This window comes from Moschus berezovskii, chromosome 7, assembly GCF_049115385.1.
Source record: "Moschus berezovskii isolate FMDL1 chromosome 7, NW_MosBer_1.0, whole genome shotgun sequence".
NCBI lineage: Eukaryota > Metazoa > Chordata > Mammalia > Artiodactyla > Moschidae > Moschus > Moschus berezovskii.
This window is the reverse complement of record NC_142466.1, coordinates 29,576,439-29,640,762: the sequence shown is the minus strand read 5'-3', so window position 1 is coordinate 29,640,762 and position 64,324 is coordinate 29,576,439. Positions and strand designations below refer to the sequence as shown.

At 41.9% G+C, this 64,324-nt stretch overlaps 3 protein-coding genes and 1 pseudogene across 3 annotated transcripts; 1 reads left to right on the top strand and 3 right to left on the bottom strand.

The window, feature by feature from the left end:
• Positions 1 to 3,736: 3,736 nt before the first annotated feature.
• Positions 3,737 to 4,297, bottom strand: LOC129557110 (interferon beta-2-like). Its single transcript, XM_088837682.1, has one exon. The coding sequence runs from the start codon at positions 4,295 to 4,297 to the stop codon at positions 3,737 to 3,739; it is 561 nt and encodes a 186-aa protein (XP_088693808.1).
• A 7,417-nt stretch (positions 4,298 to 11,714) lies between these two features.
• On the bottom strand, positions 11,715 to 14,787 carry LOC129557109 (interferon alpha-2-like; annotated as a pseudogene).
• A 2,000-nt stretch (positions 14,788 to 16,787) lies between these two features.
• Positions 16,788 to 17,075, top strand: LOC129557108 (interferon omega-1-like). Its single transcript, XM_088837681.1, has one exon. The coding sequence runs from the start codon at positions 16,788 to 16,790 to the stop codon at positions 17,073 to 17,075; it is 288 nt and encodes a 95-aa protein (XP_088693807.1).
• A 13,475-nt stretch (positions 17,076 to 30,550) lies between these two features.
• LOC129557288 (interferon beta-2) lies at positions 30,551 to 32,385 on the bottom strand. Its single transcript, XM_088837680.1, has one exon. The coding sequence runs from the start codon at positions 32,040 to 32,042 to the stop codon at positions 31,482 to 31,484; it is 561 nt and encodes a 186-aa protein (XP_088693806.1). The 5' UTR covers positions 32,043 to 32,385; the 3' UTR covers positions 30,551 to 31,481.
• Positions 32,386 to 64,324: the final 31,939 nt, after the last annotated feature.

Sequence of the window (64,324 nt, the reverse complement as noted above, 5' to 3'; positions counted from 1 at the left end):
CTCTGTGTGACCCCATAGGCGGAAGCCCACCAGGCTCCCCCGTCCCTGGGATTCTCCAGGCAAGAACACTGGAGTGGGTTGCCATTTCCTTCTCCAGTGTGTGAAAGTGAAAAGTGAAAGTGAAGTTGCTCAGTTGTGTCCGACCCTTAGCGACCCTACAGACTGCAGCCTACCAGGCTCCTCCATCCATGGGATTTTCTAGGCAAGAGTACTGGAGTGGCTTGCCATTGCCTTCTCCACTATTTCTTTGCATTGATCGCTAAGGAAGGCTTTCTTATCTCTCCTTGATATCCTTTGGAACACTGCATTCCAATGAGTACATCTTCCCTTTTCTCCTTTGCCTTTCAATTCTCTTCTTTTCTCAGCTATTTGTAAGGCCTCCTCAGACAACCATTTTGCCTTTTTGCATTTCTTTTTCTTGGAGACGGTCTTGATCCCTGCCTTCTGTACAATGTCATGAACTTCCGTCCATAGTTCTTCAGGCACTCTATCAGATTTAATCCTTTGAATCTAATTGTCACTTCCACTGTGTAATCACAAGGGATTTGATTTAGGTCATACCAGAATGATCTAGTGTTTTTTCCTACTTTCTTCATTTTAGGGATGAATTTGGGGCTTCCCAAGTGGCTCAGATGCTAAAGTGTCTGCATGCAATGTGGGTACCAAGTTTGATCCCTGGGTCAGAAAGATCCCCTGGAGAAGGAAATGGCAACCCACTCCAGTACTCCTGCCTGGGAAATTCCATGATGGAAGAACCTGGTAGGCTACAGTATATTGGGTCATAAAGAGTCGGACAGGACTGAGTGACTTCACTTCACTTCACTTTGGCAATAAGGAGTTCATGATCTGAGCCACAGTCTGCTCCTGGTCTTGTCTTTGCTGACTGTGTAGAGCTTCTCCATCTTTGACTACAAAGAATATAATCAAATTGATTTCAGTATTGACCATCTGGTTATGTCCAAAGACTCTGGTGCTGGGAGGGACTGGGGGCGGGAGGAGATGGGGACGACAGAGGATGAGATGGCTGGATGGCATCACCAACTCGATGGACATGAGTTTGAGTGAACTCTGGGAGTTGGTGATAGACAGGGAGGCCTGGTGTGCTGTGATTCATGGGGTCGCAAAAAGTCAGACACGACTGAGCGACTGAACTGAACTGAACTGAACTATGCCCATTTGTAGAGTCTTCTCTTGTGTTGTTGGCAAAGGGTGTTTGCTATGACCAGTGTGTTCTCTTGGCAAAACTCTGTTAGCCTTTGCCCTGCTTCATTTTGTACTTAAGGCCAAATTTGCCTGTTATTCCAGGTATCTCTTGACTTCATACTTTGGCATTCTACAGGGTGGGCATAAGACAGTTGGTTACAGGGCAATGTGGGTAGCCTTGCTGACAAAGTGAAACATGGTAGCCACCATGAGACTCTTGGCTGTGCCGCGATGCAACTATTGGCTGTTCCTAATGATTTGGGGTGGGGGTGGTGGCGGCCTGCGTTGCAATCATGGTGGAGTCCCGTTGTGGCGAGGAGACTATTGGCTGTGGAACAATGGGAGGGCATTGTGCACCAAGAGAAACACAGTGGCAGCGATGACACTATTGGCTCTGCTGCGATGGGAGTGGTGGGTTGGCGTTGTGCAGACAGAGCACGGCAGCTAAGACTATTCACCGTGGGACCCTGCTGGAGCGTTGCTCACAGGTCGGATCCCGCGGTGGCTAGGCGCCGATTTGCTGTGGGATGATGGGAGAGCTTTGGAGAACAAAGTGGAACCCAGTGGCCGCTATGAGACTATTCGCTGTGAGACTGTGGGAGGGCGCTGGGCACAAAGTGGAACATGGTGGCCGCGATGACACTATCTGCTATGGGGCGATGGGAGGGCAATACCCGGCGGTGGCGATGGGAGCACAACCGATGTGACCTTATGACAGCGTTGAGGACGAAGTGAGGGCGGGGATCAGCGAGAGGAGACAATTGGTTATGGGACGGCCGGAGGGGATGCGCGCACAGGAGGACCTGCGGTGGGATGTTTGCCCTGGGAGGTCAGGGCGTCGCGGACAAGTGTAAAACAGCGGAGGCGGGGAGAATATTGGCGATGGGACGATAGAACCGCGGTGGGGACAAAGTTAAACCCGGCGGTGGGGGTGAGACTGTGGGCCATGGGGCCTTGAGCACAAAGCGGAGCCGGGTGGAGGCAGTGAGACTACAGGCTTAGAGCCATTTTGGACAACGCGAGAAACAGCCAGGGCGATGAGACTGGCTATGGGGCCCTCGGAGCGCGTTGCAGACAGAGGAGAACTCAACGGTGGCCAGGGGACAAATAACCATGGGACGGTTTGGGGGATTTTTTGGGGGTGAGACAGAGTGCGGCCACCATCTGGGCAAGCGAGCAGGAAACAGCTCCTGGAATGCTCTGGAACTTTCAGAATGTCTTTCAAGGATTCGGCCATGAAGTGGGGGAGTTAAGTATTCAATAGATAAAAAGTAGGAATATTTCTAAAACACAGCAGTTTATTTTTTAACTAATTTTGTATTTCATTAATATACTTATTTTAAATGAAATATTTCACGTTTCCAATTTTATAATAACTATATATAAGGTATTGAAAGTATATTTTTGTTTAACAATAGCATTTTAATAAACATTATTTAAACTAAATTTTCTTTGTATTAAAACAAGTATTTAATATACTTTTACATTTCTGTTTTTAGTGGATGTAAACTTGTCAATATTTTCGTGATTACTTTTCACTTACTTTTAATTGAGAGAATTACCATGTTTGACAATTTCTAGGCTGCAGTCCATGGGGTCGCTAAGGGTCGGACACGACTGAGCGGCTTCACTTTCACTTTTCACTTTCACACATTGGAGAAGGAAATGGCAACCCACTCCAATGTTCTTGCCTGGAGAATCCCAGGGATGGGGTAGCCTGGTGGGCTTCTGTCTATGGGGTCACACAGAGTCGGACACGACTGAAGTGACTTAGCAGCAGCAGCAGCAGCAGCAGTGACCCCATGATAGTCTTAAGTAATTTCTAACTCATGTTCCTGAAATGTCTTTCCGGGGACTACATTGTTGGAAATAAGGGTTGGAGTACACAAGCAACTAAGGCCATTTAGAAGGTCAGAATTTTTCATTTATTTTAGTAAGAATTTTATAAACTAAATAGAATTTGCCCGGATTTTATTGGCATCAAGAAGGCTTACTTAAGACTCTCAAATGTAAGGTGATATACATTTCTCCCTACTTAATAAAAAGAAAAAAACCCACATCATATCAAGAAGCCCTACAACATGAGCTGTCTGGTACGTTTAAAGAAGTGAATAAGACAAGAGTTGGTAAACTGTATGGATACATGGAGAGTATGCATATAACTTAGACATTCCACACGGACTCCTTGCATTTTAAATTCCTCAAAGGCAGGGGCCAGAAACTCTACTTCTCTGCAGGCTTGTTTTGCAATGAATATCTCCAGGGTGCTCTGCAAGTTTTGATATGTGTTGTCACATAAATGAAGTTGACATTGAAACTGCCACGCTCACTCATGTTTCATAAATAATTTATTTCTCATATAAAAGTTAAAATAAATAAATAATGCATAAATCAATTTAAAAATAGCTTAGTCTTTAACTGTCCATTGAAATCCAGGACATTGCATTGTCAGTTACTTCAAGAGCCTCTGCTGGCTGAAGAGTCTCACGTCAAAGTCACATTGTCCTTTCCCAGAGCCACAGGTGGGAGATGTTCAGTCACGGAGGTAACCTGTTAGGCTCTTCAGAAAAGAAAAGTTCATGAGGATTTGCACTCGCACGACTGTCCAGGCACACCTGTTGTCCTCCTTGGACTTCAGGTACTGCACGAGGTTGAAGTAATATTTCTTCAGGTGAAGAACAGTTGTGTCTCCCATAGTGAAGTTTTTCTTCTGCATTATTTCTTTCTGGATTGGCTCCAGACGATTCATCTGCCCATAGAGTTCCACAAGGAGGTCCTCAACGATGGTCTCAGACCAGCCAGTGCTGGAGAAGTCTCTGGTGAGAATACCGAAGATCTGCTGGAGCATCTCATACATGATCAGTACGGCATCTTCCTTCTGGAACTGCTGTGCCTGCTTCATCTCCTCAGGAACCTGGAAGTCCATCCTGAACTCGAGGCAATGTTGAGGAGTTGAAGGTAACTGCCGCAGGAGTTTCTGACACACTGCAACGCTCCACCTTTGTTGGAATCGAAGCAAGCTGTAGCTGCTGGAAAGAGCTGTGGTGGAGAAACACAGCAGGAGAGCCATCTGGAGGAGGCACCGGTAGGTCATGATGAAAATAGGCACAGGGCTACCTGTTCTGCTGGTAGGTGCTGAAGCTGAGTCTTCAAGAGTTTGCAGAGTGAGTGTCCTGCCTCCTTGAGTGTGGGCTACTTATACAGGATGGCCCTCCATTCTTTCCATTTGAGAGGAATTTCCCACTTTCAGTTCTCCCTTTCAGTTTTCCTGTGTCATTTAAATTATTAGTTACCTCTAAAACTCTTTTTCTTTAAGTTCCTTGCTATTTTAGTTTATATATACCATGGGAAAAAGATATACAAACTGAGAATTTCTAATGTGTTTTAAAGTTTCAATGAATTGCTGAATGTTAAAGAAAAATATAAGCCAAATCTTTTGAACTAGATTATTACAGGATTCTTTCATTTGGAAAAGATATTTCTTTTTCTCTTTTCGTATGATGAGATTTGGGGAGAGGGGGCCTTGTTTGTAAGAGAGTTTTCTTTTTCATAAGAATTAGGTTTAATTCTCAATTCCGCTATTACAAAACAATAATACTTGCAGTTTATGATTTTGAAAAAGATACCAATTTTTTCAATCTAAAAGAGAATAATGTTAAACTAAGTTGATGAATAATAAATACATGATAAATGTATGATTTAAATTAAATACTTGCAGTTTATGATTTTAAAAAAAGACACCTATTTTTTTCTATGTAAAATAGAGTGATATTCCTAAAGGGGTGGGAGGGGGCAGGGAGGTTCCAGAGGGAGGGGATATAGGTACACCTATGGCTGATTCATGCTGATATATGACAGAAACCAACACCATATTGTAAAGCAATTATCACTCAATTAAAAATAAATATATTTAAATAAAAAGAAAAAATAATGTATATAAAAACCAGAATGATGTTAAACTAAATTAATCTGAATTTTTTGGAGGCCTTAGCATAAGCAGCAAGACAGCACATAACTTTATCAACTTTGTTGTTTTTCAGTCCCTAAGTCAGGTCTGACTTTTTGCGACCCCATGGACTGCAGAATGCCAGGCTTCCCTGTCCTTCAGTATCTCCTGGAGTTTGTTCAAACTCATTATCACTTCATGGTAAATAGATGGGGAAACAATGGAAACAGTGACAGACTTTATTTTCTTGGGCTCCAAAATCAGTGCAGATGGTGACTGCAGCTAGGAAATTAAAAGACCACTTCTTTTTATATGAATGTGCAATTTAAATTTTTCTGGAGGCCATATCAAAAGAGTAAAAAGAAAAAAGTTAATTTTAACACTATATTTTATTTTACACAACATATCTAAATGTTATCATTTCAACATAAACCAACACAAAATTATTAATGAGATAGTTACATTCTTCTTTTTCATAGTGCCTTCAAAATACAGCACATGCTTTTAGTCATAGCACAGCTCAGATGGACAAGTCAAGTGCTCAGTCGGCCACATGGTGTTGTCGGCTCCATGGTGACCACAGCTCAAGATGGAGGGAGCAGTAGGAAAACAAGATCAACATTAAAAATCAACCACTTATTTTTATGTGATCAACAAGAAGTTGGAGAATGACATTTAAAAATGACACCATTGACAATAACATAAAAAGTCTGCTACTGAGAAACTGTCATCGCCAGAAGTGCCTAAGAAGACGTCGCAGTTAAAGGTAATGGGGCATCCTAAATGACATCCCAGAACAGAAAAAGAACATTAGGTAAAAAACTAAGGAGGCCTGGGAATTCTCTGGAGATCTAGCGGTTGGGACTCTATGATTTCACCGCAGGAGGCCCGAGTTCCATCCCTGATCAGAGAACTAAAATCCCACGAGTCTCACAACCAAAAAGAAGAAAATAAAAGTTGCTGCAACCAGAGTGTGTGTGGGGGTGGGTGGGTGGGGGAGGGATTAAGGAGTTCTTAATAAAGTGTAGACTAGTTAACTTTTAATTAATTAAGTTATGACTGGACTGGGTCTCTGTTGCAGCCCGTGGGCTTCTCTAGTTGGAGCAAGCGTGGGCTCATCTCTAGTTGAGGTGCTCAGGCTCCTCATGGTGGAGCTTTCTCTTGCTGCAGAGCGCAGACTCTAGGGCACGGGCTGAGTAGTTGTGGTGCACAGGCTTAGTGGCCTCACAGCTTATGCAATCCTCCCCGACCGGGGATGGAATCCGTGTCCCCTGCATTGGCAGGTGGATCCTTAACCACTGGCCCAGCAGGGAAGTCCTAGACTTTAATCCTTTTTAATGTTGCATTGACAGGCCAAATTACCTTCCTTTTGGGCCTCTAAGTACAAGTCTATAATTGAAACTTGATTCAGATTAGATGGCCAGAAACTAATGAAACATAGAAGCTTTCTCTGTTACACTGAGATTGCCTTTTTTTCATCTTGATCATCAATAAGGATGGAAGCAGTGTCAGACTTTATTTTTTGAGGCTCCTAAATCACTGCTGATGCTGATTGCAGCCATGAAATTAAAAGACGCTTACTCCTTGGAAGGAAAGTTATGACCAACCTGCTGCTAAGTCACTTCAGTCGTGTCCGACTCTGTGTGACCCCATAGACGGAAGCCCACCAAGCTCCCCTGTCCCTGGGATTCTCCGGGCAAGAACACTGGAGTGGGTTGCCATTTCCTTCTCCAATGTGTGAAAGTGAAAAGTGAAAATGAAGTCGCTCAGTCGTGTCGACCCTTAGCGACCCCACGGACTGCAGCCTACAAGGCTTTTCCATCCATGGGATTTTCTAGGCAAGAGTACCGGAGTGGATTCCCATTGCCTTCTCCGATGACCAACCTAGATAGCATATTAAAAAGCAGAGACATTACTTTGCCAACCAAGGTCCGTCTAATCAAGGCTATGGTTTTTCCAGTGGTCATGTATGGATGTGAGAGTTGGACTGTGAAGAAAGCTGATCGCAGAAGAATTGATGCTTTTGAACTGTGGTGCTGGAGGAGACTCTTGAGAGTCCGGTGTACTGCAAGGAGATCCAACCAGTCCATTCTAAAGGAGATCAATCCTGGGTGTTCATTGGAAGGACTGATGCTAAAGCTGAAACTGCAATACTTTGGCCACCTCATGCGAAGAGTTGACTCACTGGAAAAGACTCTGATGCTGGGAAAGGTTGGGGGCAGGAGGAGAAGGGGACGACAGAGAATGAGATGGCTGGATGGCATCACCGACTCTATGGACATGAGTTTGAGTGAGCTCCGGGAGTTGGTGATGGACAGGGAGGCCTGGCGTGCTGTGATTCATGGGGTCGCGGAGAGTCGGACACGACTGAGCGACTGAACTGAACTGAAGGATTAAGCAACTTGTCCAACTAATTCTTCTTCTGAGTGAGCAAAAGACATGCAAACATGTGATGAGGTGGTCAGCATCAGTGAGAAGGGAATACAGAGTCTACAATAGGAGACTGCCACAGCCACCTCCTACTGAGACTCACACTGTCATTAATGAGCAAATATTTAGCTAATGTTTCTTAACTACTTCATAAACAAACAAAAGAAGCAAATGCTGCCAATTTATTGGATTATTTTTAAAATGTCTCTCAATAAACTTTTGCTACAGGCTTGATTATATATTTTTCACATTCCTTCTGAGGTTTTTTCCCAACATATTTATTATTTACTGTTGTTACAAAAATGAATGAAACAGTTTTTTCATTACATTTTCTACTTTTTAATGGACTGGGTTTTCCTTGCATTTTCATACACAAACACATATCAAAATAATTTTGGATTTTAATCTGGCTAACTTTACAAACACTATATCTAAAAGTATTTGATTGGATTTTCAAATTTTTAAATAAATGTGTATTGTCTGCAAATAAAAATTTTAAAGGACTGAAAATGTCAAGGGTGATGATCATGTAGAGCAATTGCTATTTGGTGCATAAATTTGTACTTTAAAAAACATTTTGTAGCATAGTTGAAATATGCGTAGCCTATGATCTAGTAAGTCCAGCAATCACCCTGGGAAAAAATTCAAGTGACTATGCATCAGGATATAAGTAAAGAATATTTATACCAGCACTATTGATAACAGTACCAAACACGAAATGACATGAAATCCCTTAAAATGGCATCAATAAATAAGTTGTTATCTATGCTTATAATAGGTTTGTTAATAACAAGATGTGAAAGTGAAGTGAAAGTCGCTCAGTCGTGTCCGACTCTTTGCGATTCCTGTCCATGGAATTCTCCAGGCCAGAATCCTGGAGTAGGTAGCCCTTCCCTTCTTCAGGGGATCTTCCCAACCCAGGGATCGAACCCAGGTCTCCCGCATTGCAGGCAGATTCTTTACCAGCTGAGCCACAAGGGAAGCCCCGACAAGATGTAAGAATCATAATAAATGCCCAAACATAGTAGTAAGAGAAACTCAACTCAGAAGAAAACACAAACCATTTGTATAAATGATAACAAAATTTTAAAATAGGCCAACCTAAACTGGAGACATTTTGCTCAGCAACCTAGAGAGCTCCTGTGAAGCTTCAGGACCGCGATGGAAAGGCCGTCTCCCGCTTGAGGGAAGAGCGTGTCTTCCCGCCTTCCAGCTGCGGGCTCGCTATTGCCCTCTCAGCACCTGAGGCTGACTCGCCCAGGCGGGGGCTGCCCTGTGCTCACAGCCAACAGCAGGTGGGCCCAGACCCTCTCCTCAGGCCTCCCACCTGGTGTGGAGAGGGACAATATGCAGAGATCTAAGTACCCCTGGCTGCAGTCTTCTTTCTTCTCCTTTCTCAGACCCCGGACATCTTGTCACAGGCCTTGGATAGACTCATTGTGCAATTTTTTTTCTAGCTTACTTCAGGATGCAGCTGGAACTAGGTACTTGGCTGAAGCCCTCTCTGCCTAGCTCTCCTAACTCCTCGAGAACATACCCAACCAGAGGATCCTACATTCTGCACCCCTGTCACTCTCGGAATGCTCCCATCAGAGGGTTGACGGCCCAGGAACACGCAGGAGCAGTCCATGCCTTGTTTTCACTGCTGCCAGGACACACTGCTGCTGGACACTCAGACTGGCTCTTTCAGAACATGCCCGTCTGTATCAAGCCTGCGTATACTTCAGATCCCAGGCTGTTCTCTGAGCTGGACTTTAATTCTCAAAATCACTGTCAAGGGTGCAGCGGGTCAGGCTAACCTAAGCTTGAGGAAACAGTTAAAAGGACAACACGTTGGCTGCAGCTGCTGAACAAGCCTCAGAGGCCCCCTCTGCTGACACGTGAGCAAGTCCCATTGTGTGGGTTCTGGGTGAGTTAGTTTCCTGTCTCTGAGGCAGTTTCTGAATCTTCTTTAAAGTGAAACAGCCCGAAGCAAAGCCCTCTACATACTTAAAACCGACAAGTGACTTGAGTTTTGTTACATCATCTGAGATTGCGTAATGAACCCCAGAAGGCAAAAATAGCAACGAAGTTGATGCAATAAGTGAAAAGGAAACTAAATGCAAGCTGCCAAAAGGGATTTCAGGATCTAGGCTGGGAATCCCCTCTGGCCTGGCCTCCTGGCTGAGTTGAGTGCACAGAGCAGAGGATCCTCCTGCCTGCCTGCCTGCCAGATGCCTGTGTCTTCCTGGCTGAAACTCTGAGCTCCTAAACTCCAGGAAAACTAAGAATCCAGTGAGAGTGGGGATGAGTCCTTGTAGACAGCTGGCCTGTGTGCCACGTAGGAATGTTTCTATCTAGAACTCTGGGTATTGTTGCAACAGGCTTGGCCTCGTCATCCTAGTGAATGGCTATTTCTCCTCTCACTGTGCGGTGGGTGAGCTGCAGGAATTTGTCTCTGAACAGCTCTCTGGGAACTGCCTCATTTTCCTGACCACAGACCCAGAACGCAAGGAAATAATCTTCTAACCAGATTCAAATAAAAGAGTTAATACATAAGGAGCACTTAGGAAGTGTCTGGTACCATTCTGAGCATGTGCTATAAATTAAGGCAATTAATCTTACCACACTTCAAGAGGAGCTTTTACGATTGTCTTAGTTTTGCAGTTAAGACATAATGCAGCAATTTATAACTAGGCAGTCTATTTTTATGTACTAGTGAAGAAAAATCTCAAAGATCTATTTGCAAGGAAATATAAATGAGAAACTGAAGTATATGAATAATTGATAGTTATGTGATATACATCAGTATGTCCATATGTATAGATTTATTAACTACATATGAAAATGTCTAGAAGGATACCCATTAAATTGTTAACAGTATATGATTAGGGTGCATCCTCCTAGAAGTCAAGAGTAGGCATTTCTTTGTATGAATCATTTAAAAGTTTAGCAATGACATGTGTGTTTAATATATATTTAAAGAAGCCTAAGAAACCCTCTTTACTTCTTTAGTCCCATTTATCACATTTCTTATGGCAGCTACTGGTTCTCATATCTCTTAGCTGTCCCTGCAACCCCCAGCCTGCCTTTTTCTTCTTGCCTCCATTTGAACAATTTAGGAAGACTCTTTTCTCAGGAGTGGCCAAGTGTAGAAAACTTGCTCTCCCTTCTTTATCCTACTCCAGGATCCTAGATTCCACATATGCCGATGGACCTCCCATGATGTATGTGCTGCTGCTGTTGCTGCTAATTCGCTTCAGTCGTGTCCGACTCTGTGCCACTCCATAGACGGCAGCACACCAGGCTCCCCTGTCACTGGAATTCTCCAGGCAAGAACACTGGAGTGGGTTGCCATTTCCTTCTCCAATACATGAAAGTGAAAAGTGAAAGTGAAGTCGCTCAGTTGTGTCTGACTCTTAGCAACCCCATGGACTGCAGCCTACCAGGCTCCTCCATCCATGGGATTTTCCAGGTAAGAGTACTGGAATGGGTAGCCAGTGCCTTCCCCGCATGATGTATGTGGTTCTCCATTAAGCCTTGAAGGCATTCCGGTTCTTATAGGCCCGAAGCAGGCAACTGTGTCCATGACCTGGGCTTTTCTCCTCCCTCCCACCTCTAATCTATGTCTCAAGAATCACATTCAATCCCTCCTCCAATTGTCCATTGTTCCTTCTATGACCCAGGGTGGGTAACCCCATTCCCTCTTTATTCAGGTGACTTCAGTATAGATTTATCTTATAGAATCAGGCTTTGGGTTAGATTTTATTCAAAGTTGTGTGCAAGTCAATTTGTTTTTTTCAAATTACTTTTATTTTCTCTACTGAAAAACAAGAGTAGGCTTATACAAAATATAGTACAAGGCAAATATCTTATGAATGATAAAGATTTAAATGCTATGAACAGCCTAAATATTTCCGATAATTTAAATAAATAAATAAATATTACAACTTTTTAAGATATGGAAAATGGATTCATAAATCTGTTTTAAACAGTTATGGTAACAAAACATTTAACATACATTTAAATAATCCCATATATTAGCTATTACTTATATTTCATCTGACACAAAAATAGAGTTAAAGGTTGCACTTTGAGTCTTAGAAAATAGCCATTTAGTTGACCAGATGAACTGCTTTCAGACTCAACATCTTCTTTATTTCCTGAGTTTTCTGATGAGCCTTTTGGCAAAGACCAAGCACCTTCTGATATCCACGCTGACAACCTCCCAGGCACAGCGGCTGTATTCTTTCTCTTTGAGATACACACTGATTCGCTGGAAGTAACTCTTCACAGCCAATCTGGAGTTCTCACTCCCTAGAGGTGACTGTTTCGGTGTCCTTCCCTCTCTCAGACATATCTCCAGGTCCTCCAGCTGCTGATCAAATCCCCCAAGGAATCTGTCCAGGAGGCTCTCGTCCCGACCTGCAGAAGAGCCTGTGGTGCTGAAGAGCTGGAAGGTTTGCTGGAGCAACTCGTGCACAACTGTGGCTTCTGTCTTCTCGAGAATGGTCCCGAACACCAGGGTCTGAGGAAATCTGAAGTGTGTCCTGTCCCTCAGACAGGACACAATGGACACCCTGTCCATCTGACTCCAATGTGTGAAGCTTTCCAGATTGCCGTGGCTCGCAGGCAGCTCACAGCCCAGGAAGCACGTGGGGCTGGAGCGAGCATCACCAGGGCCAGCAGCGCAGAGACGGGAGGGCCACTGGGATGCTGGGGGCTCCGCGGGAGTGCCTGGAGGGGAGGTCTAGGCACGTTCTGAGGGCTTGGGTGATGGGTGGCTCTTAAAGAGTGAGTAGAGAAACCTTCCTTTCTGCGTTTTTCCACATTTTGCCCTTTCCTTTCTTTTTCTACTCTTTGTAATGAAATCAATAAAAGTGCTAATTTTTGCCATGAGTGCCTAGGTGGGGGACATCAAATCATGCATGCCACTGTGCTTGATGTCTACACAGCCATATATTATGCTTTTCACACCTCCTTAGTTGTTCCTGGGAGAGGAGTCTGATCAAAGTCAGAGAAGGAAGAAATATTCATACAAAAGGTGGCTTTTCCAGGTCACCAAGAACCGTTCAGTATGAAAAGAGCTTATAAGAGAGGCTTTTGATTTTTCTCATTTTTTCCTTATTTACCCTTTTCTCCCTTGTTTCAAAAATTTCAGCTGTGTGTGTACCTTTACGATATCCTCTGAGTAGGCCTTACGCTCCCTGGAGACATCATAGGGAACATCATCACTGATGTCGCTTGTTAGAAATGTTATGTTGCGACTGCGATCCTCAAGGCACTTTTGTAGGTGCTGGTTGCCCTGCTGCTGCTGCTGCTGCTGAGTAGCTTCAGTCGCGTCCGACTCTGTGCGACCCCATAGACGGCAGCCCACCAGGCTCCTCTGTCCCCGGGATTCTCCAGGCAAGAACACTGGAATGGGTTGCCATTGCCTTCTCCAACTGGTTGTCCTAAAAAATTCAACTTTGCCTGTGTTTATTTCTCTTTCTCCTCTACCACTCCAATATTTCACAGGAAATTTTGCCTCGTTGTGTAGATAGTACAGATAATCTCATCTCCTTAGATATTTCACTGGGAAGTGATAACCTACCATACACTCAGGGATACTGAGGTTGCAATTACATTCAATCTTTGTAGTGGCATGTCTTTACCAATTCTGTAAGGTACAGATAATTTTTAATAATATTAATGACAGAAATTTTTACATGCAGGCTCTCAGCAAAGTGTTTTTAATAAACATGACATTAATCTTCACAGCTTCCCTATGAGATAATTACTATAATTATTGACATGTTTGCAAATTAGGAAACTGAAAACTCAGAGAGACTACTTAACTTGCTAACAATCAGGATTAACTGCATAAGTGGTACTTGACCATTATACTCTTCAGCCTCCACGTTATTCCTCATTAACCTTAAGCATTCTCCTTTAGCTACATTATATACAGTTGTAATTAAGTAATCCATCTAATTATGTAACATTTGACTGCCCTGATAGATTGTAAGCTCCCTAAAGGCAGTAATGGCACATGTGGAGAATCCAGGGAGGTGTCTGTCCCGGAGGAAGTGCACAGAGGGTTCCCTGTCCCATTGTTGTTCATCACTAAGGCATGTCCGACTCTCTTTGATCCCATGGACTACAGCACGCCAGGCTTCCCTGTCCTTCTCTATCTCTCAGAGTTTGCTAAATTTCATGTTCATTGAGTCGATCCAATGCGATTGAATTATCTCATCCTCTGTCGTCCTCTTCGTGTCCTGCCCTCAATCTTTCCCAGCATCAGGGTCTTTTCTAGTGAGTGGGCTCTTCCCATCAGGCGGCTGAAGTATTGGAGCTTCAGCTTTGTCCCAGAAGTGGTTCTAAGAGAGCTATACACACCAAAGTTTGAGTAGACCTAGTATTTGAAAACTGTTTCAGAAAATGATAATCTTTTGAAAACAAAGATAGTAAGAGTAAATTTAAACAGATTTTTAACTTTCTGGATAATTTCTCAAAATAGTATCTCAGGTGGAAAGAGAGACTCTCAGAGTTGTTGTTTAGTTGCCACAATCTGCCTGGCTCCTCTGTAGATCTCAACAAAACACCACTTGAAATATAGGATTGGAACTTATCAGGTGGAAAGGGAACTGTGTACTTAGCTGTCGTCTAATGATTGTAATGTCCCTGGAATGGGCGAATGGCACTTTTGTGACAATGAATAATAGGAATTAGAGAGTAAGAACTTACTAAGTGTTCCTCTAAAATAGGAAGCACATTGTCAGAGCAGGCAGCTCGGTTCAGTGCTTGGGACAGTGGACATCGGGACATGATTCCTGGGTTAATGTCATAGCTCCAGCCTGCACTGCCTATGTGACCTTTGGCACTACGGTGTTCTCCTCTTGTATGAAACTGCTAATCATATAGGTTTCACTGGATTTTTCTGAAGATTGTAGAGCGTAATGTACTTCTGACAATGCTTGGACATATAAGATTTCAGTATCTGTTAACAGTTCCCATGAGGCAGAAAATTCACACATCCAGCTATGGAAACTAGATAGAATTTCCCTGAGATGACCTGCTTCCCTGCCTTTAATTCTCAGCTCACTGGTCAACATTATTACATCTAATCTCATCTCTTGCGTGAACATGATGTGCTGTCCAAACACTATATCTAGTAGCTTCCAGGTAACAGCTGACCTCTCACACATGAACAAAATGACCGTCCAGTCTGTACCCCAGTCTCTTCTCATGGTGAGTTAATAGGTTTGCATCCTCAGAATCCAATAACATCCACGAATAGTGAGAAATGTAAACAGATAAATAAAGATAAATAAATAGATACTGGGATTTAGGAAAGCGGTCAACTATCCTTTTAGGTAACACTGTGCCTAAGAGCCTGCTACCCTCCTCTGGCTCTTCTGCAGCTAAACAATTTCACATAAGGTGCTCTGAAACCTGTCACTCTGTAGAGCTCTTCATCCCTATTTGTGTAGTTAAGTGACATTTTGTCATTTGGACAGAGATGTCACTATAGTTTTTTTCAGTTACACCATTTACTTTCTTTTTACCTTTGTGCATTACTTCTTCATTCACTGCTTACTTTTACTTTCTAGGAATGTTCAATGAGTGGAAAGTTTTGATCTATTGAAAAATCACTGAGGAAATTAACTGTTCTATTCATTTACATTTTCTGTTCCTTTTCTTGCAATAAACCTCAAAGTGGAAATAGAAAAGATTGTAGGAGCATTAGCACAGCTTTTACAAACTGAAATACAAATGACAAATAAGAGGTAGCAATATGAAAACTATATAAAAGTACCTAAGAAAAAAGTGGGTTGCTTGGACATGGCAAGGACAATAGCCTGGGCTAAGAAAGGCACATTCTAACTACTTGAACACTTGGACAGGAGCGGTGGTTACACTTTATTTTCATGAGAGTGACTTTGGAGGATTAATCATCTTGGTATAGGCTTAGTTTGTAACCAGGAAGGGTTAATTTTGAATTTATACTGGATCTGCTTCTGTGACTTCAACTCTTTTTGTCCCAGAAATTCATATTTGGGAAGGCCAGAATCACAGATAGATATGACATCTTTGTTTGTTGACATGACATGAGATATTCCATTTCACACCACCCATGAAACGACTATAAGGAAGTGCAACTAACACATCCCCCTACCCGAGGCTTGCTTGCTATTCTGAGAGATATTTTCAAGAATTAAAAAGTCCTTTTACTTTGTTTCCTTACCTCCCCCCATCTCTGATTCATAAAAGTATCTGACATCCAGGACCCCCACAAGATGGTTATTTTGAGGCACTAGCCTTTCATCTTCTGAGTCAGCCAGTTCCCAAATAAAGTCCTTTCCTGATCCCAATACCTTGTCTTGGATTCATTGATTTACCCTGCTGCAAGCAGAGCAACTCAGATTCTGTAACAAGCTCAGCATATTGATTGGCACATAATAAATGTTTGGTAATTTTCTCAGTTATGGAGAGTAAATAAAACCAAATTTGACAAATTAAAAGTTCTGCTGCAGAGAATAAGGTGAGATCTATGCATATAAAGCTCAGATGTTTTTCACATCTGATCAAGTCTTTCAAGAGGAATATGCAGAGGCAGCAAAAGATGATTTGAGAAAGAAGTCTAACGAAGTTTCCTTAAAAGTTGATCTTAGCATCAGGAAGAAAGATCCAATAACTATTAATATATCATAAGTTCAAAGTTACTGAGATGATAAGCATTCCATTGAATTAGAACATCTACTTTTTTAATGAATACATTTTACTTCAATATAAGAATACAGAAGAGCAGAAACTCATGCCAGATTTCCAGGCTCTTGAAGTGGAAGGCAAGCCCAAAATGAGGTAGTACATGAATCTGGGTAAATTCAGAATATGAAAATTTTGGACTTAATATTTAAGAGGCACACAACAGAAGATCCTTAGATGAAATGAAGATGAAACAAAGCTCACAATCGCTCATCTCAACAGGAATGCTTCCTTGTGGAATGGTTCTTCGTCTCCTCAATGATGACACTGATGATGCTCGTTTCTAACCCTATCTCTTTCTCTGAGTCTATGAACTGCCTCAGAGCCTTGACTTGGAAAAGCATGAGACCTTCACATTTGGATCAAATAAATAAATCTCTCTCTTTCCTGTCTGGGGTACAGGAAAGACTTCAGATTCCCTCGGGAGCAGGTGAGTGGTGGCCAGCTCCAGGAGGCCCAGGCCTTCTCTGTCCTCCACAAGATGCTCCAGCAGAGCCTCAGCCTCTTCCACACAGAGCGCTCCTCTGCTGCCTGGGATGCCACCCTCCTGGCGCAGCTCCGCACTGGACTCCATCAGCAGCTGGACGACCTGGACGCCTGCCTGGGGCAGGTGATGGGAGAGGAAGACTCTGCCCTGGGAAGGACGGGCCCCACATTGGCCGTGAAGAGGTACTTCCAGGGAATCCGTGTCTACCTGAAGGAGAAGGAATACAGCAATTGCACCTGGGAAACTGTCAGAGTGGAGATAGCGAGGCGCTTTCTGTGTTAACAAGTTCCTAAGGAAACTCAGAAAGTAACAAGGAACCTGATTCTCAGTGACTCACGTCCTAGCTCAGACTCTTCATTGGTCAGTCATTTCCAAAACTCTGATTTCTGCCTCAGCTACGAAATAGTTTGAGTGACATTTGATATTGGCATTAATATTGAGAATATAAATATCCAGCTGCTTTTAGAATTAGAGGAAATAACATCTGATGCCCTGTGGCTGAATCTTATGGAATAGCATGTTTTTGTATGAATGTAATTCATTCACTTATATTAATTAATTTATTTTTATGGTACTTGCATTTATATGTTCTATTTGTTACATGCATGCATGCTATGCATGCCAAGTTGCTTCAGTCGTGTCTGATTCTATGCGACCCTATGGACAGCAGCCCACCAGGCTCCTCTGTCCACAGGATTCTCTAGGCAAGAATACTGGAGTGGGTTGCCATTTCCTTCTCCAATTTATTACATAAGAACATATAATTTTCTTTAATAAAAATGTACATTTTATTTACTCACGAAATTTATTTGAAGACATGTTTCTTCCTCTTCCTTTTGAATCCTTTCCCAGAGGCCTAATGCTGTAAAACTACATATAGAAAGATGTTGTGCAGTTCGTTCCTTTATTTGTTGGCCTTGTGGAGTGAGTCTTGAGTATGAGAGGCAGAGGCCCTGACCTTACAGAGCTCACACTGGAGCAAGGACATTGCCATGAAAGAAGTTGTTATAAGATAATTAGGTATTTACATTTGGGCCCTGGGCTACACAGAAGAAGTATCAGATGCTGATGGCAGTGAGTATCCTGGGAAGCTCATTGCTCATTTAGACCAACTTCGGTCTCCCCAGGGAAGTAATCCGAAGTATGAGACTTGAAGAATAAGTATGAATTTGTCAAGTAACTCATGAAGAGCAAAATTTTCCCAGAATAAAAAAAAATAATAATACAAAACAAAGCACAGCACATAGAGTGTCCCTGCAGCAGGAATGGTTCTGGTACTTTTAAAGACGTGAGCAAGACCGGAGTTGGTAGACTGTACTGATGCATGTAGGGTATAGCACGGCATGACTCTGGAAATATGGAAAAGGGCCCAGTGATAGACTTTTGAATGATGTTAGATTTTACCTTAAGAACCAAGGAAATTACTTGCGAATTTAAAGCTACAGAGCAATCTGACCAGAGCAGATGCAGGGAAATTCATGAAACCAGCAGTTCTTGAAGTGTGGTCTGTGGGCCCCTGCAGATCCCCAGGACACTCTACAGGGACTCATGAGGTAAAATAACTATTATAGTGATATCCAGACTTTATTTGTCATTTTCACCACATTAACAACTTCTACTGGTGGTGCAAATACCGTGCTGGGTAAGAGTGCATGTGCCTTAGTGCTGATCAAAGCAGTGGCACCTCAGTGTCCTAGTAATTGTCATGTTCTTACGTATAGTATACTTGAGGTTTGAAAAGGACAGTTTCACATAAGAAGATCCTCAGTGAAACAGCAAGATGATGAATTTTATGAAATCTTAACGTTGGAGTATACATTTTAAAAATATTCTCCGTTGTAGTCTTTTTAACATGTTGTGTGACAAGCATGTCTGCTGCATGCATGGTGATTGTTCTGAGGAGAAGCACTTGGATGATGATTATTTGAGTTATGAGCTAAACTACCACTCTCTTTATAAAATCAAGTTTTACTCTAGAGAATGACAGTCAAGTCATGGTCACTCACAGTGGGCATTTGACAGATATTTTCTTATACTATTTCTATTAATGTTATGTGAATATTCTTGTTGACTTTAATTAATGAGGTCAATCTATTTTCAATTCATATTTCCAGGATATGAATTCATCTCAGTGTGTATCTTTGCTTCTGAAAATTTGAGGAGTAGTGATTTAATTTTCATTAATTACAAAATTTCTAATTTTGTGGTTTAATTTTGACTTGACATAATTTATCAGGATGATGTTACATCTTTAAATGGCGCTTTAAAATAATATTAAAATTAATTACAGGCATTGTGATCTGGGCACACAACTTATACAAATATTTTTCCCCTGGAGGAATTATGGATATTTTCTTTGAAGTCTAATGTATGATAATTTTCATGGATGGTTTATAGACATTTGAAACAAGTTATATTTCATATTCTAGGTTAAGGGCCCAAGAGTGTTAATCACTAATTTCCTCCTCTAAATCATATTTTCAATTCTTCTGTTTACTACTTTATATATTGTGTTTTACAGACTAATAGCTTTGTGCTGCTTCCCAGGTGGTGCTAATGGTACAGAACCTGCCTGCCAATTCAGGAGACAGAGAAGACACCAGTTTGATCCCTGGGTCAGGAAGATCCCCTGGAGGAGGGCATGGCAACCCACTCCAGTATTCTTGCCTGGAAAATCCCATGGACAGAAGAGCCTGGCAGCCTATGGTCCGTAGAGTCACAAAGAGTCAGACATGACTGAAGCGACTTAGCTCGCAAGCACAGCATTTAGGTAAAATTTCAGTGCTACCAGGTTTCTGTTCACATTGCTATATAACGTTATATTTTTTAATCATTGTTTTATACTATTTGAAATTTAGCTCAAGCATTTTTAAAATTTAATTATAGATTCCATGTGTTTCTTATGTATATTGAACTTCTTTCTCACGAACAATAACTTCTTTCTCACGTGTTTATCTCCGGAATTCTCAAGTGTATCAATGTTGATATTAATGACAAAGATCTTGTTGATATTAACATTGCCACCTCTAATTATTTCCTACATTATATTTTTTTGCTCTGTATTGGCCCCCTTCTGTATTGCACTTGTTTTGGTATTTAGTATTATTTGATTTTAGGTTTTTCTTCCTCTTCCAAGTAATAATGGAGTTTGTGTATCAAATCAATCAATAGCATCTTTTATGTTTAAGCAGATTCTATTAATTTTTTATTATTTTAACCTGTATCAGTTTGGATCTCAAATGTATTGGATTTATGCTTTACTTTTAACATGACTTTTACATGTTTTTTGACCCTTGTCATACTCCACTCAGTTCTCCAACAGACATTTATTTAGAGTAAATATATAATGTTAAAGCAATTTAGAGTTTCTCTGAATCCTTGAATGAAAAACGGAAAAACTAAAACTGTAAAATTTAAAATAACTTGAGACTTCCTTGGCCGTTCAGTGGTTAGGACTCAATATTTTCACTTCTGTGGGCCTGGGTTCAATCCCCAGTCAGGAAACTAATGCCTCTTAAGCCATGTGGCACAACCAAAATAATAATAAACTTTTAAAAGGAACTTCCACTGATGTGACTATTTACTTCTAGTTCTCACTAGGACTGTTGCTTTTAATCAACATAGCAAATGTTCACAAGAGACTTGATAAGAATAGAGATGCATTCCATATGTGGGAATGTCTAAAAGTTAAAGGAAAATGCATTGTTTATTTAAGAAAATGAAAATATATTAATTTTGAATGCTCTTAGAATGATGGAAAGTTGGATACAGTTTGCAAAATGAGTCATGTGTTCCAAATATGATGATTGGAAATTTTTGGAGTCCTGTGGTTACTAAGGCTCTAATCAACTTGAAAGAAACAATTCTCACTTTAAGGCGAAGCATATGAGAATATAGCAATGAGTTTCGTATTCTTATCTAGCTTGTAAACTTGCTCTGAAAGCAGGTGAGCTCTGAGAGGAGAGTTTAAGCAGCAGGGGTTACTTCATCACAGCAGGCTCTCCATCTGTTCCTGGAAGTCTCTCATGGCCTTTCTTCAGGGACCCGTTATCCAGTGATGGACTGGAGCAAGGAGCAATCTACAGTACTGAGAGAATGAAGATCTGAGGCAACCTTCATCTCTGTGTTCCAGGTCCTCAGCCTTGTAGTCTTGGATGACTATTGAGTGATACATTCATGAACAAGCATGAACTGGAGTTACACTGCCATCTGGGCTGTAGTCAACTACTGGTTTCAGTTCAGTCACTCAGCTCAGTCGTATCCAACTCTTTGCGACCCCATGGACTGCAGCACGCCAGGCTTCCCTGTCTATCACCAACTCCCGGAGTTTACCCAAACTCATGTCCATTGAGTCGATGATGCCATCCAACCATCTCAGCCTCTGTGATCCCCTTCTCCTCCCTCCATAAATCTTTCCTAGCATCAGGGTCTTTTCCAGCGTGTCGGTTCTTCGCATCAGGTGGCCAAAGGATCAGAGTTTCAACTTCAATATCAGTCCCTCCAATGAACATTCAGGACTGATTTCCTTTAGGATGGACTGGTTTGACCACTTTGCAGTCCAAGGAACTTTCAAGAGCCTTCTCCAACACCACAGTTCAAGAGTGTCAATTCTTCAGCGCTCAGCTTTCTTTATAGTCCAACTCTCACATTCATACATGACTACTGGAAAAACCATAGCTTTGACTATATGGACCTTTGTCGGCAAAGTAATATCTCTTCTTTTTTAATATGCTGTCTAGGTTTGTCATAACTTTTCTTCCAAGGAGTAAGCTTTTTATTCCATGGCTGTAGTCACCATCTGCAGTGATTTTGGAGCCCCCTAAAATAAAGTCTGCCACTGTTTCCACAGTTTCTCCATCTATTTGCCATGAAGTGATGGGACCAGATGCCATGATCTTTGTTTTCTGAATGTTGAGTTTTAAGCCAACTTTTTCACTTTCCTCTTTTACTTTCATCAAGAGGCTCTTTAGGTTTTTTTCACTTTCTGCCTAAAGGGTGGTGTCATCTGCATATCTGAGGTTATTGATATTTTTCCCGGCAATCTTGATTCCAGCTTGCACTTCATCTGGCCCAGTGTTTCTCATGATGTACTCTGCATATAAGTTAAATAAGCAGGATGATAATATACAGCCTTGACATACTCTTTTTCCTATTTAGAACCAGTCTATTGTTCCATGTCCAGCTCTAACTGCTGCTTCCTGACCTGCATACAGATTTCTCAAGAGGAAGTCAGGTGGTCTGGTATTCACATCTCTTTCAGAATTTTCCACAGTTCATTGTGATCCACACAGTCAAAGGCTTTGGCATAGTCAATACAGCAAAAATAGATGTTTTTCTGGAACTTTCTTGCTTTTTCAATGACCCAGCGGATGTTGGCAATTTGTTCTCTGGTTCCTCTGCCTTTTCTAAAACCAGCTCGAACATCTGGAATTTCACGGTTCACGTATTGTTGAAGCCTGGCTTGGAGAATTTTGAGCATTACTTTGCTAGCATGTAACTAGCTTGTCTAGTCAAGGCTATGGTTTTTCCAGTGGTCATGTATGGATGTGAGAGTTGGACTGTGAAGAAAGCTGATCGCCGAAGAATTGATGCTTTTGAACTGTGGTGTTGGAGAAGACTCTTGAGAGTCCCTTGGGCTACAAGGAGATCCAACCAGTTCATTCTAAAGGTGATCAATCCTGGGTGTTCATTGAAGGGACTGATGCTAAAGCTGAAACTCCAATACTTTGGCCACCTCTTGCGAAGAGTTGACTCACTGGAAAAGACTCTGACACTGGGAAAGATTGGGGGCGGGAGGAGAAGGGGACGACAGAGAATGAGATGGCTGGATGGCATCACCGACTCGATGGACATGAGTTTGAGTGAACTCCGGGAGTTGGTGATGGACAGGGAGGCCTGGCGTGCTGTGATTCATGGGGTCGCAAAGAGTCGGACACCACTGAGCGACTGAATTGAACTGAACTGAAGATGAGTGTAATTGTGTGGTACTTTGAGCATTCTTTGGCATTGCCTTTCTTAGGGATTGGAATGAAAACTGACCTTTTCCAGTGCTGTGGCCACTGCTGAGTTTTCCAAATTTCCTGGCATTTTGAACTTAGAGATTGGCTATATTGGTTTCCTCTGAACTCCAGCTGGGAAGAAGGCAGGAAATTAGAAATCAGTTCGCTGTCCTGCCGATTTAAACACAAAGTAGCAAATACAGAACTAAGAAAAAACAATTCTTATTCACAGTAGTGATTCTAGTAATCTGAAATGTATGTTCTTAGACCCACGTATTAATCTTCTTTTTCAATAATGGGCAAAAATGGATTTTCATTATTGCATGCATTTGCCATTTTCCCTCTATTTTTATATCCTTAGCCATGGACATTTTATGACCATATCATTTTTTCCAGTGTATCAGTTTCATACATTAAACCTATCCGTTTTTTCATTTCCATAAAGTGAATTATTTTTCTATTGTTTTATTATTTTCTTGATGAAACATACTTGACTCATATATTTGTTTTTGATGAACTACAAATGATGTATAATTTAAAAAATAAAGTACTTTTCTCAAGTTCTTGATAGTATTTCAGATATAACATGGTTTCCAAGTAGGATTATAAATTTTTTGAGTTTATTACACATATAAGACACTGATTCATTTTCACCATTATATTTTAACTAAATGTAGAAACATTCCAGCATTGGGACTTCCAGTGATAACTTGTGAACTCTAAGAGGTACACTGTTTTCTTATGTGAAACATAATAACATCTAAAGTCACACACAAACTTTCCTTTTTGTTTCTCTAGTGTTCTAATTTTCTGCATGGTTCTTGTTGTTTAGTCCATAAGTTGTTTCTGACTCTTTGTGTCCCTGTGAACAGCAGTCTGCCAGGGTCCTCTGACAAGAATACTGGAATGGGTTGTTGATTCCTTGTAGAGGGGATCTTCCCAACCCAGGGATGGAACCCGCATTGCCTGTCTCCTGCTTTGGCAGGCAGATCCTTTACCACTAGTGCCATCTCATCTGTTAAGTTGAAAGTTCACATAGAGTTTAATTAATTTTAACTTAGAAAAGCATCAGGATTTAACATGGAAATGTTGTGGTCACAAACTCTATTTAAATTTTCTAATTGTTGAAACATTTCTTTTGTATTAGGAATATTTTGTTCTGTGTATCACAATTCAGATTGTATGCATGGGAAACAAAACAGAGAGGGTTTTTTGGAATGAATATGCCAATCTCAATAAATAAATTTTCCATTATAACAGCAATTTCAAAAATTCAAATTTTGAAAATCTTCAGCCATCATGTAAAACAGAATCTCTATAACATCTATTGTTTCCCTGATTTAATTAACCACCTTTTTAGAGAACCAATTTAAGGCAGAGCTAAACCAGACCCCCCCAAAAATACATATACATGTATAGTTGTATCAACATTCAAAACACGAAGATTATATCATCCAGTCCCATCACTTCATGGCAAATAGATGGGGAAAAAGTGGCAACACTGTCAGATTTCATTTTCTTGGGGTCCAAAATTACTATGGATAGTGACTGCAGCCACAAAATTAAAAGACTCTCCTTGGAAGAAATTATATGAGAAACCTAGACAGTGTGTTAAAAAGCAGAGATACCGTGTTGCCAACAAAGGTCCATGTAGTCAAAGTTATGGTTTTTCCGGTAGTCATGAATGGATATGATTTGGACCATAAAGAAAGCTGAGTCGAAGAATTGATGTTTTTGAACTGTGGTGCTGAAGAAGAGTCTTGAGAGGCCCTTGGTCAGCAAGATCAAACCAGTCAGTCCTAAAGGAAATCAACCCTGAATATACATTGAAAGGAATGGTGCTGAAGCTGAAGCTCTAATACTCTGGCCACCTGCTGAGAAGAAACCGACCCATTGAAAATGACCCTGATGCTGTGGAAGACTGAGGGCAGGAGGAGAAGGGGGCGACAGAGGATGAGATGGTTGCTTGGCATCACTGACTCAATGGACATGAGTTTGAGCAAACTTTGGAGATAGTGAAGGACAGGGAAGCCTGGCATGCTACAGTTCATGGGGTCTCAAACAGTCAGATATAACTAAGCGACTGAACAAAAATATATACACATATATAAATACACACACACTTGTACAATATATATTAAATAAGTATACACATGTGTGTTGCTACTTTAACATAAAAGGGTGAAAAGCAAATGTTTACTTGAATTGCTCTCTTATCCTGTATTATTTTCCTGCACAATACATGTTGCCTCATCATCAGGATAACAGCAAGACTAATTAAAGTGACTGTTAGTGGTATTAATAGACTAAGCGTAGTAATGTGTCAAATATTTTATATAGTGTTTCATCAATTGCGATTAATTTTATCTCTTAACTCTTTGTTGATACAAAAATTTGTTTTTGTTTTTTGTCCTCCCACACAGCATGTTTGAGATATTTTTTGAAGATCATTTTCAGGAAGACTGTCTTCAATTTTCCATTTCCAATATTTAGAAGATCAGGATGAGGCTCTTGGGCCTGGACGCAAATGGAAGACTCATCACTTTTTCTTCAGTCATCTTCAAGTAGCTGAAAGGAACTGCCTGATTATTCTTTTCTTGTCTCCCTCAGGTAGTAAGGAAACAACCAGTAACCTGTCTACACTGTGGGTATTTTCCTGCAGGCAATGCCTTTGGGGATCAGCTTGGACGTTTCTTTCAAACAGCTGATGATACTGTGAACTATGACTGGCATTCTTGTCATTTTCCCCAAAGCTGAACTTGAATAAAAAGCATTTGGGTCAGATTGTATTTTAACGAAGTGTGTGCAAGTAAGAACAATACTTGTTCCCCTTGACCCCTACCAGAACTTCATTTGGACAAATAGTGCAAACGTGAAACATGGTCTCATGCCCTGTCAAGTACAAACTAGCACGTGCCATTGGCACTTGTCATCTACCTACAAGGATTAAATCATGTGCTATTGCAGCTGCTGATTTTTAACACCCCTGAAAAGGAATCTAGGGTGGAAAGCAGAAGTGAGGCATTCTGTATGCAGGGAAAACTGGCAGAACAAATCTTCAGAAGGTTAGATATTTTCAGGAGCCTATTTTAAGAACTCAATTGTTCTTCTATCTCCTAATATCTAGAAAAGCACGAGAATCCTTCATGGTGATGACTGCTTCTTGTGACTCCAAGAAACCTTCACGACACTAGCAGAAAACTACAAAAATTAGGTACATGATTACATGTACTCTCCCTTCACCAAAATCACATGTATTCCCCTGTGCCTCTTTGGAACAGCTTCTCGGAGCAATCTGATGTGCTATCTCCTGGGTTGCAGTCCTCATTTTGCCCCCAAAAAACTTAACCCACAACTTTTGTATTGTGCATTGTTGAAAGTCAGCACCCTGAACTTATCTCTTCATCCATTCATCACCCAATAGTTTCCCAACTTGTTTCAATGAGATTCCCATGAGGATAAATCCAGACCGTGGAACGTGAGAGGAAATGCTCTCACCCTGTATAGTCCTGGTGCTTGGAAACATCCCCTGTGAGCCACCAGACTTCATACCTTTACTGCTGAGTGAAGTAGATTCAAGTACCACAGACAAACTTGGAGTCATGTTGATAATGGAAGAAGGCACAAAACAGAATGCACCTGTGTCCCTGAATCAGTCTTTGAATGCGAGCAAACCAGAAGATTCACCTGATCCGGAAGGCCTGCATTGTGCTCTTCAGAGAAGAAAAGATAAGTTTCTATTATGATGAAAATCCGCACAGTTTATTCTTTATCTCTAAGCACCTAGAATTAACTGAGAAAGATCTTTAAGAACAGAGGATCCTGAAAACCTGTTCGTGAGAAAGAAACTCTGAACGCCGAGTACAGAAAATGCCAGCCCCTCAGACACCAAGAGATCTTTTCAATGATGATCAATAGATCTTTATACAAGAAAAGACATTCTGTTCTACTGTCCACACCTGTTTCTGGAAAATCGTGGCTTTTATTTCAGTTTTCAGTGCCTGAGGAAGTGTGAGTTGCAATTGCTTTGGAACAGGAAGCAAACAATAATGGACTTCATTAGCAAGTGTTACAAATATAAACATCTTTATTGTTGACATTTCTTTGAGGATTCTTACATGAGGGAAAGGCACTTTTAATTTCCACTCTGACAGCCTCTCGGGCAGAGTGGCTGTATTCCAGCTCCCTGAGGTAGAGATGGATGCCATGGAAATACTCCCGGGCAGGAAGTCCCAATGAGAACAGCACAGATTATCTCCTTCCATCTGCTCCAGTTGTTTCAGGCTCTGATCCGGGCTGCAGAGTAGCACGGCTGTCCTCCGTGGTGAAGAGTTGGAAGCTCTGCTGGAGCATCAGATAGTAGTTGCAGAGGCCCTGAGTCATCTGCATTGGAGTGATCATATCTCTTTTCCAAGGAAATCTGAAGTCGGCGCTGTCCTTCAGGGGCGACTGAGAGCGGATCCTTTGCATCTATTTCAAGTGTTTGAAGATTTCCTTGTTTTTCTGGCAGTGGATCCCAGGCACGTTCCAAAGAGAGCAAGCAGGGATGCCGCAGAGCATCACTCCCACCAGCAAGTGGATATGGCCATGGTCAGTGATTCTGCAGGCTGAAAGGGGGCGCGCGAGCACAGCGAAAAGCGAAAAGCGCTGAGATGGAACCGCAGACCGCCTGCTTCTCCAGGTGACTGCGAGAGCGCGGCGCTGTGGTTCGGTCGTTTCTGCTTTCGAATCGCAGTCTTGGGAGAGTTTGCAGTTGACTCTCGTGGGGCTGCTGGAGAGACAGGACGCAAAGTTTCCACAGAGCTTTTTATAGAAGCACTGATTCAAGGGTGTGCATAGCATTAGCCCTTTAATGGACAAGGCATGTTTTCCGCTGTCCTGAGTAGGGAGCCAGAATATTGCATTTTCGGAAAAGATCGCCTGAGTAGGGGGCTTTCTTTCCAAATGTCAACCCGAACCAGGCCATGTTTGAGGAAAAGAACCTCCAAGGTGGGGGTTCTGAGCGAGATGAGGCTGATTTTACAGATTGGGGCTCGCTTCCGGCGCGAGGGAACCACAGCCGAGAGAAAGGGACCGGGCAGCGGCGATGGGATTATTGGCGACGCGAGGATGTTCAGCGTTGCGCCCAAAGGGAAACTGGAGCGTGAGCAAGAGACTACCGGTTGCCGGCTCATATGGGCCGTTGCTGACAAAGTGAAACACGGTATCCGGGATGAGGCTACTAGCTGTGCCGCGTTGATGGGGGCGGGGGTTGGCGAACACGCTGGAATCCCGCGTTGGCTTGAAGACGATAAGCTGAGCACGGATGGGAGGGCGCTGTGCACCAGGAGAAACGCAGTGGCAGCGATGACTATTGGCTTGTGGAGATGGGAGCGAGGGGGGGAGTGGGCGTGCGCACACGGAGCGCGGGGCTCAGAGACTACTCGCCGTGGGCCCCTGCTGGGGCGTTGCTCACACGGTCGAGTCCCTCGGTGGCTAGGAGACGGTTTGCTGTGGGATGATGCGAGGGAGTTCGGCACAAAGTGGAACACAGTGGCCGCGATGACAGTATCGGCTATGGGGCGATACCCGGCGGTGGCGACGCGACTGTTTGCTGTGCAACAGTGGGACAGAGTAGAGGTCAAATTTAAACCCGGCGGTGGGGATGGATCCACTCAGGCGGTGATCTGAGCATGGGACAGCTTGGAAGAAAAGTGAAACACCACGGTGGAAATGGGATTATTGGCGATGGGAAGACAGGACAGCGATGTTGTGCACTAAGGGGAAACCGGCGGCGGCCGTGAGCCTATAGGCGCTGGGACCATGGGGGGTCGTTGGGCAAAAAGGGGAAACTGGTGGTGGCTTTGAGACGAGTGGACGCCGTTGCGGACAAAGTGAAAGCAAGCACCGGCGATGAGACATTTGTCTACGGGGACTATGCGAGGGCGTTGCTCACGCAGGGGAACCTGGCGCTGGCCAGGAGACTGTTCCCTATGGCACGATGGGAAGGCGTTATGCACAAAGTGAAACAGGGCGGTGGGATGAGACCTTGGGCGATGTCCTTGGAGTTGAAGTGAAACACCGCTTTGCCGATGAGCCTATAGGCGCTGGGACCATGGCGGGTCGTTGGGCAAAAAGGGGAAGTCGGCGGTGGCAACGAGTCTTGGTTTTCAGAGGACAGATAGCGTTGCGGACAAAACGAAAGCCAGCATCGGCGTTGAGATAGACAGCTTTGAGACTATTGGCTTTGGGATGATGCCTATAGGCGATGAGACCTCGTCAGAACACTGCAGACAAAAGAGAACTCGGAGGTGGCTAGCAGAGTATATTCCCTATGGCACGATGGGAAGGCGTTGCGAACAGAGTGAATTTCAGCCCTGCAGTGGGGATGAGACCTTGGGCGATGGGACCGTCGGAGGGCGTTCCGGACAAAGGAGGACCCTGAGATGGCGATGAAACTGTCGATGTTTGCGCTGAGAAGTCGGAGGGCTCGCGGCAAGTGTAAAACAGCCGAGGCGATGAGAATTTTGGCGATAGGACGCTGGGACAGAGTCTTGAACAACATGAAATCCGGCGGGGTGGGGTGGGGTGGGGTGGGGTGGGTGAGGCTGTTGCAGATAAGACGGTTGGAAAGTGTTGCGGACAAAGTGAAAGCCGACGTCCCGTTGAGATAAGAGGCTGCGGGGCAACGGGCTCGGCGTTGAGCTCACTTTAGGTGCCGCGGTGGCTAAGATTATTCGCTGTCGGACGATGGGAGGGCTTTGTGCTCAACGTGAAGCACGGCAGAACCGATGAGACTGTCGGCTAGGGGGTGATCGGAGCGCTGGGGTGATGGGAGCGCGTTTCTCATGGGGGGACGCTGCTCGGCCTTGAGACCATGAGTCCGCGTTGCGGACAAAGTGAAACGTGACGGTGGCGAGAAACTACTGGTGGCGGGACGACCGGACAGCTTTGAGACAAAGTTAAACCCTGCGGCGGGATGAGACTACCGGAAGGTGGATGGGTGTGGTCCACACAGCGCAACCTGAGAGTGGAGACGAGACTATTCGCTGTGCCAAGATGGAAAGGCGTTGGGCACGAAGTGAAACACGGTGGCAGCGCTGAGGCTTTTGGCTTCGAGCTGATGGGACGGCTTTGCGGACAAAGTGAAAGCGAGCATAGGTGATGAGACAATCGGCTTGGGGCGGTGGAACCGCGGTGGGGACAAAGTTAAACCCGGCGGTGGGGAGAGACTGTGAGAGATGGGAAGATGGGAGGACCTTGAGCACAAAGCGGAGCCGGGTGGAGGCGGTGAGACTACAGGCTTAGAGCCATTTTGGACAACGCGAGAAACGGCCAAGGCGAAGAGACTGGCTATGCGGCCCTGGGAGCGCGTTGCAGACAGAAGAGAACTCAACGGTGGCCAGGGGACAAATAACCATGGCACGGTTTGGGGGGCTTTCTGGGGGTGAGACGGGACGCGGCCACCACCTGGGTCAGGGACCAGAGAACTGTGCGCCCCTGGAATGCTCTGGAATATTCAGGATCTTTCAAGGATTCGTCCTTGAAGTGGGGGAGTAAGTGTTGAATAGCTGAAAACCAGGAATATTTCAAAAAGCACAGCACTTTATTTTTTTGAATTAATTTTATATTGAATTATATATTTATTTTAAATTAAATATTTCACGTTTCCAATTTTATAATAAATTTATATAAGGTATTTTAAATATTAAGCATAGAATATTAAAATATATTTTGTATATAACTAGCATTTTATTAAACTATTTAAACTATATTTTCTTTGTACTAAAACAAGTATTTAATATCGTTTTACTGTTCTATCTTTAATGGATGTAAACTTAATATTTTCAAGATTACTTTTCACTTACTTTTAATTGAGTGAATTAGCATGTTTGACAATTTCTAATGACCCCAAGACAGTCTTAAGTAATTTTTGACTCATGTTCCTGAAACCTCTTTCTAAGGACTACATTGTTGGAAATAAGGGTTGGAGTACACAAGCAACTGAGGACATTTAGAAGGTCAGAATTTTTCATTTACTTTAGTAAGAATTTTATAAATTAAGTGGAATTTGCCCAAATTTTATTGGCATCAAGAAGGCTTACTTTGTAAGACTCTCAAATGTAAGGTGGTGTACATTTTCCCCCAATTGAAAATAAAAAGGAGAAAAAAACCCTGTATCATATAGAGGGGCCCTACAGCATGAGCTGTCTGGTACATTTAAAGAAGTGAACAAGACAAGAGCAGGTAGCCTATATGGATACATGGAGAGTATGCATGTAACTTGGACATTCCATACGGCTTCCTTGTATTTTAAATTCCTCAAAGGCAGGGGCTGGAAACTACTGCTCTGCAGGCTTGTTTTGCAATGAATGTCTCCAGGGTGCTCTGCAATTTTTGATATGTGTTGTCACATAAATCAAGTTGACATTGAAACTGCCACGTTGACTTTTGTTTCAAAATAATTTATTTCCCATATAAAAGTTTAAATAAATAAATAATGCATCAGTTCAGTTCAGTTCAGTCGCTCAGTGGTGTCTGACTCTTTGCGACCCCATGAATCATAAATCAATTTAAAAATAGCTTAGTCTTTAACTGTCCACTGAAATCCAGCGCATTGCATTGTCAGTTACTTCAAGAGCCTCTGCTGGCTGAAAAGTCTCAGATCAAAGTCAAATTGTGCATTCCCAGAGCCACAGGTGGGAGATGTTCAGTCACGGAGGTAACCTGTTAGGCTCTTCAGGAAAGAAAAGTTCATGAGGATTTGCACTCGCATGACTGTCCAGGCACACCTGTTGTCCTCCTTGGACTTCAGGTACTGCACGAGGTCGAAGTAATATTTCTTCAGGTGAAGAACGGTTGTGTCTCCCATAGTGAAGTTTTTCTTCTGCATTATTTCTTTCTGGATTGGCTCCAGACGATTCATCTGCCCATGGAGTTCCACAAGGAGGTCCTCAACGATGGTCTCAGACCAGCCAGTGCTGGAGAAGTCTCTGGTGAGAATACCGAAGATCTGCTGGAGCATCTCATATATGACCAATACGGCATCTTCCTTCTGGAACTGCTGTGCCTGCTTCATCTCCTCAGGAACCTGGAAGTCCATCCTGGCCTCGAGGCAATGTTGAGGAGTTGAAGGTAACTGCCGCAGGAGTTTCTGACACACCGCAACGCTCCGCCTTTGTTGGAATCGAAGCAAGCTGTAGCTGCTGGAAAGAGCTGTGGTGGAGAAACACAGCAGGAGAGCCATCTGGAGGAGGCACCGGTAGGTCATGATGAAAACAGGCCCAGGGCTACCTGTTCTGCTGGTAGGTGCTGAAGCTGAGTCTTCAAGAGTTTGCAGAGTGAGTGTCCTTCCTCCTTGAGTGTGGGCTACTTATACAGGATGGCCAGACATTCTTTCTATTCGAGAGGAATTTCCCACTTTCAGTTCTCCCTTTTAGTTTTCCCGTGTTGTTTAAATGATTAGTTACCTCTAAAACTCTCTTTCTTTTAAGTTCCTTGCTTTTCATATACTCTGGAAGAATTTCTAATGTTTCTGTAGATTTTCAGTGAATTGCTAAATACTGAAAAAATAAATAGCCTAGTCAATTTGAATTCCAGCAGGGTTCTTTCATTGGGAAAAGATCTTTGTCTTTGTTTTTTCATATTATTAGATTCTGTGAAAGGGTCTTTATTTCTAAGAGCTTATGATTTTAGAAAAAAATTTATTTTTTATATCTAAAATAGAATAAGCTAAGTTGATCTGAAATGTTTTGTAGGTCTCAACCATAAGCAGCAAGATATTGCATAACTTTATCAGCCAAAATTTATTGCTTTATTTGATGATCTCAAACTATCCGAAATATAACTAAAAAGTAAAGATTAAGTAATATCTCTATGCAGGCAAATGAATGTTACACAGACCATGCATAAAAGTTCTTGATTCCTCTTGTAGGGATCCTTTGTGACAATTGCTGAGGCCCAATGCATACTTATTTTGTACATACTTCAAATAATCTAAATATCTGATTTTGCACACTAGGGTAAGGATGCAGCAAGCAGGAAAATTCTTTGCTCCTCACTTTGTACCTTTGAAACTGCTTATACATGAACTTTTCCTCATAATGAAAGAGTATCTGTGAGATAGGATGCTTAGGTATTTTCATAATTTAGTTTGAAAGAATTGAATAAATGTTACTGTAATTTTTATCCTTTCTTTTCTCACATTTAAATTTTTTCTATAAGGAATTTATTTTTTGGTATTATTAGAAAATAAAAAGCACCAAATTGTAGATACAATGCAACTATGTAAAAGTATATAGGAAAAAAATAAACTAAAAGAAATATACTAACATTTTAATAGTAATTATGTTTGACTTGTGAAACTAAATGGTGATTTTTATCCTTTATGTGATTTTCCAATATGCTACCAGAGAATGTATTCAGCACTGCTCAGAAGAAATATAATTTCTTAAAAATTTTAAGAAATTTTAAATTTTAAATTTCTTAATTTAAAATTTGCTACTAGCTACATCAAAAGAGGAAAAAGAAGCAATGAAGTTAATTTTAACAGTGTGTTTTATTGAACATAAAATATCCAAATGTTATCATTTCAACACATACCAATATAAAATTAATGAGAGAGTTACATTCATCTTTTTCATAGTTCCTTCAAAATACAGTACATACTTTTACAGTTATAATACAGCTGAGATTGGACTAGTCAAGTGGTTGATGCCATGGTAGCCAGCACAGCTCAAGATGGAGGGAGCAGCTTGATCAGAGAGCCAGGAGAATTCCCGAGTTTGCAGAGACCACACAGAAGGAGCTTCAAGTTGTGGATGAGTTCTCTGCTAAGAATCAAGGGGCTCAGTGGTGGAAAATCAGCTCAAGATGTATTCGGGACACTCTTGAATGGTAGAGTGTGGCTTTGTACTTCATTCGAGAAGTCTTCAGGCAGAGAGGGCGCTAGGTTGTGCCCTGGACAGAAGAATGGGCACAGATGTCATTGGGAACTGAAGCAGGGAGAAGTCCTGCCCAGGTGCTCTCATGGCTGCAGAGACTGGAAATAAAGACCAGAGGGAGGAATCTGAAGAAGGGGATGGGTGCAGAAACGCAAAGCAGAATTCCTTCTGCTTTCTTCCCTTTGTCCTCCTCCCATGTCCTGCTATTGTGTTCCTGAGCTGCTTCCTAATCGGTCTCTTTCAATTGCCTTCATGGAGTTTATATTGATTTTTCAGTATAATTAATTTTGCTATGAAAATCCTTGTTTGGATCCTTCGGTGCACATTTGTACAGCCTTCTGTTGGGTATATGGCCTGGGATGAAGTAACTGGGTAATAGAATGCATATGTTCAGATTTAGTAGATAATAACAAACATATTTTCCAAATGTTTGCACCAATTTATATTCTCACTATCAGAGAATGGGATATTAGTTGCATCACTTTCTTTTCAACACTTGGTGTGCCTCTCTTCTTAATTTTAGCCATTCTAGTGAAGCATCAGTTCAGTTCAGTTCAGTCGCTCAGTCGTGTCCGACTCTTTGCAACCCCTGAATCATAGCACGCCAGGCCTCCCTGTCCATCACCAACTCCTGGAGTTCACTCAAACTCATGTCCCCAGAGTCGGTGATGCCATCCAGCCATCTCATTCTCTGTCGTCCCCTTTTCCTCCCGCCCCCAATCCTTCCCAGCATCAGAGTCTTTTCCAGTGAGTCAACTCGTCGCATGAGGTGGCCAAAGTATTGCAGTTTCAGCTTTAGTATCAGTCCCTCCAATGAACACCCAGGACTGATCTCCTCTAGAATGGACTGGTTGGATCTCCTTGCAGTCCAAGGGACTCTCAAGAGTCTTCTCCAGCACCACAGTTCAAAAGCATCAAATCTTCGGCGATCAGCTTTCTTCACAGTCCAACTCTCACATCCATACATGACCACTGGAAAAACCATAGCCTTGACTAGACAGACCTTGGTTGGCAAAGAAATGTCTCTGCTTTTTAATAGACTATCTAGGTTGGTCATAACTTTCCTTCCAAGGAGTAAGCATCTTAATTTCATGGCTGCAATCAGCATCCACAGTGATTTTGGAGCCCAAAAAAATAAAGTCTGATGCTGTTTCCCCATCTATTTCCCATGAAGTGATGGGACCAGATGCCATGGTCTTTGTTTTCTGAATGTTGAGCTTCAAGCCAACCTTTTCACTCCCCTCTTTCACTTTCATCAAGAGGCTTTGAGTTCCTCTTCACTTTCTGCCATAAGGGTGGTGTCATCTGCATATCTGAGGTTATTGATATTTCTCCCAGAAATCTTGATTCCAGCTTGTGCTTCCTGTAGCCCAGCGTGTCTCATGATGTACTCTGCATATAAGTTAAATAAGCAGGGTGACAATATACAACCTTGACGTAATCCTTTTTCTATTTGGAACCAGTCTGTTGTTCCATGTCCAGTTCTAACTGTTGCTTTCTGACCTGCATACAGGTTTCTCAAGAGGCAGGTCAGGTGGTCTGGTATGTGATCTCTTATTACAGTTTTAACTCATATTGCCTAATTGTTTCTAAGGTTCAATACAATTTTCATACGCTTATTGACCATTTTGGATATTTTCTTTGTGAGAGGCCTGTTCAAATACCTTGCTGACTGTCTCAGGTAATTTTTTTCTATCTAAAGATGATATAATTGTGTACATACAAAATACAAAAGAATATATAAACTATTAGAATTTTAAAATAAATTTAACAAGTCACCAAAAAGAAGTTAAATTTTAAAATCAATCACCTGTTTTTACACTAGCAATAAAACATTGGAAATTGACCTTTCAAAATGATACCACTGATAAGAACATAAAAAGTCTATTACTGAGAAATTGTCATAGCCTGTAGGTGCCTAAGGAAACATGGAAATTAATAAAATGTGCCATTCTAAATAGCATCCCGGAACAGAAAAACAATATTGGGTAGAAACTAAGGCAATCTGGGTATTCCCTTGAGTTTCAGTGGCTGGAACTCCATGCCTTTACTGCAGGGCACCCAGGTTTGATCTCTGGTTGGGAATCTATTTAATAAGATCCCACAGTTCTCATAGCCTTAAATAAATAAATATATAGTTACTCCAACCAGTGGGGGTGAATGGGTAGGTGGAAGAATAAGGAAATCTGAATAAAGTGTAGATTTCAGGTTTTTTTTAAAAGTAGCTTTGACAGGACACTTTATCTTCACCTTTAACCTCAACTGAAATTCCAATACTTTGGCCACTTGATGCAAAGAACTGACTCATTGGGAAAACCCTGATGCTGGGAAAGATTGACGGCAGGAAGAGAAGGGGACAACAGAAGATGAGATGGTTGGATGACATCACCGACTCGATGGACTTGAGTTTGAGCAAGCTCTAGGAGTTGATGATGGACAGGGAAGCCTGGCGTGCTGCAGTCCATGGGGTCACAAAGAATCAGACATGAGTGAGAGACTAAACTGACAAGTCTATAATTTCATTTTTGATTCATATTAGATGACCAGAAGCCAGTGAAAAATATAACAGTTTTACCTCTTACATTGAGACAGTATGTTTTAAATCTTGATCATTAATGAGGATTAAGCAACTTCTCTTCTTGGAGCAAGCGGCATGTAAGCATGTGATGAGGTGGAAGGGAGATATTTATTCATATCATCTCTCAGTGAGGAGGGAAATCAGAGTGTGCAATAGGAGACTGCCAAGGCCACCTCCTCCTGAGAAACAGTTATTTAGTGAACAAATTTTACTTAGCAAACATTTCTTAACCATGTCATAAAGAAAAACAAATATTTCCATGTTCTTGAACTATTTTATAACTCTCTCAATAAACTTTTGCTGCTAGTTTGATTATGTGTCTTGCACATTCTTTCTGAGGTTTATTCCAATATATTTATGTTTTATTATTGTTGCAAGTATTAATGAAATTTTTTCATGACATTTGCTACTTTTTAAATAGCAACTTTAAATAGAAAGCAGAGATAGAAAACTTTGCTATTAAGTTTTCCTTGCATTTTCATACACGTACACATATGAAAATAACTAATTTTGTTTTTTTCTCTGGCCAACTTTACAAATACTATATAAACATTTTGGGTTGATTTTTCAAATTTTTAGATAAACAAATACATTGCCTGTAAATAAAAAAGTTAAAGGACCTAAAATATCAAGTCTAATGGCTATATGGAGCAATAGCTGTTTGGTGTGTTAATTCGTACAACTACTTTTAAAAACATTATCTAGGAAAGCTGAGAATATGCATGGCCTATGACCCAGTAAATCCACTTTTATTTAACCTAAAAAGAATCGTGTAAATCAGCATCAGGATATAAGTAAAGAATATTCAGACCAACAATATTCGTAATAGTCACAAACTAGAAACAACCCAAATATCCCTTAAAATTGCATGAATAAATATGTTACCTGTGCTTATACTAGGGTTGTTAATAACAATAAAATGTATAGACAACTCCTACGAAGCTTCAGGACCACAGTGGAAAGTCCATCTCCAGCTTGAGGGAAGCGCATGTCTTCCCGCCTCGCTTTCGCCCTCTCTCAGCACCTGAGGCTGACTCTGCCCAGGCTGGGGTTGCCCTGTGCTCACAGCCAACAGCTGGTGGGCAAAGAGCCCCTCCTCAGGGCTCCCACCTGGTGTGGAGAGGGACAATATGCAGAGATCTAAGTGCCTCTGGTTGCAGCTTCTTCTCTCTTCCCTTCGGGCTTCCCTGGTGGCTCAGCTGGTAAAGAATCCACCGGCAATGCGGGAGGCCTGGGTTCATTCCCTGGAAAAGGGAACAGCTACCCCTTCCAGTATTCTGGCCTGGAGAATTCCATGGACCATACAGTCCACGGGCACAAAGAGTAGGACACAACTGAGCGGCTTTCACTTTCTCTTTTCCCTTTACCCACACTCTGTACGTCTTTCATATGCCTTGCACTAGACTCATTGCCAAGTGTTTGTCCTTCTCACTTCAGGATCAAGCTGGGACTAGGTACTTTGCTGGGGGCCCTCTCTGCCTAGCTCCGCTAACTCCTCCAGAAGATACCCAACCAGAGGATCCTACACTCTGCACCCCTGTCACTCTCAGAATGCTCCCATCAGAGGGTCGATGGCCCAGGAGCAGGCAGGAGTAGCCCATGCCTTGTCTCTCACTGTTTGCTGCCAGACCTGCTGCTGCTGGACACTCAGACTGGCCCTTTCACAACATGCCTGTCTGCATCAAGCCTGCATTTACTTTTCCCTTGAGATCCCAGGCCGTCTTATGAGCTGGACTCATTTAATTCTCACAATCATTGTCAGGGCTGCATTGAGTCAGGCCAACCTAAGGTTGAGAAGAGAGTTAAAAGGAAAACACATTGGCTGCAGATGCTGAACAGGCCTCAGCGGGGCCCCTGCCCCACCCTGCTGACATGAGGGCAGCTCTCACTGTGTGGGTTCTGGGTGAGTTTCCTGTCTCTGAGGCAGTTTACGAATCTTCTTTAAAGTGAAATAGCCCAAAGCAAAGCCCTGTACATACTTGAAACCGACAAGTGACTTGAGTTTTATTACATCATCAGGGATTGCGTAATGAACCCCAGAAGGCAAAAGTAGCAAGGAAGTTGATGCAACAAGTGAAAAGAAAACTAAATGCAAGCTGCCAAATGGGATTTCAGGATCCAGGCTAGGAATCCCCTCTGGCCTGGCCTCCTGGCTGAGTTGAGTGCACAGAGCAGAGGATCCTCCTGCCTGCCAGATGCCCGTGTCTTCCTGGTTGAAACTCTGAGCTCCTAAACTCCAGGAGAACCAAGAATCCAGTGAGAGTGGGGATGAATCCTTGTAGACAGCTGGCCTGTGTGCCACATAGGAATGTTTCTGTCTAGAATTCTGGGTGTTGTTGCAACAGGCTTGGCCTCATCATCCCAGTGAATGGCTATTTCTCCTCTCGCTGTGCAGTGGGTACCTGGCATGAATGTGTGTCTGAATAGCTTTCTGGGAACTGCCTCATTTTCCTGACCACAGACCCAGAACATCGGAAAATAATCTAACCAGATTCAAATAGAAGAGGTAATACGTTAGGAACACTTAAGAAGTGTCTGGTACCATTCTGAGTACGTTCTATAAATTAAAGTACAGAAACTGGGAAGACCATTGGGAAGTTGAGGGTCTCTGCAGGATTGCCTGAAGGAGAGGTATCAGCAAGTTCTGAGGACTTTGGGCAATGGGTACATTTTAAACATTGAGTATTGAAACTTTGATTTTCTGTGCTTTGCCATTTTCCCACCTTTTCTACTCATTTTTTATGAAGCCAATTAAAAATGTGCATTTATTGCTGTGAGTGCCTAGGTGGGGGACTTCAAATCACGTGTGCCACTGAGACATCTGCACAGCAGTGCAACAGTCTTCTCCCACCTCCCGTGTTGTTCTGGGGAGGAGAGTCTAGTTAAAGTCAGAGTAGGGAGAAACATTCGTACAATATATGGTGGATTTTCCGGGGTCAGAAGGAAATATTCACTATAAAAGACTTTGATTTTTCTTATTTTTCCTTGTTGACACTTTTCTCCCTTCTTTAAAAATGTTAATTATGTATATACCTTAAAAATATCAACTGAATTGTTCTAAAGTTCACTGAAGTCATTGTTGGAGAACAGTATCACTGAGAAGATCTGTTAAAAGGAACGTATGGTGCACCTATAATCTTCTGGCTACTCATATATGTGTTGGTTTCCCTAAAATTTTTGAGTTTGCCCGTTTATGTGATTCTCACTCTTCTCTAGCAACTACAGTTGCCTCAGTGATTGTGCAATACAAACTCATCTCCTTATATACTCAGAGAGTGATATCCTCCCACATATTTAGGGATAATGAGGCTGCAATGATTTTCGAACCTTGTAATGATACATCTTTATTGAATCTGTAAGATACAGATGATTTTTAATGATATTAATGGTAGCAACCTTTAATTATATACAACCTCTCAGGAAAGTGTTTTGCAAACAGTTCATTTAATCTCTACAACTTCCCTTTGAGATAATTACAATAATTATTTATATGATTGCAAATAAGGAAGGCTTCCCCAATGGCTCAGATGGTAAATAATCTGCTTGTAATGCAAGAGACCCAAGTTCAATCCCTGAGTTGGGAAGATCCCCTGGAGAAGGAAATGACTACCCGCTCCAGTATTCTTGCCTGGAGAATTCCATGGACCGAGGAGCCTGTCAGGAGACAGACAATACATGGGGTTGCAAAGAGTTGGACACAACTGATCGACTTACTTGCAAATAAGGAAACTGAAAACTCAGAGAGGTTACTTAATTTGCTAAGTCATGCTTAATTATATAGTGGTATTTTACTACTATGCTGTTCTGTGTTCTTGTCACTTATCTTAAGCATCTCCTTTAGCTATCCTCTGTAAAACTGGAATTAAGTAATTTATCTAATTATGTAACATCTGACTGCCCTAATAGACTATAAGGCAGTAATGCCACATCTGGAGTGTCCAGCAAGTTGTTGTTCAGTCACTAAGTCATGTCTAACTCTTTGCGACCCCATGGACTGTAGCCAACCAGGCTCCTCTGTCCATGGGAATTTCCAGGCAAGAATACTGGAGTAGGTTGCCATTTCCTTCTCCAGGGCATCTTAACAAATCTGTTTTTGAATCCATGTCTCCTGCATTGGCAGGAGGGTGCTTTATCACTGAGCCTCCAGGAAAGTCCTTGCCCTGTCCCAGAGCCAGTTCTAAGAGAACCACACTCTCCGAAGAGTAAGTAGATGTAGGATTTGAAGACTGTGTCAGAAAATGATAATCTTCTGAAAACAAAGATAGTAAGAGTAAATTTTAAATGGATGCTTTATCCTTCAGGATAATTTCTAAAAATATTATCTCAGATGGGAACAGGTCCAGTGAAAGTAACCAAAGGTCCAGTTTAAATGAAAGTGAAAACTGCTCAGTTGTGTCTTACTGTTTGCGACCCCATGGACTATACAGTCCATGGAATTCTCCAGGCTAGAATACCAGAGTGGGTAGCCTTCCCTTCTCCAGGGGATCTTTCCAGCCCAGGGGTCAAAACCAGGTCTCCCTCATTGCAGGCAGATTCTTTACCAGCTGAGCCACCAGGGAAGCCCAAGAATACTGGAGTGGGTAGCCTATCCCTTCTCCAGCAGGTGTTCCCGACCTCGGAATCAAACCAGGATCTCCTACATTGCAAGCGGATTCTGTAGAGCTCAACAAAACACCATCTAAAAGACAAGACTGGAAATAAGCAAGTGTAAGGGGAGCTGTATCCTCTTCAATTGTATTGTTGTAATGATTGTAATGTCTTTGGAATGGGTGAATGGCACTTTTGTGAGAAAGAAGAATGGGAATTGGAAAGTAAGAACTTGCTAAGTATTTCTCTAAGATAGGAAGCAGATTGTCAGAGGAGAGGGCTGGATCCAGTGCTTGAGACAGTGGACACAGGGGCAAGACTGCCTGGGTTGACGTCCCAGATTCAGTCTGCGTTGGCTATATGACCTTCAGCACCTCAGTTTTCTCTCCAGTTATATGGAGATGATAATCATATCTATTCCACTGGCTTGTTGTGATGATTGAATGGCCTAACGTATTTCTAACAATGCCTGGACAAATAAGCAGGCATTATTTAGCCGTTCCCATGTGGGGAGAAATTCACATGTCCAGCTATAGGCACTGGATAGAATTTCCCTGAGATGACCTCTTCCCTCCCTTTAATTCTCCACTCACTTCTGATCTCATCTCTTATGTGAACACGGCGCCCTGTCCAAATGACTAACATCTAGTAGTTTCCAGATAACAGCTGACCTCTCACACATGAATAAAGTGGCTGTCCAGTCTGTACCCTAGTCTCTTTTCAGTGTGAGTTAATAGGACTACGTCCTCAGAATCTGATAACCTCCATAGAGAGTGAAAAATGTAAACAGACAAATAAATAAATAGATTCTTAGATTTAGCAAAGCTGACAACTAGCCTTTAGGTTAACACTCTGCCTAGGAGCCTTCTGCCCTGCTCTGGCTCTGTCTGCAGCTAAACAATCTCACATGGTGTCGGGGGACGTTCAGCTTTAAGGGATCCAATATGTTATTCTTTTCTTTTGTGTGCCCTTTCTCAAGGAATCTCTATTCCTTATCAGTTCCTGGAAAACAGGAGCGAGCAGAGCTGCACGCAGTTCTCAGGACTGAGAAAATGAAAGAGGCACCTGCCTGGACTCCCTTCAGTGACCTCACTTAAAGGTAATCTATTCAGTTATGCCCCTCTTACTCAAGATATTGAATGCTTTCTGGCCCTTTGAAGATTGTTATTTGCTTGGCTTTATTTTTGCTCAGTTTTTTTTACTACCTAAAGCCGCCTTGTATGAAGATATATAAACATGCATTTCTGCAAATAAAGTACCCTCGTTTCACTCGAGACTTGGGTCCCCTGCATCATTCTTCTTGTCAACTCCAGTCCCCAGGTCCCGGTCTACCAAGACCGTGACAACATGGGGTGGTCTAAAATCTCTCACTCTTCATCCCTAACTTGTAGTTAAGTGACATTTTGTCATTTGGACAGAGAAGACTGTCTTCATCACATTTTTTTTTTCAATATCAGTGTTTACTTTCCATTTGCCTTTGTGCATTCAGTTCAGTTCACTTGCTCAGTCGTGTCCGACTCTTGGCGACCCCATGAATCATAGCACGCCAGACCTCCCGGTCCGTCACCAATTCCTGGAATCCACCCAAACCATGTCCATCGAGTCAATGATGCCATCCAACCATCTCATCCTCAGTCATCCCCTTCTCCTCCCGCCCTCAATCTTACCCAGCATCAGGGTCTTTTCCGGTGAGTCAGCTCTTTGCATCAGGTGGCCAAAATATTGGAGTTTCATCAGTCCTTCCAATGAACACCCAGGACTGATCTCCTTTAGAATGAACTGGTTGGATCTCCTTGCAGTCCAAGGGACTCTCTAGAGTCTTCTCCAACACCACAGTTCAAAAGCATCAATTCTTCAGTGCTCAGCTTTCTTTATAGTCCAACTCTCACATCCATATATGACCACTGGAAAAACCATAGCCTTCACTAGATGGACCTTTGTTGGCAAAGTAATGTCTCTGCTTTTTAATATGCTGTCTAGGTTGGTCATATCTTTCCTCCCAAGGAGTAAGCGTCTTTTAATTTCATTGCTGCAATCACCATCTGCAATGATTTTGGAGCCCAGAAAAATAAAGTCAGCCACTGTTTCCCCATCTATTTGCCATGAAGTGATGGGACCAGATGCCATGATCTTAGCTTTCTGAATGTTGAGCTTTAAGCCAACTTTTTCACTTTCCTCTTTCACTTTCATCAAGAGTCTTTTTAGTTCCTCTTCACTTTCTGCCATAAGGGTGGTGTCATCTGCATATCTGAGGTTATTGATATTTCTCCCTGCAATCTTGATTCCAGCTTGTGCTTCATCCGGCCCCATGTTTCTCATCATGTACTCTGCATATAAATTAAATAAGCAGGGTGACAATATATTATAGCCTTGGTGTACTCCTTTCCCTATTTGGAACCAGTCTGTTGTTCCATGTCCAGTTCTGACTGTTGCTTCTTGACCTGCATACAGGTTTCTCAAGAGGCAGGTCAGGTGGTCTGGTATTCCCATCTCTTTCAGAATGTTCTACAGTTTATTGTGATCCACACAGTCAAAGGCTTTGGCATAGTCAATAAAGCAGAAATAGATGCTTTTCTGGAACTCTCTTGCTTTTTGATGATCCATCAGATGTTGACAATTTGATCACAACTTAATTTTACTTTCCAGGAGTGTTCAATGAGGGAGGAAAGTTTTGATATCTTGAAAAATCACAGAGGAAATATAGTACCTCTTCTTTTCACTTACATTTTCTCTTCCCTTTTTTTCCAACAAACCTCAAAGTGGAAATAGAAAAGATTGCAGGATCCTTAGGACAGCTTTTACAAATTGAAACTGCAAATGCCAAGCAAGAGGTAACAATATGAAAATAATATAAATGTAGCAAATAAAAAATTGGCTGATTAACCACTGGAAAGATCCCCTGGAGAAGGAAATGGCAATCCACTCCAGTACTGTTGCTGGGAGAACCCTGTGGACAGAGGAGCCTGGCAGACTGCAGTCCATGGGATCCCAAGGAGTCGGACACGACTTAGTGACTGAAAACCAAAAACAACCATTGCATGGACACAGCTAGGACAATGGTGCTGGCTAAGACAAAGAGGTTGCCAAAAAGCAGCAAGACATTCTAAGCGCTTGAACACCTAGACAGGAGTGGTGGCGATACTTTACTCTTCTTGAGGGTAACATTGGAGGTTTAATTGTTTTGATATAGCCTGAGTTCAGCATAATGATTGGCACAGAGTAAGCGTTCAGAAATTTTCTCAATTAAAGAGGGTAAATGAAACCAAATTTGGCAAATTATAAATTCTGCAGCAGAGCCAAAGTTGAGATCCATGCATATAAAGCTCAGGTATCTTTCACACCAAAATAGCTCTTCCAAGAGTGGATCTAGAGGCAGGAGAGAAAAGAAGACCTTTTAAAAGAAGCCTAGCAAAGTTTCCTTCAAAGTTGAAGGAAGTAAGTAAGTAAGTAAGACCCAGAAAGTAAGATCCAGATCAGTTCAGTTCAGTTCAGTCACTCAGTCGTGTCCGACTCTCCGCGACCCCATGAATCACAGCACGCCAGGCCTCCCTGTCCATCACCAACTCCTGGAGTTCACCCAAACTCATGTCCACAGAGTCAGTGATGCCATCCAGCCATCTCATTCTCTGTCGTCCCCTTCTCCTCCCGCCCCCAACCTTTCCCAGCATCAGAGTCTTTCCAGTGAGTCAACTCGTTGCATGAGGTGGCCAAAGTATTGCAGTTTCAGCTTTAGCATCAGTCCCTCCAATGAACACCCAGGACTGATCTCCTTTAGAATGGACTGGTTGGATCTCCTTGCAGTCCAAGGGACTCTCAAGAGTCTTCTCCAACACCACAGTTCAAAAGCATCAATTCTTCGGTGATCAGGTTTCTTCACAGTCCAACTCTCACATCCATACATGACCACGGGAAAAACCATAGCCTTGACTAGACGGACCTTGTTTGGCAAAGTAATATCTCTGATTTTTAATATACTATCAAGGTTGGTCATAACTTTCCTTCCAAGGAGTAAGCATCTTTTAATTTCATGGCTGCAATCAGCATCTCCAGTGATTTTGGAGCCCAAAAAAATAAAGTCTGACACTTTCCACTGTTTTTCCATCTATTTCCCATGAAGTGATGGGACCAGATGCCATGATCTTTGTTTTCTGAACATTGAGCTTCAAGCCAACCTTTTCACTCTCCTCTTTCACTTTCATCAAGAGGCTTTTGAGTTCCTCTTCACTTTCTGCCATAAGGGTAGTGTCATCTGCATATCTGAGGTTATTGATATTTCTCCCAGAAATCTTGATTCCAGCTTGTGCTTCTTCCAGCCCAGCGTTCCTCATGATGTACTCTGCATATAAGTTAAATAAACAAGGTGACAATATACAGCCTTGACGTACTCCTTTTCCTATTTGGAACCAGTCTGTTGTTCCATGTCCAGTTCTGACTGTTGCTTCCTGACCTGCATACAGGTTTCTCAAGAGGCAGGTCAGGTGGTCTGGTATTCCCATCTCTTTCAGAATTTTCTACAGTTTATTGTGATCCACACAGTCAAAGGCTTTGGCATAGTCAATAAAGCAGAAATAGATGTTTTTCTGGAACTCTCTTGCTTTCTCCATGATCCAGCGGATGTTGGCCATTTGATCTCTGGTGCCTCTGCCTTTTCTAAAACCTGCTTGAACATCTGGGAGTTCACAGTTCACATATTGTTGAAGCCTGGCTTGGAGAATTTTGAGCCTGACTTTACTAGCATGTGAGATGAGTACAATTGTGCAGTAGTTTGAGCATTCTTTGGCATTGCCTTTCTTTGGGATTGGAATGAAGACTGACCTTTTCCAGTCCTGTGGCCACTGCTGAGTTTTCCAAATTTGCTGGCATCTTGAGTGCAGCACTTTCACAGCATCATCTTTCAAGATTTGAAATAGCTCAACTGGAATTCCATCAACTCCACTAGCTTTGTTCGTAGTGATGCTTTCTAAGGCCCACTTGACTTCACATTCTAAGATGTCTGGCTCTAGGTCAGTGATCACGTTATCGTGACTATCTTGGTCGTGAAGATCTTTTTTGTACAGTTCTTCTGTGTATTCTTGCCACCTCTTCTTAATATCTGCTGCTTCTGTTAGGTCCATACCATTTCTGTCCTTTATCGAGCCCATCTTTGCATGAAATGTTCCCTTGGTATCTCTAATTTTCTTGAAGAGATCTCTTGGCTTTCCTATTCTGTTGTTTTCCTCTATTTCTTTGCACTGATCGCTGAGGAAGGCTTTCTTATCTCTCCTTGCTATTCTTTGGAACTCTGCATTCAGATGCTTATATCTTTCCTTTTCTCCTTTGCTTTTCACTTCTCTTCTTTTCACAACTAAGATCCAGATAACTATCACTAATTCAAAGTTGTTAAGATGATAAGAACTCCATTGAATTAGAACCTGGATGCCTGTCTGATGGAAGAGGAAGACTCCACCCTGGGAAGGATGGGCCCCACGCTGGCTGTGAAGAGGTACTTCAGGGAATCCAAGTCTATCTGAAAGAGAAGGAATACAGTGACTGAGCCTGGGAAATTGTCAGATTGGAAATTACGCAGCACTTTCTCTGTGTTAACAAACTCCTAAGAAAACTCAGAAGTAAGAAGGAACCTAACTTTTTGCCTTTTCATACTGTTCATGGGGTTCTCAAGGCAAGAATACTAAAGTGGTTTGCCATGCCCTTCTCCAGTGGACCACGTTTTGTCAGAACTCTCCACCACGGCCCTCACAGTACGGCTCATAGGTTCACTGAGTTAGCAGGCTGTGCTCCATGTGATCAGATTGGCTAGTTTTCTGTGATTGTGGTTTTCTGTCTGCCCTCTGATGGAGAAGGATAAGAGGCTTATAGAAACTTCCTGATGGGAGAGACTGACTGAGGGGGAATCTGGGTCTTGTTCTGAAACTCCAATCCTTTGGCCACCTGATGCAAAGAGCTGACTCATTTGAAAAGACCCTGATGCTGGGAAAGATTGAAGGTGGGAGGAGAAGGGGACGACAGGGGATGAGATGGTTGGATGGCATCACCGACTCAATGGATATGAGTTTGAGTGGGCTCCAGGAGTTGGTGATGGACAGAGAGGCCTGGCGTGCTGCAGTCCATTGGGTCACAAAGAGTCGGACACGACTGAGCGACTGAACTGAACTGAAGAAGGAACTTGATTCTCAGTGACTAGTGTCCTAGCTCAGACTCTTCATTGTTCAGTCATTTCCAAAGCTGTGATTTCTGCCTCAGCTATGAAATAGTTTGAATCACACTTGGTATCTGCAGTAATATGGAGAACATTGATATCCAACTCTTCTCAGAGTTGGAGGAGATTTAACTGATGCCCTGTGACTGAATCTCATTGTAGAAAATGCGTATATTTGTATGTATGTATGTTATTTACTTATTTGTATTAATTTATTCATTTTTATGGTATGTGCATTCGGTTGTATTTTAATATAAGGTTATGACACATTTTTTTAAATAAAACTTACATTTTTACTTTTTAAACTTATTTTAAGATATTTTTCTGCTTCCTCTTTTTGAAACCTTTCCCAAAGTCCTTCTGCTGCAAACTACTTTTATAGAAGGGTGTTGTGCAGTTCGTTCCTTTACTTGTTGGCCTTGGGGAGAAAGCCTTGAGTATGAGAGGCAGAGGCCCTGAACTTACAAAGCTTACATTGGAGCAAAGGCCACTGCTGTGAAAAAAGTAGTTACAATGTAATTAGATATTTACATTCAGGATCTGAACCACACAGGAGAAGTAAAAGGTGCTTATGGCCATGAGTATCCTTGGTAGTTCATCAGTTCCTGAGTGCCAAAGAATTGATGCTTTTGAACTGTGGTGCTGGAGAAGACTCTTAGAGCCCTTTGGCCTGCAGGGGGATCAAACCAGTCCATCCTAAAGGAAATCAGTCCTGAATATTCATTGGAAGGACTGATGCTGAAGCTGAAGCTACAATACTTTGGCTATCTGATGCGAAGAGCCGACTCATTGGAAAAGACCTCGATGATGGGAAAGATTGAAGGCAGGAGGATAAGGGGATAACAAAGGATGAGATGGTTGGATAGCATCACCAACTCAATGGACATGAGTTTGAGCAAACTCCAGAGATAGTGAAGGACAGGGAAGCCTGGCATGCTGTAGTCCATGGGGTCGCAAAGAGTTGGACATGACTTAGTGACTGAATAACAGTTTCTGGAGGGCTTCCCTGGTGCCTCAGTGGTAAAGAATCTATCTGCCAATGCAGGAAATACAAGTTCAATCCCTGATCCTGGAAGATCCCCTAGAGAAGAAAATGGCAACCCCCTCCAGTATTCTTGCCTGGAAAACCCTCACGGACAGAGTAGTCTGGTGGGCTATAGTTCATGGGGTCACAAAGTTCAAACAGGACTTAGCAACTGAACAGCGACAATGATTTCTGGAACAAGCCCACAGAGCTGGGGAGTACTGATGCATAGAAATATGACATGTAATGACCCTGGAGATATGGAAAAGGGCTCATTGATAGACTTTGTGAAAATGTTAGATTTTATCTTAAGAGCCAAGGAAATTACTCTACAGTTTAAAGGTTAAAGTAACTTTAACCAGAGCAGGTGCAAGGAAATTCATTAAACCAGCAGTTGTTTAAGTGTGGTCTGTAGAGCCCTGTGGATCCCCAAGACACTTTAAGGGGATTCATGAAGTCAAAATGATTGTTATATCTTTATATAATGATATCAAGACCTTATTTGCTTTTTTACCACATTAACAACTTCTACGGGTGGTGCAAAAACAGTGGTGGGTAAGACTGCAGATGCCTGAGTGTTGATCAAAGCCATGGCACCTAAATGTCTTAGTAATTCTCGTAGTTTTCACTATCATCTTCTTGAAGTAGAAGAAAAGTTCCAGTTTCACTTAAGAATACCTTTAGTGAAACAGTAAGATTATGAATTTTATGAAATCTTAATTTTTGAGCATACATTTAAAAAATATTCTCTGTGATAGTTTTTTTTAATGTGCTGTGTGACAAGCACTTCTGCTGCATGCATGATGATTGTTCTGAGGAGAAGCACACAGATTGATGGCTGTATGAGTTATAACCTAAATTAGCCACTCTTTTCACAAACTCCATTTTTACTCCAAACAATGACAGACAAACTATGGCTATTCAGAATTTTAATTCTGACAGATATTTTCTTGAGATATTTATAAAATGAAACTGTCACTTCAAGGAGGATATGTGTTGCCAGTGATAACATTTGAGCTTTCAATATAAAATTAGAATTTTTAAAAATCTACCACTGTGATCCTGACAACTTCCCAATACTTAAATACTTTTATGATGACAGAAATGAAGATATTAACAAATAAATTACTTGAGTCTATATATTGAAATATATGTAGATTTTCTAAGATCTGAATATCTCTGCACCAGTGTTTTAAAAATGACTAATGCATATACTACAAAATCATGCATAGGTTAAAGAGACCTATTCAAGGGGCAAGTCAGATTGATAGGTTGTTATGTAACTGAATTTTAAAAAGTACACTTTTTGGGTTTTTGACTCCACATTGCAACTAGTCCTTAAGAAACTGCCACTTATCAAAGTCTATCTTTGTAAATGGTGCATTTTATACATGTACATACATACATGTATATGTATATATACATGGACGGAGAAGCCTGGTAGGTTACAGTCCCCATGGTTGCAAAGCGTTGGACACGACTGAGAGACTTCACTTATATACATATATATACTTTCTGGTGTCAAATCGTCTTCATATTTCTAAGGTACTCTTAACCATGATGAATTAGTTTATTAATCTGATTTTGAATTCTGTCACACTGGAATGTGTATAGATTTTGGAAAATTCTGACTGTAATTGAATCACATTTCTGCTACTTCATAGCACCTATGGTCTGTTGTTCTCGCACATAGTAGGTACTCAGTAAATGAGGGTATCAAAGGACATACTGAAGAGAACCAGTTATTGTTTAATAGCTTGGCAGGGTTGTTCAGAAGATATAAATACTTCCTGTAAAGTATTTAGCACAGTCCCAGGTGCAGAGGGAACATTTAAGGAATGTTACCTTTTCCTATTTCTTTTAATGTTATTTGAATTCTCTTACTGACTTGAACAAGTGTGTGCGTGCTGGCTCAGTTGCTCAGTAGTGTCCGACTCTTTGCAACCCCATGGACTGTAGTTTGCCAGGCTCCTCTGTCCAGGGGATTGTCCAGGCAAGAATACTGAAATGGGTTTTCATTTCCTCCTCCAGGGGATTTTCCTGACCCAGGGATTGAACTGGCGTCGCCTGTATCTCCTGTATTGGCAGGCTAGTTCTTTACTAATGAGTCACCTGGGAAGCCCTTTAATGAGTGAGGCCAATCTATTTCCAGCTCATGTTTCCTCAGACTGTCCATTTGGGCTTCCCGGATGGCGCTAGTGGCAAGGACTGACTAGACTGGCAGGCTCTAGTCCATGGGATTGCAAGAGTCAGACAAACCGAAGAAACTTAACGTGCACACACTCGAGGCTGCGAATTTACCTCAGTATGAAAATTTGCTTCTGCAAATTTGAAGAACAGTGACTGAATTTCCATGACTTACTAAATTTCTCATTTCATTTTTTAATTGTGACTTGACCATAATTTATAGGATGATTTAAAATCTCTCAACGATTGCTTTTGTGCTAAGTTGCTTCAGTTGTGTCCGACTCTTTGCGACCCTATGGACTGCCAGGCTCCTCTGTCCATGGGATTCTCCAGGCAAGAATACTGGATTGGGTTGCTGTGCCCTCCTCCCAGGGATCTTCCCGACCTAGGGATTGAATCCAGGTCTTTTATATCTATCTGCATTGGTAGGCAGGTTCTTTACCACTAGCGCCACCTGTTTTAATATTAATTGCAGGCATTGTGATCTGAGCATGCAACTTATAATATGTTTGCTCTGGAGCAATTATAGATATTTTCTGGGTAGTCTAATATATGACAATTTTCGTGAATGATTTATAAATATTTGATTGAAGTTATATTTCCTATTCTAGCTTATAGTGGCCCTATGTATAAACCTCTGGTTTATAGTCTTTTACATCATATTTCAGTCCTTCTTTTCTCTATTATCTTTCTATATTTCTTTTACCAACTTATAACACTGTACTAAAATTTCAGTGCTACCATGTTTCTGTTTGCATTACTACATATTGCTACATTTTTTTCACTAAATCTCTTATAATATGTGAAATTTCGTTCCATGCTCTTTAAATTTAATAATAGATCCAATTGCATTTCTATGTATATTGACCTTTTTTTCTCAAATTTAACATGTTTTTATTGAACTGTCCTGGATGGTAATGACATCAATACTGATATTAATTATTTATCAAGATTTCACTGACATTAACATTGCCACCTCTAATTATATCCTTCATTATATTTTCTTGCTCTGTATTTGCCCATCATTTTTGTTGCTGTAGTTTTAGTGTTAAGTATTTACTATTATTTGAATTTAGGCTTTTCTTCCTCTTCAAGGAAATAGTGGGGTTTATGTTTAAAGCGTGGGAGTTGGTGATGGACAGGGAGGCCTGGCGTGCTGTGATTCATGGGGTCGCGGAGAGTCGGACACGACTGAGCGACTGAACTGAACTGAACTGAACTGATGTTTAAAGCAATCAACAGAATTTTTCATTCATAAGTAGCTTGTATTTATTATCTTGAGTGCTGTATATTTGGGTTTTAAGTGCTTTGATTTCTGCTTTGCTGTTAATATTGCTTTTATATTTTTTTAAAGCTACTGAATTAATTTATTATTTATTGGGCTGTGCTGGGTCTTTGTTGCTGTGTGGGCTTTCTCTAGTTGTAGTGCTTGGGCTTCTCTAATTGCAGAGGCTTCTCTAATTGTGGAGCATGGGCTTCAGGTACACAGGCTTCAGTAGTTGCAGCTCATGGGCTGAGTAGTTGCTGCTTCCAGACTCTAGAGCACAGGCTCAGTAGTTGTGGCTTACATGCTTAGTTGCTCTGAGGCATATCAGATCTTCTTGGACCAGGGATCAAACCTGTGTCCCTTGCATTACAAGGCAGATTCTTAACCACTGGACCACAAGGGAAGCCCTTTTACTTTTTTTTTGACACTTGTCATACTCCTTTCAATCTCCATTGCCATTGATTTAAACCCAGTATACTTTTTGAAGCAATTTAGAGTTTCTCTTTAGTTTTGAATGAAAAATTGCAAAATTAAAACTGCAAAAATTAAACTATTTTGGGAATTCCCTGCTGGTCCAGTGGTTAGGACTTTTATTGCTGTGGCCTGGGTTCAATCCCTAGTTATGAAGCTAAAATCCCACAACCTGCATGGCACAGCAAAAAATAAATAAATACATTTTTTAAAGTAATTTTAACCGATTTTATTATTCACTTCTAGTTCTTACTGGGGCTCTTGCTTTTAGCCAATATAGTAAGTGTTCACAGGAGACATGATAGGAATAGATATGCACATGAATTTGTGTTCAAGTATAAACAGACAAGAAGTTCTAAAAGATTAGTGAAAATAAATTGATGGTTTATTTAAGAAAATAAAAACATGTTGAATTTAAATGAGCTTCCCTGGTGGCTCAGAGGGTAAAGCATCTGCCTACAATGTGGAAGACCCGGGTTCGATCCCTGGGTTGGGAAGATCTCCTGGAGAAGGAAAGGGCAGCCCACTCCAGTATTCTGGCCTGGAGAATCCCACGGATGGAGGAGCCTGGTAGGCTACAGTCCATGGGGTCACAAAGACTCGGACAGGACTGAGCGACTTCACTTTCACTTTCTTTCTTTCAGCATGATGGTAAGTTGAATGCAGTAGGCAAAGTTAATGCCATGGAAATTTTTTTGGAGTCCTGTGGTCAGTAAAGCCATAATCAACTTGAATTAAGCAATTCTCATTGTAAGGTGAAGCATATGAGGATACAGCAGTGAGTCTGGTATTCTTATCTAGCTTGTAAACTTGCTCTGAAGACAATTCGCATCCTGGGAATCAAAATCTTTTTGAATGATGATGATACTGTCGGCTATCATTAATGATTACCGCTTCTGACTGTTTTTCAAGACATACTGAATCTGCATCCAGGCACAAATACAGTTAAGGAAACAACTAGAAGATCTACCAGAGGGTCACATAAACTACTCTTTTTTGATGGCTACCCTGTGAGCTCTAACCAAGAAACAAGGTGAATCAAGTTAGGTCTGAGGGAGAGCATAAGGGCAGGGCACCATGCTCTCCATCTGTTCCTGGAAGCCTTTCATGGCCTCTCTTTCGGGATCTGCTATCCAGCAATGGAGTGGAGCAAGCTAAAGCAGTGAGATGAAGATTTAGGCAAACCTCCTCCCTGCGCTCCAGGCCCTCAGCTTTGGAGTCTTACTTGACTAGTGAGTGATGCCTTCCTGAACAAAAGATATGAAATTGGAGTTTTACTGCCACCTATGGGATGTAGTCAAATACTGGGTTGCTGCTGCTGCTAAGGCACTTCAGTCGTGTCCGACTCTGTGCGACCCCACAGACGGCAGCCCACCAGGCTCCGCCGTCCCAGGGATTCTCCAGGCAAGAACACTTGAGTGGGTTGCCATTTCCTTCTCCAATGCGTGAAAGTGAAAAGTGAAAGTGAAGTCGCTCAGTCGTGTCCGACTAGTAGCGACCCCATGAACTGTAGCCCACCAGGCTCCTCTGTCCGTGGGATTTTCTAGGCAAGAGTACTGGAGTGGCTTGCCATTGACTGGCTATATTGGTCTCTTGAACTTCAGCTGGGAAGAAGGCAGGAAATTAGAAATCAGAAAACATTTTGATGTCCTACTAATTTAAAAGCAAAATAAACAAATGTAGAAATAAAGCAAAAAAAATTCTTATTCATAGTAGTGATCCTAGTAATGTGAAAAGTATGCTTTTGGATGCACATATTCATCTTACTCCAAAGTAGGTTTACACATATAACTGGCATATTTGTATAATTTAAACCAAAAAAGAGACACATATTTAATTTATTTGTAAATGTTATTATCCCTCAGCTGACTTACATTGTGTCTCAGTCAGTCAGTCAGTTCAGTCGCTCAGTCGTGTCCAACTCTCCGCGACCCCATGAATCACAGCACGCCAGGCCTCCCTGTCCATCACCAACTCCCGGAGTACACTCAAACTCATGTCCACAGAGTCAGTGATGCCATCCAGCCATCTCATTCTCCGTCGTCCCCGTCTCCTCCCGCCCCCAACCTTTCCCAGCATCAGAGTCTTTTCCAGTGAGTCAACTCGTCGCATGAGGTGGCCAAAGTATTGCAGTTTCAGCTTTAGCATCAGTCCCTCCAATGAACATCCAGGATTGATCTCCTTTAGAATGGACTGGTTGGATCTCCTTGCAGTATAAGGGACTCTCAAGAGTCTTCTCCAACACCACAGTTCAAAAGCATCAATTCTTTGGCGATCAGCTTTCTTCACAGTCCAACTCTCACATCCATACATGACCACGGGAAAAACCATTGCCTTGACTAGACGGACCTTGGTTGGCAAAGTAATGTCTCTGCTTTTTAATATATTATCAAGGTTGGTCATAACTTTCCTTCCGAGGAGCAAGCGTCTTTTAATTTCATGGCTGCAATCAGCATCTGCAGTGATTTTGGAGCCCAAAAAAATAAAGTCTGACACTGTTTCCACTGTTTTTCCATCTATTTCTCATGAAGTGATGGGACCAAATGACATGATCTTTGTTTTCTGAATGTTGAGCTTCAAGCCAACCTTTTCACTCTCCTCTTTCACTTTCATCAAGAGGCTTTTGAGTTCCTCTTCACTTTCTGCCATAAGGGTAGTGTCATCTGCATATCTGAGGTTATTGATATTTCTCCCAGCAATCTTGATTCCAGCTTGTGCTTCTTCCAGCCCAGCGTACATTGTGTCTAGCACCATGTAAAGACAAGCTCTAATAACTGATTCTTGGGATGAAGGCATTGGGTTTTTGTTTTTTGCTTTCTCAAAGGATCCTTGAATTCTGCAATGCAAATTTACTCACCCATCTCTATGATCAATTACCTGCAAGTTCTGCACATTAATAATTTCTTTCTTTTTAAACATACAATTAAAATTTTTTTAAAATTAGTATTTTGGCTGCTCTTTGTCATATTGCTGTGCTTTGACTTTATCTAATTGCAGTAATGGCTACTATTCTTTGTTGTGGTAAGGAAGTTTCTCACTGTGGTGGCTTCTCTTGTGACTCATGGGCTGTAGAGCATGGGCTCAGTAGACATGGAACACAGGCTTAGTTGCCTAAGGGCTTGTGGGATCCTCCAGACCAGGGATCGAGCCCGTGTCCCCTGCACTGGGAGGTGAGTTCTTAACCACTGTACCACTAGGGAAGTCCGATAGTTTCTTTCTTAGAATTCCTTGAAAGCTCACTGGACATATTTTTCTCTCCGTAGACTCACATGTCATGTCATGATGACAAGCATCACAGTTTTAAGAGCCAGAAGAAAATTCACTGTGGAAAAAAAAATACACAGTGATATGAGTAGCTCATGATGAAGCTAGAAATATAATTTTTCCAGCCAGATTCAACAACCTTCCTGTAATCATTCCAAATCTCTGGACTACAGAAAGCCAGGTTTCAACTCCATCTCTTGGAGCTCAGTTTCCAGGCCCCTTTCAAGGAAGTTGGACCTGACTATACCTGCTGACATTCCTTCCCCAAGAGGGTGCCCCACAGCCCTCTCCTGAGATGACCATCTTAGCCTAGCCCAGGCTGAGTTCCCATCCCTGGGTAGAACTCTGAGGCGGAAATGATAGGAGTATGATGAGTGAGCAATCCGCCCTTTCTTCCACAGTTCTGCTGACCCGGAGTTCAGATTCGCGTCAGGATTTGAGCAGACTTCTGCTTCTGGGATGTGGTGACCTGTCGCATCTGAAGGGTACTGAGGGGGATGGCAGTGATACTTCTGGCTTGGAAGATGGTAGGATGATGAGACCTTTCACCTACTCATTGATATCAAGGGGAGAAAGAAACATAATTAAGCTTTCATTTTGTCATGCCTGAGTCCCATTCATGAGTGCTGTTAAGTTGCAAGAATCAGGCACAACAACCCCCTTGTCAAGGATCTTTGGTAGGTCTAAATTTCATATTGTTACCGAGTCCATGCTTGCTCTGCTCACCACACAACAGGCCAGCGAATCCGAGGGAGGAACTGTTGAGGCAAGGAAGAGACTTAAATTGGGGAGCCGGCAGCCCGAGAAGATGGGAGGCTAGCACCTCAAAATAAACACCTTGTCAGGGCCTAGATGCCAGGTTCTTTTATGGAACAGAGATGCACGGGAGGAAACAGAGTAAAAAGACTTTTAACTCTGTAAACTTGCAAATGTCCCCTAGAAAGGCAAGCCTCAGGCAGGGGAATGTGTTAGTTTTACTTCCTTACAGTCAGTCCTTCACAAGTGTATGGGGTCAGGTTATCTCCCTGAGGCAGGCCATTATGGATGTTTATAATAACAAAATGGGTTAAAGTCACAGAAGCAGATCCAGTGCGAATTTAAAACCAATTCTTCCCAGTTATAATATCAGTCCTCATCTGGACTGCAGTCACATTAACAAAATGCCTGTGTTGAAAGCTGTTGTTTACATCATCTACTGTATAGGAGACTTGCTTGTATTTCCCACCAGAGAAGGGCAGCAGATCAAGCGGCAAGATTATGCTGGATTTGAAGTCAGAAAGACCTGGATTCAATTCTGAGTACTGTTTCTAACCATTTGAGCTATAAGGAAAATTACTGAAGGTGAGTCTGTATTTTCTCATCAGTAAAAATTTCCTATTCACGTCTGGTTGTTTCTAAGGTTCTACTGGTCCTGTTTGATGGGCTCAAAGACAGATGAATTTTAGAAAGGAAAGTACACAGAACCCTGAGGATAAGAATACTGGCAACAGTTACCATCTACCTTGCCCAGTTCCTAAAGCCTCCATCCTGTGGAAAACTAAAGCAGGAAGGAACACTGGTGACAGCAACATTGCAGAACTCCTAAAGGGTTCAGATTTCTACTTTCATTTTTCATCTTACTATAAATTCATCTGATTGTAAAGTATATGTCAACACTTCTATAATGTAGATGTATCATATTTATTATGTACACTTTCCAATAAAGACAAAAAGCTTTAGAAACAGTAAGTGATTTGTCCGAGGCCACCCAGTTACCAAGTGATGAAGTCAAGATTCAAACTCAAGGTAGTCCGTCCTGACTAATCCCTTCTACCCTATACATTGCCGGGGGAGCAGAGATGAATGGATAAGATCTTAGCCTACAACTTACAAGTAATTAATAATAGGCCAGAAGCATTCTGCCAGGGCCTTGCTGAGAGGTAGAATGGTATGGAAGAGCTGTAGGGTAATCAGCATGGCTACAAGCCAGCAGAGACTGATTTGTAAGGACCCCACCTAAGAGCTGGACATGACCAAGTGACTAAGCACATGCACACACATACTCCCAACCCAGAAGCAGGTGTGTTTCAACTTTAACCTATGCCCTTGGGAACACACAGGGCCAACAATGTGGTTTTAAACACCTGTGCATTCTTCTCTCATGCTCACATTCCTTGCCTGGTTTTAATTTGTGGAATCAGATCTGCAGTCAGAATTTCTTGGATAAAATGTACACCAGCAAGAAAATTAGCTCTTTCTTCTAAAATCAGCATTATTGCACATAGTTTAAAAATGAACAGGGTTCTTCTTCAACAAGCTTGAATCTTCTTCCCACTAGCCACAAAATTAGACTCCCGTTTCTAGTCTCTTCACAGTGAGGTATGGTCATGTGAATGAATTCTGGCCAGTTGAACATGGTTGGAAGTCATGTTTTCCTTGCACAGGTCTGGCCCTTGAAAACACAGCCATGCACTCCATCAGGCTTTTTCCCTTTACAATGGAGGGGAATAAACCCAAGCACCACAGAGGCATTTAAAACCACAAATTGTTGATAGCAAGGGCATTTTACGGAAGTGTCCCTGATTCACTGTTTGGGACAGAACCATCCGATCAGGAATGCTTACACAGAGGTGCTAACACGGATGGTAGATAAACCTCTATTGTGTTCAAAATGCAGTTATTTTCATGTTTTTCTGTTTGAGCAGCTAATATTAATTACTTTAACAGACCGAAGTCTGTAACAAAATAATGAAGAAAGTTGGCCATGAAAAATTACAACTCAGTTTCTAGTAAGAAATGGAATATTTCCTGCCATATTAGTAAACAAGGATGTTACAATCATCAGCGATTGCAGCCCTTCCCATCAGCTAGTGAGCCCTGAGGGAACTTTGGAAGGAGAACACATGCCATCTAGCAGCCCTCATACTGTAGCCACTCCTACAGTGAGCCCTGAGGAAAAGATCAGGATGTGTAAACACAAGAAACTGGCCCCAGACAGCTAAGGTGCATACCAAACGAATGATTCCAGTCAGCCCAGACTCTTGGATCTTCCATACATAGAAAACTGCTAGATTCCTTTACTTGGCATATCTAATTTTAGTTAACGATAATCTTTTGATGTTCAGACTACCTGCCCTTTGTTGCAAAACTTCTAGGTAACCTGGGTCTTCCCCATGCCTCCTCAGGGCAGTCCTCTCAGGATGACTTAAGATGTTGTCTCCCAGGCTTGAAGTCCTAAAAATTCCCATTGACTCAAACATAACTCTCAATGTTTAGGACATGAATAGTTTTTAAAGTCGACACAAGGGACAGCATATACCTTTCAAAAAAACAAAAAAGATAAATGATTTATTATAACGAGGTTATTTCAAGAAGCATAGGTTTAAAAAAAAAGCATAAGTCATTTACATTTCTGAAACTTTCTTTTTCTGGAAACCCTATGTATTTTAAATATAAAGCCTTGAATTTCAGATTTTTTATAGCTGATACAGAAAATACAGTGCAGATTGCTTGTTTGGATTTGACAAACAGTAGTATTAACATAATTGATTAGAGAATTATGAGAATCATTTTATTATTTTCTGAATTTTCTGTGAAATTTATTCAATGGGGAAAGCACACTTCACTCATCCTTTGGACAATCTCCAAGGCAAGGCAGCTATAGTCCTCCTCGTCTAAATAGCTGCTGACTCCTTGGAGGCACTTTTGGGACAACTTTCCCAAGGACAAGCTAGAAGACTGTCTATTTTCATCTTCTGCTCCAGCTCCAGGCTGGCTAGAGAGTAATTTAACAAGCAGGTCTTACTCCAAGCTGTACTGTAGTTTTCTGAGTGGAACAGGTTTAAGATCTGGAACAGATTGAGAATCCAATGATAGAAACTGGTGGCTTGTGTCTTCTAGATGTTGACATCTCCTAAGTTGTAGTGGAAAAAAAAAGAAAATGAAAGCAGGTCCCTGTCATGCTTGCGTGATTGATCTGATATCTCAAAACAGGATTTCCTGCTTTTCACAGCTTTGAACCTAGGAGAGGCTGAAGCAAGGTATCACTAGCACCGTTAGCAAATAGATTATGCCATTCAGCTCAGTGATTCACGGACCACGGAGAAATGGCACGCGCTGCTGTGGTTCAAGTGAGCCCAGAGCTCCTTTGGCTGCGCCCCAGCGGCCGGGAGTGGGCACCCGAGCTCGCCGAAACGCACGGGAGGCGCCGCCCACCCAGCGGGACCCGCCTCCAGGTTCAGCGCGGCGAACGCTAGCGCGGGATCCACCGGGAGAACCCGGGAGTCCGCGGCGGCAGGAGCCTCGGCCCCGGGCGAGGCGCCGCCGGGGCGCAGGAGCGCGTGGGGCCGCCGGAGCCGTGAGGGAATTTCCTTTTCGGGCCCGGATGCTTCGCCGCGGCTTCGCTCGGAGCCTTTGATTTCTGCACCTGCTCCTGCGTTCTCCCTCCCCATCCTGGGAGATTTTAGCCAGAGCGGTTTACACCGTGCCTGTAGATGCTGCGGTTGATGGCTGGAAATCAGAGCATGATGTGGTATGTTTTCAGATTCAAGGTTGTTTCTGGGGGAAGAGACTAATTCAGGGAAAGGGGAAAGGAATCTACAATCTGGACAGGTATCTACGAAGTAATGGGATCCTCTAGTCCTGCGAGTGGAATGACTCGGCTGATTCGCGGCTCAAACTTACTGGAGCCTGAGGCAAAAGGTAAGCTTTGTTTCTATATGCTTCCTTTTATGATTTTTTAATGGTTTATTTTTCCTATAGGTTTAAATTGGTGGAGAAATATTGAAGCAATTATTGAAAATATTATTATTAATAACCATGCAATTATTATAAACTTAATTATTAACATTAAAATTCACAGCACCATTTAAAATATTGAAACTATTATTTAAATACTATTAATTATTAACATTAAAATTTTAAATATTGAAGCTATTATTTATTAATAGCTGCATAATTATTACACACTATTAATTATTAATATTAAAATTCACAGCACCTTTTAACATTTACATGTTTTATTTATACCCAAACCAGAATTCATTATAATTTTTTCTTCGTTCTAATAAAAGGAACCTAATCAGTTTTCAAAATATACTTCTTTAATTATCTTGTTTTCATTATTAAGAATTGCTATTTTGATATTTTTTGTGGTTTTAAAGAATTTTTAATTAACTTCGGCTCGCTGTAATTTCTTTTGCAGCATCCCACTGTGACTAGTATTTGCTATGAAATTTTCAAGGCCACTTCTGATGTCGCTTAAGATTGCACTAAACTGAATTTGTGAGTCACTTGGGAAGATCCAAACACAAAACTGATTTTATATTGCAAATTACTGATGTTGCATCTTGCTTGTGTGTGTGTGTTAGTCGCTGAGTCAGGTCCGACTCATTGCGAGACCATGGATTGTAGCTCGCCAGGCTCCTCTGCCCATGGAATTCTCCAGGCAGGAATACTGGAATGGATTGCTATTCCCTTCTTTAGAGGATATTCCCAACCCAGGGATTGAACCCAGGTCTCCCGTATTGCAGGGGAATTCTTTACCACCTGACCACCAAAGAAGCCCCACATCTTACTTAAAACTACTTAAAATGAATTTCTGCAGAACTTAAATCATCAAAATATGTAAAAGCCAAGTCAGTGGCTGCTTTTTGCATATCAGATGTAGTTATATGAAAATAAAGTTCCTTTGTTAAATACTCAAAATGTGAATGCACTTAGTTTAGATTTTTATATTCATATCTAAGTTTCAAAGTTGAATTCAGGACGTCTATAATCTAACTTTAAAAATTTATAGCCCATAATAATTGATACTTTCATCCAGTTATTCCTGTATTTCCAATTTCTAATTCCTGTTTTTCCATTTATTTTCAAGTTCAGAAAGTGCATTCATATCCATCCCAAGCATTTTATATTTATTAACATACTTTCAGGGCTTCCCAGGTGGCTCAGTGGTAAAGAATCCACCTGACAATGTAGGAGCCACAGGAAACGGGTTCAGTCCCTGGATTGGGAAGATTCCCTGGAGGAGGAAATGGTAGCACACTCTAGTATTCTTGGTGGGATAATCCCATGGACAGAGAAGCCTGGTGGGTAAATCCATGGGGTCGCAAAGAGTTCAAGCAAGAGTTGAACACCACTAAGCGTGGTGTTGGAGAAGACTCTTGAGAGTCCCTTATATTGCAAGGAGATCCAACCAGTCCATTCTAAGGGAGATCAATCCTGGATGTTCATTGGAGGGACTGATGCTAAAGCTGAAACTGCAATACTTTGGCCACCTCATGCGACGAGTTGACTCACTGGAAAAGACTCTGATGCTGGGAAAGGTTGGGGGTGGGAGGAGAAGGGGACGACGGAGAATGAGATGGCTGGATGGCATCGCCGACTCTGTGGACGTGAGTTTGAGTGTACTCCGGGAGTTGGTGATGGACAGGGAGGCCTGGCGTGCTGTGATTCATGGGGTCGCAGAGAGTCGGACACGACTGAGCGACTGAACTGAACTGAACTGAACTGAAGCATGCGTGCAACATACTTTCAAACTTACTGTGTTTCATTTGTTGTAAGCAAAATGGTAGGCCTCCTATGAGTAAGCTGTTTTGTTTTGTTTATTTATTTATTTGACTGTGGTGGGTCTTAGTTACTGCATGCAAGGTTTCCATCATCCTTGCAGTGGGATCTTTAGTTTCACCTATGGGACCTAGTTCCCTGACGAGGGATGAAACCCGGGCCTCCTGCACTGGGAGCTCAGAGTCTCAGCTACTGGACCACCAGGGAATTCCCTGAACAAGCTGTTTTATTTCTAGATGGGTTTATGGAGGGTTTTAGTAGAGCTTTATTAACTTTTATCATTTGGTTTAAAATATACTTCATGAAAATGTATAATCTTTTTGTGCCAAAATGCTTTAGATTTCAGCACAATGTACATTGTTGTGCTGCCAAATTAAACTTCATGAAAATGTATAATCTTTTTGTGCCAAAATGCTTTAGATTTCAGCACAACGTACATTGTTACTTGATACTATATCTTTTAATATTTGGCAGACATCTTTACTTTGTGTGTGAAGTGCCACGATTGCACATGACTTTGATACCCATCAGATGTCTATTTATGTTTTTAATATGGATTTTAGAATAGGAAAACTGAAAAAATATATTTATCCTCTCTACAGTACTAAAAAAGCTGATCGTATATCAAGTCACAAAAGCAATATGTTGATGATTGAACTAAAACTATGAGTTGAATAAGGCACAAATTTAGCATAATGATTCTTGAGGGAAATAATGAATTGTTCATCACTGCATGCACTTTTCTGTCTTTCCACTCTGACAAGTCCACCACAAAGTAATATTATTTTCAAAAATGAGAAATTGCTATGTTAGCCAAATAATGCTTTAAAATAGTCAAATATTTAAAATAATTATGTTTCTGTCATTTCCTACATTCTTCAAAATAATTCTCAGAAAACATATTGCAAAAACATTAAAAAAAATGCACAGAGAAAGTAAACTACACTTTCCTCAAAGTTCTACCTTATTTCTCTCCTCTGCTTCACAAACAAGTTTGCAAAATCGTTGTCTGTACACAGTACCCTTAATTCCCCTTCCTCTTCACTTACTCCCATCTAGTTCCTGCCCCATCAGTTCTGCTAAACCAGATCCTGCTCAGGTCACCAGTGGCGTGTGTTTCAGGTCCGCGGGGACCGTTGAGTCCTCACCCCTCTGCAGGCCCCACTGTGTCTCTGAAACACACTCCTTCCCTTCAGTCGTCCCTCCCCTGTTCATGCTTGTGTCCTTCTCACGCACTACCCCCGCCTCAGTGCCTGTTGCAGGCTCTCCGCTGCCTGACCCTTAAATACTGAGGGTCCTCTTCTCATTGTGTATTCTATTTATAAGCGACCACATCCATCTCCATGTCCTTATTACCAGACACATGCTGCTGCTGCTGCTAAGTTGCTTCAGTCGTGTCTGACTGTGCAACCCCATAGACGGCAGCCCACCAGGCTCCTCTGTCCCTGGGATTCTCCAGGCAAGAATACTGGAGTGGGTTGCCATTCTGGGATTCTCCAGGCAAGAATACTGGAGTGGGTTGCCATTTCCTTCTCCAATGCATGCATGCATGCTAAGTTGCTTCAGTCATGTCCGACTCTGTGCGACCCCATGGACAACAGCTCACAGGCTCCTCTGTCCTGGGATTCTCCAGGCAAGAATACAGGAGTGGGTTGCCATTTCCCTCTCTGAGACACACAATAAAGAATTTCAAATCAGTACTTATACCCGTGGCATTTGTTGATTGTAGACCCACTTGGCCAACAGCCAATCAGGCTTCTACAATTACATACCTCCCAGGTACCATAGAAAAGATATCCCTCTTTTTTCCCTGAAAATTACCTGTATCTTCTGATGTGAGAACCTAATTTTCCATTACTTCTTTTTGTATTTTTTAATATAATTGAGATTTTTAAAAAACACATGATTTTTATGTATCGTTCTCCATGAGACTGAAAGTTTCAACATAGAAGGTACTGAATTAGGTTTATTTACCAGTGTTTCTTAAAGGCAACTCCACAATCTGCCACTTTGATACTCAATTAATACATGTGACATGAACTGAACAAATGAATGAGTAGACAAGTGTTCCCATCAGTTACTCACTTCTGTTTAGAAAACTGAAGGCTGAATTTAGGTGTTAAGAATAGACAGACTCAGTGTCTGGATTTCTACACAGAGACCATTGCACAAACATGTTTCCAGTGAGGCAGCGTCACCTGTGGAGATTTCTTTGATCAAAACACAGGATTTTATACTTAAATACTCATTGCTGGAATAGTTCATTTTTGTGTGTATTCACTCATTCAGTAAAAATATGTTTGGAAATGCCATCCACTAAAAGAGACCAGAATAAATTTTATCTCACACACACGAAAAAGAAAACTAAAAGAGTTTGATAAGAATTAAATAAAAAAAATCAAATTTAATAAAATGAAAAGCTGAACATATTTCCTAAATCTTAATACAACGTGAAGGCAGATATCCTTATATGAAAATATAAATATGACA

Excerpts from the sequence above, each read along its gene's own strand:
- LOC129557110 (XM_088837682.1), bottom strand. The coding sequence starts at position 4,297 with ATGACCTACCGGTGCCTCCTCCAGATGGCTCTCCTGCTGTGTTTCTCC.
- LOC129557108 (XM_088837681.1), top strand. The coding sequence starts at position 16,788 with ATGCTCCAGCAGAGCCTCAGCCTCTTCCACACAGAGCGCTCCTCTGCT.
- LOC129557288 (XM_088837680.1), bottom strand. The coding sequence starts at position 32,042 with ATGACCTACCGGTGCCTCCTCCAGATGGCTCTCCTGCTGTGTTTCTCC.